The sequence below is a fragment of the Humulus lupulus genome, chromosome 7, assembly GCF_963169125.1.
Source record: "Humulus lupulus chromosome 7, drHumLupu1.1, whole genome shotgun sequence".
Lineage (NCBI taxonomy): Eukaryota > Viridiplantae > Streptophyta > Magnoliopsida > Rosales > Cannabaceae > Humulus > Humulus lupulus.
In genome coordinates, this window is record NC_084799.1 from 143398686 (window position 1) to 143470774 (window position 72089).

The following is a 72089-nucleotide window of genomic DNA, read 5'->3' on the forward strand; positions in this document are numbered from 1 at the left end:
TGTTGGACTTTTTTAACATGTAGATAGATTTTGCCCATTACAGTTCGTCCCTCACTCTTTGATATAGAATTCATTCTGAGCAAACAGTAGGAAAAATATAAAATAATAATTCTATCAAGATATTCCTTGAATCTGTTATCCATTTCAATAGTCGTTCACAAGGGTCTCGCTGAATGAGGCATATTGGATGGCTGTTCGAGCATCCAAGTGGCACGAATAGGCTCATGTTCGATGAATCTAACTAGCTAGGCATTAGGCGTGCGCAGGTCGAGTCCAACTGGGCAGGCATCAGGCTCGAGGGGCCGTATGTCCGACTCGCCAGGGGCATGTGTGCAGGGTCGTATGTCAGACTAGCCAGGCATCAGATGCGCGGGGGCCAGGCATCAGGTGTGCACACATATCCGGTTGGTCAGGGGCGCGCGTGCTGGACCGTCTTGTCCGAATAGTCCGATTGGTGGCTTGCAGGGGACTGTTTGGTCTGACATGCGTGCGTGAAGGTCACCAGGCTCCGCACGCTTTGCCTGGGCCCATATTCTTCTAAGTATGTCCAAACCCAAATATGCTCTTTTGGTAAATTTGTTTGTATATGTATTATTTTCAACCGTTGGATGGTTGCCACTTGTCATCCATCCAAGGTCCTTTTGTGTCTAAAAATGTGGATCTTGTTTTCAAGTTTCTCCCATTTGGTGGAGCTTGTTTTGGAGACTTGGGAAAAGCTCTCTGAAAGTTAGTTTTCTTTTTCCTTTCTTCCTTTGAATGTTCTTATGTCATTCTTCATGTTCTTATTTGATTTTGAAGTTGTTTTGTATAGATTGTTATTGTAGCTTTTATTCGATTCACTATTATTTTCGTTCGTATTTGATCTTTAATGATAGTAAAAACATGTATTTTCACTATTTTCCATGTATCGTGATAGTTTGGCATCGGTAGTGTCTGATTGTCTAAGTAGGCTGATCGACTAATTCGTCTGGTTCTTTTTCCCTTCTCTTAGGATATTTAGCCTAGATGACACGTCTAACTGTCTGGTTGGCTAGATGAACACTAGTTGTCTGTCAATCAGTAACTTATTGATTTTTATTATTTTGCTGCTTGGTAGTGCCATTGTTCTAGGTGGTGTTTGGAGCATGTCTACCAGTAATCGAGGTAGTTGTGCAGGGTCTTCTGGTAGGATGACATGTTCATCTAGTGATGATGGTAGCTGCACTAATCCTAACATTCATACGGGTGTAGTCGAAATTGGTGTGGATAGTGATGAGCCTATAGTTGGCAGTCTGTCTGGTTGCATTCTCCTTGGTTGTAACCCAAAGTCAAAAATTACTTTAGAGGACTTGCCTCGGCTCCGTCAGACTTATGATATACCTAGTTATGTCAGTCTACATGCTCCAATTGGTGGGGAGCAGGCTGATTGGAATTTACCTGGCTGGGTCTGCATGTATGAGCTTCCTTTCAAGGAAGGGTTCAGATCTCCCCTTCCTAGGTTAGTGAAGGAAGTATGTGAATATCACCATGTATAACCTAGCTAGCTGATGCCGAATGTCTAGCGTGCTTTGATGGCTATGGAAGTATTTAGTGAGAAACATGGCATTGAGTTTACTATTGTAGAGGCATTACATGCTTATTCTTTGAAGAAGCATCATAAGGACAAGGGTAGATACCGATTCTTGTCTAAGAGTTCTCTTATTTTTGGTTTGAAAGATTATGACAAATATTGGAAGGATAAATACTTTTTCGTTCCTTATAATGTGTTGGGATTGCCGCTTGTTGTAAAATTCCTCATGCATGGTCTTCAGCCAGTGAGTGCTTACTTGTGATGAAATTGTTAACTAATTTTTTGTAGTCTCAGTGACATTCTTTCTAACTAGTTATATTCTTTATTTGGTAGGCAAAGTGAATTTACCATTTGCCTGGGTGTGTCGGGGGGCTCAAGGAAGAGTTGAACAATTTGCTGATTTTCATGAAGAAGACCATAAGTGGCAAGTGGTCATGTTTGATTCGAACCTTCGGGATAACTCTATGTGGAGTCAGGTTCCTCATCATCTCGAAGGTAATGCTCTTCCTACGAGTCACATTCAATCTTGAATTATACTTATCATAAAGAGTCTTGAGATTTTGGGGTATGAATCTTCTTTACTAACTGAACTAATGCCAGACGAATGAAATTTTGTAGACCTTCTCATGGTTGACGAATGTTTCATCTGGATCTAGCTGGCTCTGGGGCTATGGAATGCTTACAAGCATGTAAGAAGCAAGCAGGCACGACTTCAAGTGTTGAAAGGGAAGTTGTTAATGAAGAGCCACCTCCCCCTCCTACTGCTGGAAGGATTGAAAAGAACAAAAAGAATCGGACATCTCTGATTGACAAGACCAACTGGTTTGGTGAGAAGATAGTGCTTTCTTTCTCGTCGTCTGCTTTAGCAAATTCCGAGTTTGGCCCACACCTTGGAGAGGTTAACAGGTTATTATGGCCCGAGGACAAGGATAGGTTTAATAAGCTTGGATTAGAATCGTCGCTTTCTAATTCCATTTCCCATGCTTTTCAGGCATGTCTGACTTATCAGAATAATTTTTTTATTATATATATATTTTTACTTATATATATATTTTTGTCAGGGTATGCAGGGCCTTATGTGGGCAAATGAGAAGTTTCGAGCTTTGGAAAAACAAGTGAAAGAGCTGAAGATTCAGAGGGTTGACCTTCGGATTGAGGTTAAGGATTGAAGACTTACACGACGGATCTTGAGAAACTTAACATGGAACTTAAGACCCAATTAAATTTTAAGGAGCAGGATGCCGGTCGTCTGTAGTTTACTTTGATTACCCTAGCCAATGTTCAAGCCAAGGTTGATATGCTGGAGGGTCGTCTAACTGATATCAGCTTGGAGGTTGAGGTCTAGTGCCGCAGTTAGATGGAAATTGATTTTCGCAATGGGAAGACTGATTCTTGGGATGTAACTCAGTTTATCGCTGATTATGAAGAGCTGCAACAAATGAAGGCTGAGGAGGTTGTTCAAGCTGACAATCTGGCTGCTTCCTTTAGAGATATGACTATGGGCTTGATCAGGAGGATTGATCCCTGACCTTTGTTTGATTTACTATGACTTTATTGTAGGAACCTTTTGTTGGATGACTGTATAAACTTTTTATTTGTTGTAGCTTACATCTTTGATTATGTAGGTAGTAGTTAGGTAAGTCTGAATGGTTGGTGTGGACAGTCGCCAGTTTTGTATTTGAACTCAAGACAATATTATATCAATGTATGTTTTCTTTAGTTGAATAATTGTGTTATCATACTTGTAATGCCCCAAATTTCCTAATAAGGTTTAGGACCTTGATTAGGAGGCCGGGAGGGCCATAATTTCTATATTATGTTATTAAATGATAATATGCATGTTTAGGTGTATTAAATATGCATGTGAACCCATTTCTGAGTAATTGGGTGATTTTCATATTTTGGCCATTTCGGGCATATTTGGCATATATGTGACATGTGTGTGGTGCTTTATTATTATTTGGTTATGCCAGGGTTACCCAGCACAAGATGATCTTAGGAGGTAAGCTAGTGGGAAAGTCACAACGAGATTTATTATTGACTTGGAGTAAGTAAAGAGGTATTTAGAGCATTACCAGGTTATTCAGTAATGAGAATTAATATTTGGTGATAAATTGGGAGTTAGTAAGATCAGGGGGAAATTCTGGAGGTTTTGACTATTTTGTCCCCCGGGGGTGTTTTTGGGACCCCGAGTGTTAGGATATGGTTAAGGCTACTTAAGCTTGAAGTAACCTTTTAAAAGAATAAAAGAACGTTTTGTACGTTCTCTCTCCCTCTAAGTTTCCTTTTCGTCTCCCGATCGTGTTTTCAAAGGTAACTTGAGTTCTAGGACTCAGATTCAAGCGAGGATCGAGGCATAGCGATCCTAGGGAAGATTAGAAGCTTATTAGCCGGAGGATTTAGTTGGAAACAACTCAATTGGAGGTAATTCAAGATTTAAGTTTTAAGTTTTTAAAAGTTTTTAAGCTTGAATTGGATTTTGTGTTTTGATGTGCTTTTGGGTGATTTGAGACTTGGGTTTTATGGGTTTTGGATCATGGGGATGTTTGGGAACTTTGATTTTGGGATTCGGAGATGTTTGGATAGGTTTTCGGAAGGTTTTAAGAGTGGAAAAACGAGGAAAAGTGGCTGGTGCGAGGTTAGGCCGCGGCCCTAGCTTGAAGAAGGTGGAGGAGGCTCTGCCAGGGGGGCGGGCCGCGGCATGGTGATGGGAGCTTAACTCTAAGGGCCTGGGATCGATCCTACTACCTAGTTGAGTGGGATTCGATGTCCCAGAGGCTTGGGTTGGGTTTGGAAGTATTTATTTACTCATTTTGATAAGGTTTTATATTATGGTTGTGACTAGGTTATCACTAGAAACTTGGAATCAGGGTCGTGCTTATGGCTCGTTTATTGGTAACTTGTGCTTGGACCAAAGCTAAGAAAACTGCACCCTGTGTATATGTGACATGCATGGTTGTTATTGATGCATGTTGGGTTATTAAATGTGGCATGCATGATTATTGTTGAGGCATGTCAAGTGGTTAAATATGATGCATATGATGCACGAGAAACATGTGAATAGGACATGCTTTGTATACTGAGTATGATATTGTTCAGAGCTTGAGCCTCTGTGTTTATGCATGATCCTAGTTGTGCTAGTAATTATTGAGTAAGCATGCTGAATGCCCTGTATTCGGTATTTGACATATGATATATGTTTGGTGGCATGGCTTACTTGTGTATGGCACTGACTTATTAGTCATAATCGGCAATGGTGTCAGATCCATCTGTGAAGCTGTGATTTACTAGTCAAGTTCACAACGGGTTGAACACTGGTCGTGTTTTACTGACCTAAGAGTCAGAAATGGCATAGCGTCATGAACGCGGGGCTAAATGAAGATTAGATCTAATCGATATCAGCGTTGAATGACTCATATGGGGTATTAATGCTAGGCCGACCTGAAGGTCGATGAAAATTATAAGCGCTTGACTAGTCTAAGACTAGTTACTAGAGCCAGGGCCAAAGGCCTAGGTGACAGTTTGTCACATGGCTAGGAGTTTATGGGACCTTCGAGATGGACATATTAGTCATCTAATCGAGATGGACTTATTAGTCATCTAATCAAGATGGACTTATCAGTCATGTGACCGAGATGGACTTATCAGTCGTCTGACCGAGATGGACTTATTAGTCATCTATATAGAGAGTGACTTATTAGTCAACTTCACTTATCTGATTGAGATTGACTTGATAGTCATCCACTCAGGAGGGTAGGATTTCTTATTCTGGATACCCATACGTGGATTTGTTGCCTACTTGACTAGGGCTATATCTTCTAGGCGTGTGCCTTATGATCTGATGACATGTTATAACTGTTCATGAGCATATTGAGTTTTCTTGCTGGGCTTCGGCTCACGGGTGCTATGTGGTGCAGGTAAAGGCAAAAGAAAGCTGGACCATCCTTGAGTTGGAGAGCTTAGGTGACGATGTGTACATATGCAGCTGCTCGACCACCACCGCCGAGATTTGAAGAGGAACTAGGGTTAAACCCTGTTTTGCCACTTAGATCGGCCTGTTGTAAATATTTTCTTGTAATATACCTCAAAATTATATTTTTGGGATCCCAATGTATATAATAAATGTTCTAATGAAACGTTTTATCTTAACCAAAATTTTTAATCCCTAAACTGCTAATCATACTTAGTTACACGATTTTGGCCAAATGACTCGATTAGTGAGTTTAGCACTATTTACAAGGCACACCGTAACGGTCCCTAGAGTTAGAGCATTACAATACTTCTCTTTTTTTTTTGTCCGGATGGTTGTTTAGATGATTGTTTGGATAGTCGTCTAGATGGCTGATTAACTATATGATTTACTCTACCTTTGTCCCTCAGTCTAAGTGTAATATACTTGCTATTTTAGACTTAGAATTTGGTTTTTTCTTACGTTAGTTCGTGGTGTTGTCGTCCTTTGGTGAGTCATGGTTAGGCTAGTTTACCCTCTTGGCTGACTTGCGAGATGACCAGTCTAGTAAAAAAAATTGGATGTCATTGGGGCTGCACTCCGTAGTGCTGCCTACATACCTTTTTCAGGGATCAAGCCCAAATGTAGTTTTGACACTTCCTGCATGATAGTGTTAGTATGTAGCTTGAATGAATATCCTGTGAGATCATTGATGAAATTAAGTTAAAGAAGGCTAGGTAGGGTTTAAAAGTGATACTGTTTTAAGTGGACAACGTTCCAGCTATTGTTGATATCGCACCCCTCTTTAGTTTGTAGCTTGTATGCTCCATGTTCGACTACCTTAGTGATTAAGTAGGGGCCTTCCCATGTTGGGTCGAGCTTACCTGCTCCTGCTTCCTTAGTGTTCTAGAATACTCTTCATGATACCCAGTCTCCCACTTTGAATGTTTGAGTGCAGATGTTCTTGTTGTAGTGTTTGGCTGAGACTCTTAAGAGTGCTTTGTCCTTTTTTTCATCGACGGTATTGAGTTCATGGTGCATGTTTTCCCAATTTTCTTCATCTTTTGTCAGCTCATATCTGGCTGTTGGAACTTCACTCTCAGTAGGGATGGCTGCTTCCATCCTGTAGACTAGTGAGAATGGTGTTTCCCCTATTGAAGTCTACGTTGTTGTTTGATAGGACCATAAGACTCCCGACAACTTGTCGGCCCATCTTCCCTTAGCCTTCTCTAGGAGTTTCTTGATGGTGTTCATGATCGTCTTCTTGGATGCCTTGACTTGTCCATTTGCTTGTGGATACCTTGGTGTTGAAAAGTTAATTTTGATGTTCCAAAACTTGCAGAAGTCTTGAAAGTCGAAGCTGATGAATTGTGATCCGTTGTCTGTTACAATCTCCTTGGGTCTTCGTATCTACATATTACGTTCTTCCATATAAAGTTCTTGACTTCTCAATCTCTTACTTGGTGGAATACGTCATCTTTGATCCATTTGTTGAAGTAATCTGTCACGACCAACATTTAAACTTTCTGTCCTGATGTGGTAGGAAGCTTGCCTACTATGTCCATTCCTCATTTCATGAATGGCCATGGCAAAGTGATGGATATTAGGAATTCTGGAGGTTGATGGGATATCTAAGCAAACCTTTGACATTTATCACAACGTCTGGTGTAAGAAGAAAAATCCGCTCTCATGGTTGGGCAATAGTATCCTTGTGTCAAGGCTCAATGTGCCAGGCTTCGTCCTCTAGAGTGGTTTTCGCACTCCCCTTCGTGTAGTTCAACCAGCACGTACTTTGCCTTTGTAGGGTTAATGCATCTTAAGTATGGACTAGAATAAGATCGTTTGTAAAGCTTACCTTCTACGATAGTGAAATGGGCTGACTGAGCCTTAACTCGACGCACCTCGTTCTTGTCATCAGGCAGTATGTCTTGCTCCAAGTACTCCAATATAGGAGTCATCCATGCCCGGTCGGTGGAGATGTCGCCAACTTGCTCTTCTTCATTTTTCCAAACAGTTGGCCACTTGAGGCAGACGACGGGTATTGTCTTGGGGTTGGTTGTCTGGATGGATGATCCTAGGTTGGCTATGTAGAGTCCTAGAGTTTTGCTTAGTTAGCTAGCTAGTAGTAGTTGTAGTATTTTAGATTTCGTAGATTTTGGTTCAAGCCGGGACTTAGTTGGAAACTCCTAGCAATAGTTATGGATTTTATAAGTTTAACCTATAGTTTAAGAATATTAATTATAACATAAGGTTTGATTAATATTGCTGGTTATAAATATGATATTTATTATAACCTAAGGTTTAGATAGAGCCAATAAGAATATGACATTTGTCATAAGCATGATTATTAAGGAATTATTATTTTAATGATAAAATAAGGGAATATAAGACTTAGTCTTCACCAGAAACTGTTAGGGTCGTAGTTTGACCCAGTCAAAGTAGTTATCCAACCTTAATTATGCTGAAAAAGTGCAATTACGTGTTTAAAATAATCACGTATGCCGATATATCGCAGCATTAGAGCCGATATATCGCCTGACGCTGAATACGGAAAACACGTCAACGATGCACGATCGTACAAATGGAGGCTCGTGATTAGGGCCCAGCCGATATATCGCCACATAGGGGCGATATATCACCCTATTTAACTATTTTTTTTATTTTGTTTTTAATTTTTAAAAACCACCTTTGACTCCTTAGACCTACCTCTGTTAGTTTTGACCGAGTCTTCAGCCTCTGATTGACGAATATTCAATTATCTTCAATTAAATGCATTATTTATATTCAAATCAAAATGGGGTTAGTTTCACTCCTTACCTCTATAAATAGGACCTAGTACCCAACCCTTTCACTTACTCTTTAGATGTGATTAGACTCCAAGGTGCTAGTGCGACCATAAGAGTGATACACTTGGGTTGGGAAAGAAAAAGCTTTACCATTCTTAAGCTTTATCAAACACTTGGGAAGTGAGGATTAGAGTATTTCAATATTGGAGTTAGGCCATTCCATTAGGTCAACAAAGGTACCCTTCTTCTTAAGTTCAATTCTGGTTGATTCCTTAGTTTCTTTAGTTTTCATTTAGGTTCTAACTTTTGTTATGGTTTTGTGGTTAGGTTTTTAAGTTCTTTGAACTTAAGGTGTCTTTTCGGTAAGTTTTCTCTTGGTGGTTTACTTATATTCTTTTCATCTCTTTCCTTTAGAAATACTCACTATTCTATTGCTGGTTTTAGGAGTGTTCTACGTCCCACATTTGTTCTCATATCCTGCATATGTTATCATATGTTTGTATGCTATGTTATGCTTATGTTATGCTATCTTATGTTATCTTATGTTATGTTATCTTATGTTATGTTATCTTATGTTAACATTATGTATAGTATGTTTATATACCTTGGGCATATGACTTGTCTAGCTAGCAAGTCCCAATAATTTATGGGCATATGACTTGCTTGACTAGCAAGCCCCACCAATCTATTGGGCATATGACTTGTTTAGTTTACGAGCCCAAGTAGTATAATGGCCATTGTAGTAGTATATGACATATGTTTATGATATGCTTATAGTATATGTTTATGATATGCTTATAGTATATGTTTATGATATGTTTATAGCATATGTTAGTGATAACATTTTATGTATATGTTTTATGTTGTTAGTAGTTTTCCTTGTTGGGCATTAGGCTCACTCCTTTTTCTTTTAGTATGATGCAAGAAAATAGATGCAAAGGCGGAAGGATTCTTGGAAGCTTGGTGTATGTATGGAGGTGAATGGAGTGGATGGGTTGCGTGTCGATTCGAGGATAACGTTTTTGTTTTAGTCTCTTTAAATTACGTTTTTATGTATTTTCCGCATTTAGCTTTGTAAATTTTTTTATTTAAAGTTATGTTTTATTTTAAAATAATGAGCTCATTTATGTATTACAATTTTTTTTTCAATTTTCAATAAAGTTATGAATTATCTTATGTATGTTTTTTTTTTCAAAAGTATAGTTGTGTCTAGTAGGTTTAATGACCTAAGTCTCATAGATAGTTGGGTCGTTACAGGCTAGTGCATCTGCATGACTGTTTTCCCCTCTCGAGACTTGGTTGATTGTGAACTATTCGAAGCCTAATTGTAATTCCTTGGTCTTGTTGAGGTAAGCTGTCATCTTATTGTCCTGGACCTGGTAGCTGCCTTGCATTTGATTGACTACCAGTTGAGAATCACTGAAGACATTAAGTCGTTTGATTCCCATTTCCTTGGCCAATCCGAGTCCTGCTATCATTGGTTCATATTCTTCTTTGTTATTGGTGGCCTTGAATCCACATCTGGTTGCTTGCTCTACTATGTCACCTTGGGGTGAGGTTAGGACAAGTCCGAGTTCGCTTCTTTTTGTGTTGCTTGAGCCATCCACATATAATTTCCAAGCTCTAGCTGGCTGTCCCTCGGTCATGCAGCATAACTAATTTTCTGCATGCATTTGCATGTTAGGTGTAAAATCCAAAATAAAATCAGCCAATACTTGAGATTTTAGGGAGGTTCGTGGCTTGTTCGTCACGTCATACTCGCTGAGTTCCTCTGCCCACTTGGTTAGCCTGCCTAACAATACTCGCTTGTGTAAGATGGTCTTATGTGGGAAGGTGATCATGACCACTATTGGATGTCACTGGAAGTAAGGGCGTAGTTTCCTTGTTGCATGGATGAGTGCCAAAGCAAACTTTTCTAGTTGTCTGTATCTCATTTCTGCGTCCAATAGGGACTTACTTACATATTAGACAAGATGCTGTCTACCTTCATCCTCTCAGACTAGATTTGTACAACTGCTGTTTCGGATACAGCCAGGTAGACGAACAACATCTAATCATCTTTTTGCTTCGATAGCAAAGGCAGGATGGTCAAGTAGCGCTTAAGTTCAACCAAAGCTTCTTCACATTCTGTTGTCCACTCGAATGTCTTTGATTTCCATAAGGTGTTGATGAAAGGATGGCATCGTTCAGACGACTTTGAAATGAACCGATTGAGTGCAGCGACACGTCCGGTTAGCTTTTGTACCTCTTAAATGCATGTTGGAGAGGGGATTCATTGAATTGAATCTATTTATGCTAGGTTTACTTCAATTCCTCTATGAGTGACCAGGTAGCCAAGGAGCTTTCCTACAGTGACACCAAAAGAACATTTAGTCGGATTCAATTTCATGTTATATTTTCTAAGAATATCAAATGATTGTTTTAAATGACTGTTGTGATCTTCTGCAATGAGGGATTTGAGGAGCATGTCGTCGATGTAGACTTCCATAGTCTTCCCCAGTAAGTCAGCAAACATCCTATTCACTAAACGTTGGTAAGTCGCCCCTGCGTTCTTTAGTCCGAACAACATGACCTTGTAGTAGCATATGCCCAGGTTGGTCATGAAGGTTGTCTTCTCTTGGTCATCTGGGTGCATCAAGATCTGGTTGTATCCTGAGTAAGCGTCCATGAAGCTAAATAGTTCATGACTGACTGTAGCGTCTACCAACATGTCTATGTGTGGTAATGGGAACGAGTCTGTAACACCTTGGGTAACCAGGACCGTTACACTATGTGTTTAAAATAGTGCAAGACCTGCTAATCAGGTCACTTGAACTGAAATGTGTTTCTTAAGTCATCTGATAGATTAGGGTTAAAATACTTTGATTATAAAATGATTGATTTTCATTAAAATAAGAGTTTGATACATGGGATCCCAAATATAAGATTTACAAGGCGGAAACGACTCTCAAAAGTTATTACAGCAGTAACCAGTCTAAATGGAAAAATACAGTTTCGAGCTTTAGTTCCTGTAAATTCCCTTGCCCGTAGCGGTCGAGCAGCTATCGATGTACACTCCGCCCCCAGAGCTCTCCAACTCATGGTTGGTCTAGTTTTCCTTTGCCTTTACCTGGACCACGTAGCACCCGTGAGCCAAGGCCCAGCAAGAAAACTAAATTCCACAAAACATAGGTAGTAACAGAGCATACATACCAAACCTTAGATCAATAAGTCCAATAGCAACAACAAACAAGTATTAAACTAGACAAAGATATACATATAATTTCAAGCATATAACCCAATCTGTAATACAAATATTTAGGTGTCGGTGCCCTTAGGCTGAGCCCTCTGGTTATTTACTTGATCCCAGCTCGCTTAGGTGGAGCTGCGTTCAACACGCTTATCATGAGCCCCGACACCCTTAGGTCGTACATTTACTTTAAATAAGTTATAGAACACACATACGTTCAATTATAGGGAATCTTAGTCCCATTCACAACCACATGGGTGCAGTTTTCTTACCTCGAGTCTCGAGCAATGGATAAAGAGCAGTCCCGAGCATGATCCTTAGTTCTGAGCCTTAACGGTAATCATAGTCATAAGAAATAATGGATAACTATCAGATTCTAATCCAATTAAATGTTTTGGAAACAAATACAAGTCTTTGGGACCTCGAATTCTACTAAAATGGGTAGTAGAATTCATCCCGAGCGCTTAGGTTAAAGTCCCCAAGCCTCCCCGAGCCTAAAACCTAAGTTTCCCTTTTTCTTTCCATTTAGGCCAGTGGCATGCCCTTTATGGTCGTGACCTGCCTCTTAGACAGAGGGAAAGGCCCTCCCTACTAGAGGACACAGGCCGCGACATGCCCTCCAAGGCCACATCGCGCCTAGGAAAAGCAGAGGCTTCCCAGCCTCTTCGAGCACACGAGCTGCGGTGCCTGAAGAATCAGGCCATGGCCGAGCCCCCAAACCCAGAAAACCAGTCTTTTTCCTGCATTTTTCCTCGAGCCTGAACCCCAAATTCATACCCCAAAATCCAATTCAACTCAGAATTAAGCTTAGTTTTATTATCCTTATAGCCTAAACATCATAACCAACCTGCACACAATTCCTTACATTCATCAAACACCCAAAAAACAGTCTTGGAATCCATTTTCATGCAAGCTCTAAGTTCTAACAACAATTCAGCAGAATTCATTCAAACAACTGAACTTTAACCCTTACCTTGAAGATGCAGATGGTGTCCCTAAGCTGTACCTCAGAATCCTAGCCTTCATTTCCCAATCCTCAAGCTTTTCTCTTTCGAAATTCAAAGCTCTTCTATGCATAAGAGAGTGAGAGAGAGAGAACGTGTATGAGAGAGAGAGAGAGAGAGAGAGAGAGAGAGAGAGAGAGAGAGAGAGAGAGAGAGAGAGAGAGAGAGAGAGAGAGAGAGAGAGAGAGAGTTATTTAAGTATCAGATGGGTTCTGGTTGTTTCTTAAATCTCACTGAGCTTATCCTTTAGCTAAAAAGACCAAATTGCCCTTGTTATTAACTTAGCCTCCTATTTTCCCTTAGCGGCAAAATGGTCATTTTACCCCCGTTTCCCGCTAATTCCTCGAGTCATCCTACCAATTGCCAGTTAATCCCGTCATGCCCAACTAATTATCAAATACTTACTCGTTACTCAATAAATCCCAAATATACAATAAACTTCCCAAAATACCCCTATGTTGACACCGAGTCGGGTATTATTCCCTGTTGTGACTATTCCGCTAATCCGATCACTAGGATCGCCTCAAGCCATATAATGCGATTATATCCACATAATATTGTGGTCTCAATCATTTATCACATATAATCACATTTATGTCCTTAACGGGCCAAAATTACAGTGATGCCCTTATAAATAAGAACAGGCCCAGATGCATATTTAATACTCATAAACATGCTTATAAATATATTAATATCATCATATATATCATGCATGCCACATGGTCACGCATTTAATCAATTAAACACATATATATATCCAGTTATGCCCCCCCCCCCCCCCCCCCGCGACATGCTAATCAAGGCTTTAAACCCTATTGGAATTTTTGGGTCGTTATAGAGTCCTTAGGACATGCCTTGTTAAGGTCTGTGAAGTCGATGCACACTCGCCATTTTCCATTCTTCTTCTTTACAATAACTAGGTTGGCAAGCCATTCGAGGTAATGTAATTCCCTTATGAATCCGTTTTCAATGAGCTTTTCGACTTCTTCGTTGATTGCCTTGTTTCTTTCAGGGGCGAACTTCCTTCTCTTTTTCTTTCTTGGTGGGTAGTCTAGGTAAACCTGCAATTTATGAACAATGATCTCGGGGTCAATTCTAATCATGTCTGCATGGGACCAAGCAAAACAATCATAGTTATTAGAGAGAAATTCAATAATCTTTGTTCTAATGTTAAGGTCTAGTCTCAATCCGATTTGAACTTTATGGTCTGGGAAGTCTGGATGGATCTGGACTTCGTCTAGCTCCTCCATGTCAGGTTGGTTAGGTTATGATTCAGTCAGTCTGTCTTGCTGTAATTGCTATAATTGAGCAGGTTTGGCCTTCATGGTAGTCTGGTAGCATCCCCTTGAATCGTTTTACTGGCCTTGATTTCCTTCACCCACCATTTGGTTGGGAACCTAAGCGCTGAATGGTAGGTTGAAGGGACTGCTTCCATTTCATCTATACCTTTCTGAGAGTTATTGAATAATGGTTCTCTTAAGGGTTGGCTTTTGGAACTGAAAGGTTATTGAGCTCAAACTCATAAATGAGTTTATGAATTAACCTTCACTAGTAAAGTTAATGGTACTTAAGGAAACAAGATATAATTAAAGATGTTAAATATTGATTAATTCCTACTTTAATTATGAACAATTAATAGAGAATTGAATTGTATATAGTGATTAAATCGATGGACACTTTTTATATTTAAAATTACTTAATAAATAAATGTCTATAATTACAACAGTGCAATCTCATATTTTTAGTGGAATAATATTGATATTAATAAATTAATGCTATTATATTAAAGAGTTTTAATTAATAATATAAATTTATTGGGGCTTGAAATTATAGGTTCATAGGTTCCCGGGATGGCTCTATCAATATTATTCAAGGTAAGAGTTGAAATTGAGAAAAATCAAGAAAATGACTGTTATCCCCAAAATTTGAAAATGATGATGTGGCAATAGAAATGACAAGTGGCACGGAATGGTTGGGTGATCTGGCTTACATCAATGGAGAGTTTTGATTGCTTGAAAGGTGTCATGACCAACCGTGTAAGTTACATCCAACTAGGAGTGACTTTGCTACCTAGCATTGGCATGTCCGAGCCAAGTGCATCCGAGGAGCAGTCCAAGTGTCCAGTCGAACATTGGTCTGAGGAGCAGTCCAAGTGTCCGGTCGGACATTGGTCCGAGGAGCAATCCAAGTGTGGTCGGACATTAGCTCGAGGAGAAGGATCAAGAGGGTGCATGCCTTGTATCCGTGGTGAGGCATGGGTTGGTCCGAGCGGACCATGTTGTTGAGTGTGTCCGGTCGGACGCATGTCCGAGAAGATGTGGTCGGACTCATGTCCGAGAAGATGTGGTCGGACTCATGTCTGAGGAGAGACAAAGATGAGGTTGGACACATGATCGAGGAGAGACAATAGGGGTGGTCGAACACATGTCCGAGGAGAGACAAAGGCCTGGTCCTTATGCATATATTCAGCAAGTGCATGACTGTCCAAATAGAGAAATGGCATGCTAGACCAGAGCACTATGGCTGACCCAAAGGTGATATTCATCAACCAGATAAGAGCAGACTACGTCAAATTCCCAGAAATGGCTTCACGAAGAATCGGTCTGGGCATACGCGGGAATCTCTCATTCTTCACACAAATTGGGGATTCTGTTGCATTTTGAATATTTCTTGTAATTTAAATATAACACGAATAATAAAATATCCCGATCCTAAGGGATATTAATGTATGACCCTAAGCCTATAAATACATGGCTTATGGGATCAGAAAATGACTTTTTTTTGGGCAATTTAAAGTTTTGGTCTGAGTTTTCTAGAGAGAGAAAGTGCTTTTTCTTGAGAGAGAACTCTTTTGTATTATGAGAATTTACACTGAAGAAACTCAGTTGACACTGGTTCATCCGATCTTGAGTGTAGATAAAATAATCAAATCTCTAAGTGGATTAGGCTATTACCAACATATTGGGGCTGAACCACTATAAAAATTGTGTGTATTCTTTATTTTCTTTATTAAACCATCTGTGTCGTTTGAATTCTCTTGAAGGTTTGTCGTTTTTGACGTTCTTACGTCGTTGGCCAAAAACGCGGTCAACATTTTGGTGCTTTCATTGAGATCTTGAAGAGAAGAACAGACGGTCCCTGAAGCAATATGGCGCCTACGAACACCAATGCAGCCTCCAAGAAGACGGGCTCCTTTAAGGAGCATGCTAGATCAGAGGGTCCTAGCGTTCAAGATCGTGAAACTGAGCCTAGAGTCGTGCTCGAGGACGTAGCTCCAGAAGTTGAAGAGCTTCAAGAAGCCATGAGCGCCTTCCAGGAAGAGATGGCTCAGTTTAACGCCATGCATGAGGCGTTCGCTGAGGAAATGGCTAGGCAGAATGCCGCATTCGAGCAGCAAAAATGGGAGATGGGTGCCAGGAGTGAGGAGATCCGTCGACAGCAGGAGGAGGCCGACAGGCGACATCGTGAAGTTGCACTCGCTCTGGAGGCAGCTACGCAGCTGACCCGAGCCCATGCCCAGGCTGCACCTGGAGTGGCAGCCACCCCAGAGGCAAGGACCACAGAAGCTAGTCACAAGAAAACTGATAGACCAGGCAGGGGTGGTAGTAACCCACCTGGTCATGAGGAGGATGGAGTCCGATCGCGCACTGCCTCAACTCAGAGGGGGAACTCCAAGACCCCCTTAAGGAGCCACCGATCAAAGACTTCCAGGTTAGGGAGTCACAAGTCAGGCAGCAAGAAAACACCTCCTGAGCAGGAGCACAATAGAGCTCCTCGTGGCAATGAGACTTCCCACTTCAAAGATGGGCATGGGCGTGATGAAGTTGACAGTCATCACACTAACCATTTGAAGGAGAAGAATAATAATAACCATCGAGGAAGAGCAGATCGTCTAGCTCAGACAGGAAGGCCACCACGGCATCCCAACCAGCGCAGTGGCAAGGAGCATGTTCCACCCAGCAAACCTTCCGAGAAGACTCGGAGTACGGTGTTCGATAGGTTAGGAAAGCACACTGCTCAGAAGGACTTGAGGGACGCCATTGATGATAGAAGGAGGACCGTCCTGGTCGAAGGGCAAGAGCCGATCCGTCCTACCAGTCGAGTAGAAATACTCGATGATGGTTTGCCGGATAGGAACACCCGACCGGGCGGTCCCGAAAATGAGTCCCTATCAGTGGCCCCAGGCATTCAAGCCCAGCTTGATGCTTTGACAGTGACAGTTCATTGTTTTTCAAAACAACCAGCTGCGATTGATCCAGTAGACCACAGAAGTGGCAGCCCTTTTTGTGCTTGAATTAGAGAAGCTCAACCACCAATGAAATACAAAGAACCGGTACTGCCAGTTTATACAGAAAAGGCAGACCCGGTAACACACGTTGGGAAGTTTGAAGATCAGATGGAGCTGCTCGGGGTGAGTGATGACTATCGCTGCAGAGTCTTCCCCACCACATTGTCAGACACTGCCCAGGAGTGGTACTGGAAATTCAAACCAGACTCCATCACTTCTTGGGAAAGTTTTAGGAAGGAGTTTTGCAAGCAGTTTAGTACTGCTCGAACCCCTCCTGTTTATGCCAATCACTTGGTGGATATTAGGCAGGGAAAAGATGAGTCTCTCAAGAACTACATCCAAAGGTTCATGAGAGAAGCTAACCGAGATATTGCGGTTGGAGATGAGGGGAAGATGGTGGCGATCTCTTCCGGCATTATCTATCGAAGTCCTTTGTGGGAGAGCATCCATTGCCATCAAATTTCAACATTACAACAATTTTTAGACCGGGCACACAAGTATATGAAGTTGGATGATGCAATTGAGAAGGGAGAAAATGGATTGAACAATCCGAGCGGGTCAAATGATCCCCCCAAGAATGGTGGGAATGATCAACGTGGTGGTAAGAAACGTGGGAATAACAGGTTTGACCGCCACAATGAGAAGAAGGCTAAGTCGGGACCAAATGACAAGCCAACTAAGTATGAACCTCGATTCACCAACTACACCACTCTGTCGGCGAGCTGAGCGGAAATATATTTGGCCAGTCATCAAGAGGTCCCTTATCGGAAACCCCCACCAATCAAGAAGGAGATGAGTAAGAGAGATATGAACAAGTTCTGTCACTTCCATGGAGACTATGGTCACGACACGAATGAGTGTAATCATCTCAAAGATGAGATAGAGTTTCTCCTCCGGTCGGGGAAACTAAAAAAGTATCGAGCAGAGAAGACCCAAGGAGAGGGGAGCAACAAAAATCCTGGGTTCAAGCGGCAACGATCCCCACCTTTGCAACCTGAACCTGTGGACTTCACACTAGATACTATATGTGGAGGACCACATCTTGCTGGAGATAGCAACAAGGTGAGGGAGAGGTATGCTCGCACCCTTCGTCATGAATTGGGTGCGGCATCCACCTCCGAAATTATGACAGTGGAGGAGTGACCACCTAAGAACCCAAGATATGAAAGTGAGTCCCTCACTTTCACTGAAGAAGATGCTCCACACGTGAGGTATCCTCACAATGACCCTCTTGTTGTGACAATCCAAATAGCTAATATGAAAGTGAAGAGATGTCTGGTCGATACAGGGAGCTCTGTAAACATTATTTATAAGACATCCTACGAGAGGATGAAGCTATCTATCAATGACTTGAAGTCATGCTCTCAAGTCATTTATGGGTTTAGTGGAGAAGGATTGTCACCAGCTGGGACAATCAAGTTGCCAGTCACGATGGGGGAAGCTCCCAAACATGAAACCGTAATGACCGAGTTCTTGATTGTTGACTGCCCGTCCGCCTACAATGTGGTTATAGGTCGACCACTGCTCACAAACTTACATGCGGTAGTTTCAATTTGGCACCTTTCCATGAAGTTCCCGACCAGTGCTGGCATAGGCTGTGTCCAAGGAGACCAGAGGGAGGCTAGGGAGTGCTATAATGCCTCGGTAGCTAAGGAAAAGAAGGGGGCCAAGGAGAACAACATGATTGTATGTGTTGAGAGAGAGGAGGTGGACGAGATGGATGTCGACCGAAGTCTTGCAGTTGTAATCGATGAAGAGATGTTAGAGGAGTTTGGCCAAGAGAGCACTCTTGGTTTAAAAGAGCCAAAGACCCCATCCGGTGATGAAGTCACCAAATAGGGCGTTGCCCAAAGCGAGGGAAGGGACTTTGATCCTCGCTTTGGGGGTTATGAAAGTGATGTGGGACCGTCCGAGGAGTTAGAGGAGGTCCTTATAGATGAGAATGACCCGACGAGAGGGGTCAAAATTGGAAAAAAGTTGAAAGCAGAGGTGAGAGCACAGCTGATAGAATTCTTCGAAGGAATCAAGATGTCTTCGCGTGGTCTCACAAGGATATGGTGGGTATCTCACCAACTGTGATCAGCCACATGCTCAACGTGGATGAAAGCTATCCAGCAGTGCAGCAGAAGAGGAGATTTCTTGACAAGGATCGAGCAAAAGCTCTTAAGGAGGAGGTAGAGCGGTTAAAGGAGAATGGGTTTATCAGGGAAGCATACTACCCTGCCTGGGTTTCAAACCCAGTGTTGGTGCCCAAACCCAATGGAAAGTGGAGGACTTGTGTAGATTTTACTGATCTCAACAAAGCATGCCCAAAGGATTGCTTTCCTTTACCAAGAATAGACCAGTTGGTAGATGCAACCTCTGGTCATGAGACATTGTCCTTCATGGATGCATATTCGAGGTACAACCAGATCAGCATGCATCCTCCTGATGAAGAGCATACCAGCTTTCGAACAGATATAGGGTTATACTGCTATAGGGTCATGCCCTTCGGACTGAAGAATGCAGGAGCTACCTATCAGCATTTGGTGAATGGTATGTTTTGCGACTTAATCGGCAAGAGCATGGAGGTGTACGTAGACGATATGTTGGTGAAGTCAAAGGAAGCTGAAGGGCACGTGCGAGACTTAGAGGAGTGCTTCATAATACTGAGAAAGTACAATATGAAGTTAAACCCCCTCAAGTGCTCATTTGGAGTGGGTTCTGGAAAATTTCTTGGGTTTATTGTGAACTCCCAAGGAATAGAGGCAAACCCAGAAAAGATAAAGGCTCTCATAGAAATGAAGTCTCCAGCTAGGATAAAGGATGTAAAAAGCTTGACTGGGCGGATTGCAGCTCTAAGCAGGTTCGTTTCGAAATCAACGGACAAGTGCGTCCCGTTTTTTAACCTGCTTAGAGGAGGCAAGAAGTTTTAGTGGACAACAGAATGTGAACAAACTTTCCAGGCCATAAAGGAGCATTTGGCCCAACCTCCTGTTCTTTCTAAGCCAGTTGATGGAGAAGACCTCGTTTTGCACCTAACAGTCACAGAGCATGCTGTTAGTGCTGCCTTAGTATGAGAGGAGGATACAGTGCAGCACTCGGTGTACTATGTTAGCAAGCGATTGATAGGAGAAGAGTCCCGATACCCCATGATCGAGAAGTTGGCTTACTGCTTGGTACTCGCATCACGAAAATTGCGGCCATACTTCCAAGCACCCCCCATTAAGGTCCTTACTGACCAGCCTTTGCGCCAAGTCTTACAGAAGCCAGAGTCATCTGGTCGGCTACTTAAATGGGTAGCTGAGTTAGGCCAATTCGAAATCAAGTACCAGCCAAGGACTGCTATTAAGGGTCAAGCTTTGGCAGATTTCATCGCTGAATGTACCGGGATCGCTGATGCTCCCGACCAGCAAGAGAGTGTCACTGGGAAAAAAGAAGAGCTACCTACTTGGCAAATTTTTGTTGATGGGTCATCGAATGAGCATCATTCATGAGCTGTAATTATATTAGTCACACCAGAGAAGCACCGAATTCATTGTGCACTGAGATTCGGATTCAATGCTTCTAACAATGAGGCGGAGTATGAAGCCCTCCTAGCAGGCTTGCGACTGGCCAGAGATGTACGTGCCTGGTCGGTGGAAATAAATAGTGATTCCCAATTGGTGGTCTACCAAGTCTTGGGGGAATACCAGGCAAGAGGCCTACGCATGGTGGCATACTTAAATAAGACTAAAGATCTGCTAGCACAGTTCGAGGAGTATACCATCAAACTAGTACCATGGGAGCAGAACTCTAATGCAGATGCTCTAGCAAAGCTAAATAGTGCAAAAGATGCCGAAACTCTGAATATAGTACTGGTAGAATACTTGGCGGAGCCAAGCATTGATGAACAAGAGGCCATGCCGATCATGATAGCTGACACCTGGACGACTCCCATCATTGCTTATCTTGAGCAAGGGACCCTCCCAGATGATCGAAATGAGGCAAGGAAGATTATGAGGCAAGCTGCTAGGTACACCATGATGGATGGGGTGTTGTATAGAAGAGGGTATTCCTTACCTCTACTCAGGTGCATAACACCCGACCAGTCAAAGAATCTATTAGCTAAAGTGCATGACGGGTTCTGTGGAGATCATGCTGGGGGGCAGAGTCTATCTAAAAAGATCTTGCGGCAAGGATTTTTCTGGCCTACCATGAACGAGGACTCTATGGAATATGTGAAAAGGTGTGACAAATGCCAAAGATTTTCTAAAGTGCCTAGAGCGCCCCCAAATGTCTTGAAGCAAATGCAAAGTCCATGGCCTTTTGAAGTGTGGGGTATTGATCTGATTGGGAAATTGCCCAAAGGGAAAGGAGGAGTGCAATTTGCAGTGGTTGTAGTAGATAATTTCACTAAGTGGACTGAGGCTGAACCATTAGCCACGATCACATCGAAGAAAGTGTCGAACTTTGTGGTTAAGAACATAATATGTCGCTATGGTCTGCCTAAGAAGATAGTGTCTTATAACGACATCCAATTTGACAGCGACATATTTACTAATTTTTGCACTTGTCATGGCATCACAAAATTTTTCTCCTCGGTAGCCCATCCACAAGCCAATGGGCAGGTTGAAGCGATAAACAAGACACTGAAGGACACTCTGAAAAAGCGCCTGGAGCGAGCTAAGGGTGCTTGGGCGGAAGAATTACCAGAAGTCCTTTGGTCATAGAGGACTACTGCTCGGACAACAACTAGACATACCCCATTTTCTTTGGCATATGGGTATTAAGCCATGTTGCCTGTGGAGATAGACCCACCATCTCATAGAAGGACCATGTACAACCATGAGGAGAATAATCAATTGCTAGCAGAATCCTTGGACTTCCTCGAGGAGAGAAGAGAGGAGGCGAACCTGAGAGTTGCTGCTCACCAGCAAAAAGTGGCACGCTACTTCAATTCCAAAGTCCGAGATCAAAAGTTCCAGGTCGGAGATTTGGTCCTCAGAAAGCTGTTTGTCAGAGACCCAGCAGCTGGTGTGCTAGGACCAAACTGGGAAGGACCATATCAAATTGAGCAAGTCTTGCCACTCGGCACCTACAAGCTTGCTCAGTTAAATGGAGAGTTGATCATGAATTACTGGAACGACGAGCACTTGAGGAAATATTATCAATAAATACTGCTTACAGAGTAGTAGCTTTGTATCAAGTGTTTAACTTGTTATTTAAGTTTTTTGTTTGTGAACTAGCTATTTGCTAACCAGTCTTGTTATTTTGAACAATGTTATTTTGTTTGAAACTCGTTGTTAGACACGTTTTGTCATTTATTATTACGAGTAATAAAAGAGATCACGCATAGTGTGGTCGAATCTTGCTACAAATTTTGCATATGTGTTGATTATTCTTACTTGGCAGTGTTCAACTGTCATTATGATTTAAACAAAACAGGTCTTCTAAAAAACTAAAAATACATATATACCGGACAGTGTTCAACTGGTCGGTATCATGAGATGAAAGACCAACGTTTAAATAGTTGCATGTTTTTGTAGTAGTTAACTACTGAAATATGTTTGTGTATTCTATGTGTTTCACGAGTAGTCACTGCTCGGACAAATTCGGTCAAGTAGCAAGTGATCAAGGATTTTTTAACCCTCAATCACTTAGGGGGCACATAGAGTATATTGGCGTGCACTTCAACACAGGAAATAAGAGCACGAGCAAAGATATCTGTTTTTGGGCTGACTTGTAAATTTGGAGGTCTAAAAAGGCCATTAAGCTAACTTGTTTGACAAAGCTTAAGTAACTTGAAATTTTTAAAATTTTAAGTTAGAAACAGATATTCGTGTGATAATAAAAGTTATGCTCATAAAATGTTAGAGCAATAAGAGCATGAGGAAGTATATCTAGTATGGACTTATGAAATGTTTAGAATTTCTAAGTTAGAAAACTAAATACTCATGTGAAAGTTTAAGGCATATAGAAACTTTACTATTCACAATAAACTTGTAATGTCTTAAATGTAAAAAGACTTAAAAGTTTCAAGCTAGCCAAAAAAGAAAAGTAAAGTGCAAGTGCCAAACGGCTCAATCATACGAGCAAAAGTATAAAAAATAAAACAAACTATGATAAAAACTGGTAGGACTACAACTGGTCGTGCAGGAGCTCTCTGGTAGGATGAGGAGTCACTGGCGTGCTGCTCTGGTAGGCTGATAAACCCCCTCCTCGGCCTCAGCTGCTCCTCTCGCTCGGAATGATAGTGTAGAGGAGGCGGGTGTAGGGCCAGTAGGATTAGCAGCTTCCTCAGCAGCCCTGGCCTCACATCTGGCGAGCTCCTCTGCCTGGATCTCATCGGTCAGAAAGTCAAGCTTGGGGGGTTTATTTAGCTTCCACACCTGGTAGAAGCATTTGAATCAGGTCTCCTCGTAGCGAGTTAGATCGGCCTCCTTCTCTTGCTTCAACTCTTCATTCTCGCTAATTAGTCCTTCGTTCTCGTGAGCTAATCCCTCGTTCTCACGAGTCAGTTTGTCTAGCCGATCAGTCAAGGATTTGTTGGCTTGGGTTAGCTAATCATTCCCATCAGCCAACCCCTTGAGAGACTCCTTTTGCTCAGTTACAGTCGTCTCCGCCTGTTCCAGCTTGGACTGAAGAGCGTCTGTTTTCGCTCGAGCCTCCACAAATTGATCATTTAGGACCTTGATCAACTCCTTGTAATCGACTGATCGCTGCTGGGCATGACAGAAGGTCATAAGCGTCTGCATGAAAAACAAAAAGTTACTACAAAGCATTAACGTAAGTAACAATCTATCTTGTGGTAGAGCACTTACATTGGTCAGCTGAGCAATCCCTCTATCTAGGACAACATCAACACTGAGTCGAGGAAAAGATTCAAAGCCTTGAATCGTTGATGCATCATGGAGGGTCTGATCAGCTGCCCCCTTGAGTTTGGTGTCAGCAGCTCGGAGTGCCTCGCTTGGGTTGGACGGGCCTGGGGGAGTTAGGCTCGCTGATGGAGGAAGTGATGAAGGAGTCAACTGCGGGATCGTGACTGACCCCTCAGGTTGTCTCCCTTGGCTCGGTGGCATTGCCCTCGGGACCTTCCTCGGGGGAGTGAGACCAGTTCCTTTGCCAGATTTCCTCTTTGGGACAGGAGGAACGATGCAGTGCCTGAACATCTTTGGGTCTGCAAAAGAGGAAAACATGAGATTCGTTAGAAAAAATATATATATAATAAAATGTAAATAAGTATATCACTACTACAATTTTATTAGTCTCGAATCACCAAGTTATTAAACATATTCCTATGACTACTAAACCTGAGTTGAGAATCTGATCAATGAAGTCATCCTCGTCGTCCGAAGATGAGCTAAGTTTTCTCTCAATCTGGATGGCTTTTCCTTTCCCGGACAGAGCGGGAATAGCAGATCTGTACTGAGGCTCAGGCTGAGGCTCCCTAATGATGAGGTCGCCAGGTCTATGAGAAAGCGGAGATGGCCCTGGAGAAAACTGGTCAGTCACTACCTCCGTGCCCGCATTGGACTGATCAGTTGTGTTGTTCTTCCCAGTGGTACTTTCCACCGTCATATTTTGGTCACATGGTATCAGGCCCACCATCTGAAGGCAATCTACAGTGACCAATCTTTTCACGTCTTTATCCTCGGTACTCATGCTAGCCAACGCCTCCACTAGATTGAACATCCCTTGAGTAGGCAAGGGTCGCTGGAACGGACCCGAATGTGTGAAAGCCAAGTTTTTGGCCTTGATGTCTGATGTGAGGAAATATTCTCTGTAATATTTCCCGGGGTTCGACTTATGTGCGATACCGCTAAGGTATGTAATCCCCTTTTGCCTGTGATAGAGGTGAAAGAAGCTCGTGTTCTTGTGGCTGGTGTTAGTCCTGAAGTCGAACAAATAGTGTATCTCATGAGGAGTGGGCTTGTCCCAACCTCACAGAAAGTAGAGAATATACAGTGCCTGGACCCCATTCGGTGCGATCTGGAATGGGGAGACGTTGAAGTAATCCGCTATAGACCGGAAATAAGGGTGTAGTGGGAGTGTCGCTCCTGCGTGAATGTGGTGCCTGGACCAGGCGCAGTATGCTCCATCGGGCCTATTGGCTCTCTGATGAGGGCCCTGGCATATCACGTTCACCCCACTCAAACCCAAAGCTTGGATGTGTTTGTGGAACATCTTGGGATTGAGTTTTGAAGGCTGGGTAGTGAACCAAGAAGGTGCTTCTTCTCTCCCCTTCCATGGCTTTTGAATGGCCAAGTTCTGGACCTCGGTGACAAACTTCTGAGAAGGTGATCCTGAAGGAGTTGCAGTGTGGGCCTCACTGCGTTCCACCACCTTTTGCACCGCTCTACGGGCAACTTGTGGATCTTGGTCCTGGGGAAGTCTATTAGATTTCTTCACCCTCATCATCGACTGTGAAGCTTGTTGAAGAAACTGTTCCTCATGGAGGAAATATAGGGCTGAACGAAGAAGGATCCACTTGAAGTGACGAAGGCGATCCTCGGGAGTACGACTGGTGGAAGATTTTGATGAGGAATCGCTGTTTTGAGGAGTCTCGATTGATTGCGGGATAGATGTATCGAAGTCCGTATGGTTGTCACCTCCCCTATAATCAAAGCGATTCATCTACAAAAATAAATAAAAAATGGGGAGGTGAGTAACCATACAAATAAAATTCAACAAGAACAAAATTTATTTTTATACTTAGAAAAATTTATCTAAGTGGGAAAAAGTATAGCATGCATGGAAAAAAGATTTTTAGTGCTTAAAGGTGCCTAAGAAATGTTTAAAAAATATAGCATGAAGGATGCCATGATTGGTCTTAAAATTGTGCCTAGTGCAAGTAAGGCTTGTGCATCCGACGAGGGGCGTATGAGGGCTAGGCGTGTGTGTCCGGTCGGACACCATAGGCCCGAGGAGAAGCGTGCCCCAGCTGCATGCATCCAGGCATGTACTTGGGCTAAGGGCGTGTCCGAGGAGATGCTTGGCCAGCGTGTGTGAAGAGTCATGAGGTATCCGATCGGATACCATGTGACCGAGGAGGAGACGTGCGAGTTTGGTCCGAGCGGACCAAGCTTGGCGTGCTGCTATCCGTCTGCATCCGAGCCGAGTGCACCCGAGGAGCCCAGCACCAACAGCCCAGGAGTTCCGATCGGACATGGAGTGTCTGAGGAGAGGGAATCCACATGGTTCGAGGAGTGCATATGTGGTCCGATCGGATCACATATTTACCCAGAAAAAATGGTAGACGATCGGCCATATCTCTAAACTTACCTTATTTTTCATACCCAAACTCTAACCATAAAACCCAATCCGAAAAGGCAAGGTCTTAAACCCCCTAACATAAACATGTTTTCTCATCCAAACACACAAACACAAGATCAAAATATAGAAGTTGAAAAGTTCATCAATGTTCTTGAAACCCTCTATGCCATCAAAAACTCCAAAACCCATAATCATGGTTTATACCAAATTGACCTATTTTTCTTGAAATTCCTATGAAATTGAGGGTAATGTTGGGTTACCCATAGCACAAACATCATCAAAATAGTTACCCAACACATTATATCTATGTAATTCATGAGCAAATTCAAGAAAAAACTCTCAATGGGGTTTCAGCCACAACATGTTTTTTCATGAAATTTTTTGAAAAAATAACAACAAGATGAAGGCATGGAGAAGAAGACTTACCCAACTTTGGAGAACCCTCGGTTTTCTTGGAGATTGCTTGAGGAAATGGAGAGCTTCCTCTTGAAGTCCCTTGGAGCTTCGGCCAAGAGAAGGAGAAGCCTTGGAGTTTCGGCCAAGAGAGAAAGAAGAAGAAGAAGGGTTTTGAAATTTTGATTTTCTTGTGTAAGAGAGAATGTGTAAGTGCAGGGGTTATTTAAAGGAAAAAAGTGGGAGTTATCACTTATTTTTGGACCCTTGGCATTCCGGGGCTATTTTTTCTCTCCACGATCATGGACAGTTATTTGCAGTGATCGTGGTTTGTAAGTTGTGGTCTGCTGCATGGCGGGAAGATGAACAGTTATTTTTTAATGTCGTCAACTGTGGAGAAAAAAGTTTATTATGTGAAGTATCAGATAATAAATTTGGGGGGCAAATGTTATCCCCAAAATTTGAAAATGATGATGTGGCAATAGAAATGACAAGTGGCACGGAATGGTTGGGTGATCTGGCTTACATCAATGGAGAGTTTTGATTGCTTGAAAGGTGTCATGACCAACCAGGTAAGTTACATCCAACCAGGAGTGACTTTGCTGCCTAGCACTGGCATGTCCGAGCCAAGTGCATCTGAGGAGCAGTCCCAGTGTCCGGTCGAACATTGGTCCGAGGAGCAGTCCAAGTGTCCGGTCGGACATTGGTCCGAGGAGCAATCCAAGTGTGGTCGGACATTAGCTCGAGGAGAAGGATCAAGAGGGTGCATGCCTTGTATCCGTGGTGAGGCATGGGTTGGTCCGAGCGGACCATGTTGTTGAGTGTGTCCGGTCGGACGCATGTCCGAGAAGATGTGGTCGGACTCATGTCCGAGAAGATGTGGTCGGACTCATGTCCGAGGAGAGACAAAGATGAGGTCGGACACATGATCGAGGAGAGACAATAGGGGTGGTCGGACACATGTCCGAGGAGAGACAAAGGCCTAGTCCTTATGCATATATCCAGCAAGTGCATGACTGTCCAAATAGAGAAATGGCATGCTAGACCAGAGCACTATGGCCGACCCGAAGGTGATATTCATCAACCAGATAAGAGCAACTACGTCAAATTCCCAGAAATGGCTTCACGAAGAATCGGTCTGGGCATACGCGGGAATCTCTCATTCTTCACACAAATTGGGGATTCTGTTGCATTTTGAATATTTCTTGTAATTTAAATATAATACGAATAATAAAATATCCCGATCCTAAGGGATATTAATGTATGACCCTAAGCCTATAAATACATGGCTTATGGGATCAGAAAAGGACTTTTTTCTTGGGCAATTTAAAGTTTTGGTCTGAGTTTTCTAGAGAGAGAAAGTGCTTTTTCTTGAGAGAGAACTCTTTTGTATTATGAGAATTTACACTGAAGAAACTCAGTTGACACTGGTTCATCTGATCTTGAGTGTAGATAAAATAATCAAATCTCTAAGTGGATTAGGCTATTACCAACATATTGGGGCTGAACCACTATAAAAATTGTGTGTGTTCTTTATTTTCTTTATTAAACCGTCTGTGTCGTTTGAATTCTCTTGAAGGTTTGTCGTTTTTGACGTTCTTACGTCGTTGGCCAAAAACGCGGTCAACAATGACATATTTGGAAGAAATTTGTTCTTCAGGATCAAATATGTATTTGAAACAAATTAATTAATTAATATATTAATTTTTGAAATTAATATATTTTTCAAAAATTATTTTTTAAATAAAATGGTATTTTCGAAAATAACATTTAAATAATTAAGATAATTAATTTTGAATTAATTAGTTTTATTTATTTAAATAATGTGAATAGATATTTCTCATAATTCATATTAGATTTAAATTTAAATAGATATTTATTCATTATTAGGTTTAGATATTTTTGAATAAATATTTATTAAATAATAATTAAAAGAAAATGATTGGAACACATCCCTGAAATCAAGGATGTGTTACACGCCAAGGTCCAAGAAAGGGTCTTGGATATTTCTTTTATTTATTTAATAATTGATTTATAATTTGAATTTTAAATTTTAAAATTTAATTAATTATTTTAGAATTCTATCAAATGGAAATAGTTTCAGAATACGCTTAACAAAGAGAAAAATATATTGTATTATTTTTCTCTATCCCTGAAAACTGTCTCTAACCTAATATTCCAAGATCTCATATGTTGAGAATATCTTGTGAATTAGAAATATTTTCCTACCATTACTCTATGTGCTCACACACGTCTTGAGATGTAGAGATACATCTTGGAAGATCTTGGTCTGAGTATTTTGAAAACTTCTTTGGATTGGATGTTCGTTGGAGATACAAAAGATAGCGAAGATTCTTTATAGTTCTTCAACTGGTAAATCCCCATCTTTTTATTTCTTTATGATTAATATTTTTCATGTTAATGGTTCTGATTATTTAAAGTTTTTTTAAATATTTTTTTTTGAAATCTCTGGCCCAACATTATGTGCTTTCCGCTGCACATATGGTAAACCAGTTACCAACAAACTAGAGCAGTCATTAATCTCTGCATGCATTACTTACTGTGTAGGTATAATATGCATTCTTATACTATTACAATATGTATTGAATGGACAAATGTTTATTTTGATGAATGTTTATTCTTAAGAATTGTTAATTGTATGGTATTTTGGGTTTAGGAATTGTTCTAATTTTTCGAGATCTACAAAATTGTAAGCCATATGGGGCATAAGATTTTTTGTAATTTAATTTTCTGCAATAGTATGATTAATTGAAAAAGAGTAAAATCTTGAGCCCCAAGGGTGCCAAGACCTTCTCGACACCATGAGCCCCTGCGCCTGCGACTATGGCACGCTCAGCCGCCCCAGCACCCTGTCACATGCCCGCTACTGCTTGCGCACCAGGCGCCCAGCCCCACGACTGCCCAACGCCTTTGGTGCTCCTCTTACGTTCGTTGACGGGCATGCGCGTGCGTCACAGCGCCTCTGTGGCACCCAGCCGAGCCTCCTAGTGCACCTTGCATGCCCTGCTGCCTAGAGTGCCCAGTTGTGCCCGGCTGCCTTGCATGCTCGAGTCTTTGCGACTTGGTGCTTTGGTTGCTCTTTGAGCCGCACCACCAACCCGAGCCCTAAATTTCAAACCCTAACTCACTTTGCTCCTTACTCGAGACCTAAAGTGATTATTTGTTTCCTTGAATTTGTGGGCTTGGCCAAAAAAAAATTGTTAATTTGAATTTTAAAATTCTAATTAAATTTTGAATTAAGTGGCCTAAGTTCATAATAGACCTAAATGACTAATTAGGCTTTTATTTGCCAAGTTCAATATTTTAAAAGATTGTTTAAAATTATTGAAGTCATTTATAATTCAAAATGGGTTAGATGACATAAAAATAATAGAATGCCCAAAAGATGGAGATGGAGAATCTACATGATGCATTGGTTTTATTTCTATTTATTTTGTAAATTATTGCAAGTGTTGTAATTTTTCTAAAATACCCAAAACACCCGACTCACATTTATTGGCTTATTTATTGTATTTATTTATTTAAATGTTTGAATGTATTAAAAGTGTTTAAGAACATTGTCATGCATTATAACATGCCATTCATATTACCCACACAATATATCTAATTCAAGCATACATCTCATATCAAGTAGAAACATGCTTTAATTAAGAACATCCTCTTTGATTATATGCATTAAATAAATCATATAATTAATCTTGATTAATCTAGAACAAAGCGATAAATTGATTTTAAGTGTTAATTGTAAGACCTATTTGATGATTAATTTTATTAGATAGGGAAATGATATTCTTAATAATTAGAGCATTTATTGACTAGATATTTAAGGATCTATTTAGTGATATGATTAAATCTTTTTTAATGATTAGATGCTTAATGAGATTAGTAATTATTAGAATATCATTTTGTAAATTAATTGGATTAATTTAATTAATTAAAAAGCACAGGATATTTTCAGAAAACACATATCCTAAAATAGTGAGTGGGAGTAGGAGTCATAACAAAAACTCCTATGGTCACCATTATTAGTTAACACCAATGCTTTATGGAATGGGCCTCGAGGCGCCTTTGTTTGCGTCCCCCTAAGGAAGGTTTCTAACTGTTTTATTATTCAATTTTACCTTCTATAAAGAATAGGATTCATGATGTATTTCAAGTTTGACAGGCACACTCTTAAGTTAAGTCATTAATCTAAAATAATGAGTTAAATTCTCAAAACTTAACTAGGCTTTCGAGCAGACTAGTTATGTAATTAACCAAATTTCCTAATATGGTTTAGGATCTTGATTAGGAGGTCGGGAGGCCCATAATTGATTTATTATGCCATTGAATGATTATATGCATGATTATGTGAATTATATTATTATATGATGATAAATGTATGCATATGGGTCCATTTTTCATTACAAGGGCATTTTGGTAATTTGGCCCGTTGAAGGCACATGTGTATATTTTCATGCATGTTGGTGAATTTTGAATAAGGCCACATCATAATGTGGATTTTTTTCAGCCATTCGGCATGAGACGATCTTAGAATGCAAGTTATCAGTTTGGTCATAATGGGGTTAATTTCGGGGCTCGGGGTGAGTCTCGGGGCAATATGAGGACTAGTACATTTCCAGGAATTAAAGGATAATGGGATATGATTTATTATCATTTAAGGATATTTAGAATAACGGGAATTGGAGGGTGTTAATTATGATTAACAAGATAGATGGGAAATGACGGTTTTACCCTTGGTAACCTTAAGAGGACTTTAAATGACCTAGGGGCATTTTGGTCTTTTGACCTTAAGGATTATATCAACCATTAGAAGTTGTAGAAGGCTGTAGAAAATAGAGCTTCTTTCTTCTCCTCCCGTTCATCTTCTTCTCTCCTTCTTTCTTTGAAATTTGAAGCTCCATTTGAGGAACCAAGCTAGGGAGTGAGCCTTAAGGGTCTAGGGTTGTGTTCCACCATTGAAGAGGGTTCCAAACTGAGCTTGTCGTAAGTTTTCAACCATGAAATGTCTGGTTTCTTGCTTTGTTTTTAGTTGTTTTTAAGTTGGAACTTTGAGTTGGATAGTGAGAATTGATGAGAGTTTTTGGCAAAGGTTGCTTGGTTATGATGCGTAAGACTTGTATGTTGGGTATTTGGGAGTTTGAATGAGGTTTTGAAGCATGTTTTGAACATTGGAAATGGAAAACTCGAAGGAGGAAGAACCAGGGCTGTTTCAGCCTGGTCCTAGTGCTATAGCGCCTAAGGGAGGGCGCTTCAGTGCTAGCCAGGGCAAATCAACTCTGGTTGTAGCGCTACCCTGCTTTTCTTTATTCACATTTTGGGCACTTTTGAGGGTTTTTGGCTCGGGGTTTCAATTCCTAATGTTTGGGATTGAATTTACTAATCGTTTGAGTACGATTCGAGGTCCTGGGAGTGAGGTTTAGGTAAAGAACCTTTTATTGTTGATTTCATTAATTGGATTCCATATTTGGTTATGACTAGGTGACTGCTAAGAGATCAAAGGATTGATCATTCTCAAGAGTCATTCATTTTTTATTTCTTGCTCGAACTAGAGGTAAAAAAAATGCACCCAGTATGTGATGCATGATAAATATGTGATTAGGGCATGCCATGAATATTGAATATGAGATTTTATTAGAGCTTGAGTCTCTATAATTGTACATGACTATAATTATGCTAGTGATTTTTAAGTAAGCATGCTGAATGCCCTACATTTGGATATTTGACATATGATATATGCCTGATTGCATTGCTTACTTGTGAATGGCACTGACTCTTTAGTCAAAATCGGCAATGATATCGGTATTAACTGTGAAGCTGTGACTCATTAGTCAAGTTCGACAGTAGTACTGAGCACTGGTCGTATGGTATTGGCTTAAGAGTCAAGAACAGTTTTAGCGTGTTTAACGCAAACCGAAAAGATTAGATCTAATTGACATAAGCATTGAATGACTCATCATGAGCATTAATGCCCGACCGACCTCAAGTTCGATGAAAACTAAAAGCGCTTGTCTAGCCTAATGGCTAGTTACTTAGAGCCAGGGCAAAAGGCCCAGGTGACTGCATCATCACATGGCTATGGGCTACAAGCCCCAGTATGATTATCAGAATCTCAAGTGTTAATCACTCATCTAGTTTAAGTTAGTGATTTACTCATCAATCACTCATCTAATTTAAGTTAGTGACTCACTCATTAGTCACTCATCTGATTAGGGCTACACGTCCCAGCATGGTTATCAGAACCTCAAAGTGTTAAGCACTCATCTGATTTGGACTATAAGCCCCAGCATGGTCATCAGAACCTCAAAGTGTTAATCACTCATTTGATTAGGATTGACTTGATAGTTATCCATATAGGAGGGCAGGTTCCACCATAATTATCTGAACTTATTTGCACGCATGAATAAAGCTATTATTGCTAGGCATGCACATTATGATTTAGAAACATGTTATTACTGTTCATGAGCATATTGAGTTTTCTTGCTGAGCTTCGGCTCACGGGTGCGATGTAGTAGTAGTAGTAGTAGTAGTAGTAGTAGTAGCAGTAGTAGCAGTAGTAGCAGTAGTAGCAGTAGCAGCAGTAGCAGTAGTAGCAGTAGTAGCAGCAGTAGCAGCAGTAGCAGTAGCAGCAGTAGCGGATTTCATGGTCCCTTGACTTGCCAAACGGTTTCCAGTATGCCTATACAGTAAGTCTTTACACACATGATAGTGGCAGCCAGGTTATCGACGATTCTACAAAAGGCGGCCGCTGGAAAACCCGACTTAGCGAATCACTTCCAGGCGGGCATGAAATCTATCTTGTGCCAGTGGCTCTTGTGCGCCTCATTTATGTAGTAGTAGTAGCAGTAGTAGTAGTAGTAGTAGTAGCAGCAGCAGTAGTAGCAGGAGCAGCAGCGGCGGCGGCGGCGGTAGCAACGGCAGCGGCAGCAGCGGCGGCGGCAGCGGCAGAGGCAGCAGCGGCGGCGGCGGCGGCAGAGGCAGCAGCGGCGGCGGCGGCGGCTGCGGCAGTGGCTGCAGCGGCGGCAGCGGCAGCGTCGACAGCGGCGGCGGCGGCGGCAACGGCGACAGCGGCAGCAGTGGCGGCGGCAACAGCGGCGGCGGCGGCAGAGGCAACGGCAGCAGCAGAGGCGGCAGAGGCAGCGGTAATGGCAGAAGCAGCGGCGGCGGCACCGGCAGCGTCGGCACCGGCGGCTGTGGCGGCGGCGGCAGCGGCAGCAGCGGAGGCAGCGGCGGCGGCACCGGCAGCGGCGGCAGCAGCAGCGGCAGCGGCGGCAGCGGCAGCGGCGGCAGCGGCAGCGGCGGCAGCGGCAGCGGCAGCGGCGGCAGCGGCAGCAGCAGTAGTAGGTGCAGTAGTAGTAGTTTGTAGTGATAGCAGCAGCAGCGGCAACAGCAGTTGTAGGAGCGGCGGCGGCGGCAGCAGCGGCGGCAGCGGCAGCGGCAACAGCAGCAACGGTAGTGGTAGCAGTAGTAGTAGTTTGTAGTGATAGTTTACGTGGATTTTGGTTCAAAACAGGACTTAGTTGGAAACTCATAGCAACAATTATGGATTTTATAAGTTTAACCTATAGTTTAAGAATATTAATTATAACATAAGGTTTGATTAATATTGCTGGTTCTAGAAATATTATTAATTATAACCTAAGGTTTAGATAGAATTAATAAGAGCATGACACTTGTCATAATTATATTGATTAAGGATTTAAGTATTTTTTATTAATAATTTAATTAAAAGAAAGATCTAGAAGCTCTAGAACCTTCCAGCAGCTGTTAGGATCGTATTTTTACTCAGTCAAAGCTGTTTACTCAATTCAAAATATGCTGAAAAAGTGCAAATACGTGTTTGATATATCAATGTATGCCGATATATCGTCGCTATAGGGGTCGATATATCGCCTACGGAAGATATAGAAAACACGTCAACTTTGCACGAATGATTGAACGAGGCTCGGGAATATGGGGGAGGCGATATATCACCTTTAGGGGGTGATATATCGGCTCCAACTCTCATTTTTGAAAGTTTGTGATTTTAATTTTAAGAATACCCTCAACCACTTAGACCTGTATTTGAACGATTTTGACAGAGTTCTGGGCATCTGTTGAACAAAAATTCAAATCTTTTTCATTTTATATTCATTTATTTATTCAAATTAAAAAGTGTTAGTCTCACTCATTGAACTCTATAAATAGGACCTAGTACTCAGCCATTTTCTTCATTCTTCAAGCATTTGTTCAGAGCCTCCAAGTTGCTAAGGTTACTATAGAGAGAAACACTTGATTTTTGGGTTAAATGCTTTATCATTCTAAGCTTTTCTAAACACTTGGGAAGTGAGATATAGTGAGATTTCGGTATCAAGGTTTAGATCAATTCATAAGATCATTTAAGGTATTCTTATCCTAAGATCAATTCTTTATGGTTATTTAGTTTTCTTTTATTTTCTTTTCAAATCCTAACTCTTGTTTATGATTCTTGGTTAGGTATTTAAGTTTCTTGAAACTTAAGGTTCTTTTCGGTAAGTTTCTACTTGGATGGTTTAGTTCTCTTTTCATCTTCATTCTTTAGAAATACTCATGGTTTTGCTTTTGGTTTTTAGGAGTGTTCCAATCCCATTCTTGTTCTCAAATATCTTGGTTTTTGGTAAGAAAAATAGGATAGATTATATATGCTTATATGTTAATGTTATGATATGTATATGTATAATTATGTTTTGTAGTCCTTGGGCATTTGACTTGCTTAGATAGCAAGTCCCAAGAATATGTTTTGTAGTCACTTGGGCATACGACTTGCTTAGATAGCAAGCCCCAAGAATTTTTATCATTTTCATGGTTTAGAGTTATGATTTACCCTACCTCGATTAGTAGACAAAGGACCTAGATGAGTTATCATATACTACCATGTGATCTAACCTACCTCGATTAGTAGATAGAGGATGTAGATGGTTTTATCACATGCCATGTTAATGAGTCAATGACCATTAATATTGTAGTCCTATATGATGTACGTTTTTTTAGTTATATGTTTTATAGTATATGTATATGTTATAGTCTTATGTTTATGATTTATGTTGTTAGTAGATTTTCCTTGTTGGGCATTAGGCTCATTCCTTTATTTTAGTTTGATGCAGGAAAATGATTATGGAAGGCAGAAAGATTCATGGCAGCTTGGCTTGTGTGTTGAGGATGAATGAATTGAATGGACTGCGTGACGATCGAGGATGACATTTTTTTAGTCTTTTAAATTATGTCTTTATGTATTTCTGCATTTAATATTTAAACAATTAAAGTTTATGTTTTATAAACAATGGGATCCCATACCATATCACATTTTATTTTATAGTTTTACCTTATCTTGTATTGGTACAATGTTTTGGGTTTTGAAAAAATGTTATGTTATTTATAATGTATGTTTCCAAAATTAGTAGCTATGTCTAGTAGTTTTAATGATCCAAGGTCTTAGAAATAGTTGGGTCATTACAGTTGGTATCAGAGCAGCGGTTCATATGCATGACGTTCTCCTTGATACACACGCCCAAGCTCCGAATCTAACCGCCAATGTAAGTGTTTATGTTTATTATGCTTATGTTTATGTTTATAGCAAACGTTTTAGTCCTTATGTTTTCAGTTAAGAATGGATGGAGCCTTGACCTATGAGGATATCCGAGCTGTTTACCCAAAAATGGCACCTGATGACGTGTCAAGAATTTCTTACACGTGGCTGGCATGTGGCGGTTTCGAGTGAAGAGATCATGTTTGACTGTCGACCAGATAATTATTGATTCGTCAAAGTCTTTTGATGAGGTGCGACCAGTCTGGTCGCATATCGCATACTCTCATCTACTTCCTTTGGGATACGCATTATTGTAATAATTACATTTATTATATTTCCTTTTATTACATTGATACGCTGATCTTAATTGTAATTAAGGCCCATCAGCCCATGTAACCCTCTTGAACCTATAAATAAGAAGAGGGGGGCTCAAGGAAGGGACTTTTTTACTTTGGAACTTTTGGATCTTTAATTTTAATATTCAGAGAGAAAAGCATAGTGTAATTATCCTCCGAAAATTGTAATACCCCCACGACTTGTGAAACTCAAGAATCCTTATTCTTTGATCACAATATTGGGATTCAATATCAATAAGAACATTACGTGGATGTAGGACGCTACCATCTCATTGGGGCCAAACCACTATAAATCACTTGTGTCATTTTCTTTCCATTTGATTCTCTTCTTGATTTCTCTTGTTCTTTGTCGTTTATTTGACTCCGTGTCGTTGGCCAAACCAAGGGTCAACACGAGCCATTAAGGCTTTGAAAAGGATTAGAGAGCCAAGGGATACAGTAGGAGTGTTAGAAAGAATCACTCAGAGATTAATCTTATTCCCCAAAGAGATAGTTCATCTTTAGACTACTAAGAAAATTATAATGAGAGATATGGAGCAATATGTCTTAGTAATTAGGCTTTTTAAAGATTTTCCTTCTGTAATTTCAACTTTAGAAGAAATATGGGAGACTATAGATGATGAAGATGATTTACCGGTAGCCATGAGATATTATTTTCTCATTCTTAGGTTCACCTCCAAGTTGGAATTTCAATTCACAAATGAGCAAAAACATAGAATCTTTATGAATCTTCCCCGAGGAAATTTTGAGGCTCAAGATAATGATGATTATGAGGAGATAGATGATGATATGTTAGATGAAGGGTCAGATGTAGAAGATCCTGATTTTTAGATTCACCCTAGTTATGTTAGTTTATTTATTTATTTTGCATTTATAATTGTACTTAGTGAAAACCTTTTTCCAAATGAATATTATTGTTATTTTTGAATGACATGTATGAGTTTGTTTTTTTTTTTTACAATCATAATAAATAATGACCAAGTTCGGTGTGGGTGGATACAAATCAATGGACTGAGTTCTATATTAAGAGTTAGGGGGCCATAGTAGTGGGAACGATTTTACTGATCCTAGCCCTCCCTCAATATGGTTAACTTGGGAACAACGACGAGTTTCAAGCCTGAGAATTAAGTCATATAGGATGATTAGAAACAGACTTAGAAAATAATAAAGATGGCTTATTTTTCTAAGTATAGAAACACACCCTAATTATAAAGAAGGCTTACATAATTCTCCACAAGAAATCATAAGTAGTAGGTCCGAGTTTTGTTTGCTTAGATTAAGTTTTGCCTTAGAGCCTATTAGGGTAAGTTCTAACATGTTTTTCTCGACTATTAGAACTTTGTTGAAGATGTCGCTTAGAAGGTCTGCATGCACAAGCGCCAATGCCTCCAGCACCGCTCATGAGACTAGTGGAGCCCCTCCAGTTCGCAGAAAGGGAACGCGTGCTACCAATACCGCTGCTAACAGAAGTGCATTGCCGCCTCCGGTGGACAACACCGCTGAAAATGTCAGGCTACGACAACAAGTGGAAAAACTACTGCAGTAAGTTTCTACTTGGATGGTTTAGTTCTCTTTTCATCTTCATTCTATGGAAATACTCATGGTTTTGCTGTTGGTTTTTAGGAGTGTTCCAATCCCGTTCTTGTTCTCAAATATCCCGGTTTTTGGTAAGGAAAATAAGATATATTATATGTGCTTATATTTTTATGTTATGATATGTTTTATGCTATGGTATGTATATGTATAATTATGTTTTGTAGTCCGTGGGCATATGACTTGCTTAGATAGCAAGCCCCAAGAATATGTTTTGTAGTCGCTTGGGCATATGACTTGCTTAGATAACAATCCCCAAGAATTTTTATCTTTTTCATGGTTTAGAGTTATGATTTACCCTACCTCGATTAGTAGACAAAGGACCTAGATGGGTTATCATATACTACCATGTGATCTAACCTACCTCGATTAGTAGATAGAGGACCTAGATGGTTTTATCACATGCCAAGTTAATGAGTTAATGGCCATTAATATTGTAGTCCTATATGATATACGTTTTTTTAGTCATATGTTTTATAGTATATGTATATGTTATAGTCTTATGTTTATGATTTATGTTGTTAGTAAATTTTCCTTGCTAGGCATTAGGCTCATTCCTTTATTTTTAGCTTGATGTAGGAAAATGATTATGGAAGGCGAAAATATTCATGGAAGCTTGGCTTGTGTGTTGAGGATGAATGAATTGAATGGACTGCGTGACGATTGAGGATGATGTTTTTTAGTGTTTTAAATTATGTCTTTATGTATTTCTGCATTTATTATTTAAACAATTAAAGTTTATGTTTTATGTTTTATAAACAATAGTATCCCATACCATATCACATTTTATTTTATAGATTTACCATATCTTTTATTGGTACAATATTTTGGGTTTTAAATTTTTTTATGTTATTTATAATGTATGTTTCCCAAATTAGTAGCTATGTCTAGTAGTTTTAATGGTCCAAGGTCTTAGAAATAGTACAAAAGAGGATCTAGGGTTAAACCCTATTTTGCCGCTTAGGTCGGCTGGTTGTAAATATTTTATTGTAATGAACCTTTAAATTATATTTTGGGATCCCAATGTATACAGTAAACGTTTTAGTGAAACGTTATATCTTAACCAAAAATTTTAACCCTAAATCGCTAATCATACTTAGTCACACGATTATGGACAAATGACTCGATTAGTGAGTTTAACAATTTTTAAAATGTACACCGTAACGGTCCCTCGAGTTTAGGGCATTACAACTTGGTATCGGAGCGAGCCAAGGGAAGGGTTCCTGAAAACAAGCTAGGCATGTTCACTCATCATCAAAGATAGCTTCACTCAGGGTATGGTAACTATTTCTGTAGTTATGTGCTTAACTGCTTAAATAGAATGTAAATGCTTTACCTGCACATTATAGTAGGGAGCATGAGATTCTGATAGAGCCTGGCTCTTGACTATTAAATGATTATATGATTACATGCTCCGTGAACATATATGAATGTTATTATATGATTACATGCTCCATGATTATATAAATGTGATAATTGCATGATGCAGTTGGAAGCATGGTGTGAATGTTTGAAGAGTAGGGGTTGTGAATTGATGAATAAATGCTATGGGCATGTGTTTACCACTGCAGTGGGTTTGTGGATGTAGTGTTGTAATATTGTTCTCGTGAGGAAAGCTCTTGATATGCTCATCATGTTTAATGGGTCAAGTTATTGACTGCAGATTCCACCAGCAGGTATGTATCCAAGGAAGATAATGAGATCTGGTGGGGGTTATACAGAGGCTGGGAATTACAGCCAGGGTTTGAGTTCTTCATCTGCCCCTCAGAATTTCCAGCAAATGTTTTATAGATTTGCAATTGAGATTACAGAGGCAAGAGGAGGAGGAGGAGGAGATTAGGTGTTTGAAACAGTAGCAGAATTTGTCAAGGAACACCTCTTCTTTGCTATGCCAGGAGTGGCACCAGTATTGGTTCAGCCTAGGGTTGAGAAAAGATGGGAATTTCTTTGTGGAAGATTTCAGAGTATTACCCTGCAGTCTTTGAGGGTGGCCTAGATCCATTCAGAGCTGAGCAATGGATGGGCATGATCAGTTCCATTCTCGATAGTATGGGGCTGGTAGGTCACGATAGGGTGATCTGTGCTGCATATGTATTACGGGATGATGCCCAGACATGGTGGAAAGTAGTATCCTAGACACAAGATACATATGTGATGGAATGGAAAGAATTTAGGTAGTTGTTCAATGAAAGGTATTACTGTAATGCAGCCAAGACTGCTAAGATGAATGAGTTTCTGAACCTCGATCAGGGAAATGCAATAGTAACCGAGTATATTAACAGATTTAATGGGTTGTCCAAGTTTGATTTTGACATGGTACCCACAGATGTAGCTCAGAAGGAAAGGTTTATCCAGGGATTGAATCCCAGAATAGCCCAGGGCATTAGAATTGCCCCAATGCATGAAATCTCTACCTACACTCATGTGGTAGGGAAGGCTCTTGCTATTGAGAGAACATGAAATCAGATTGAGAAGAAGAGTGCCGGAGAGCACGAAGCTCAAGTAGTGGCACCTCCATTTATTGGATCGAGCAAGAATAAGAACTGGAGAACTTATCTAATATGCGCTCAGTCTTAGAGGCATCATCTGAGGAAATGCCAAGCAAATGCATGTTTCTTATGCGGAATGGTGGGGCATTTCAAGAGGGATTGCCCAAGTTAAGAGACAGATGAGGAAAAGGGGATGGACAGCTCGACTCCAGCTCGAGTGTTCGTTCCAAAGCAATCAGAGTCGGAGATTGAGACTGAGACTGAGGTTGGTTCCTTAGGGGTAGTAGGTCAGCTTTCTTGTTTTAATTTTTGTATTATGGTGAATGGTTTTGGTACCATGCTACTTCTTTGTTTGTTGCATCTAGAGAAGCATAGACTTGTTGTGCAGATTGCGTGGTTATGTTGTGATGAATTAGATTATGATGGAAATGACTCATCAGTTGGTTTGATAAGGTTGGTTATGACTGACCTCAGTATGATCCTGGATTTGGATTGGTTAACAAAGTGTGAGGCAATGCTAAATTTCTAGGAAAGGATAGTAACTATTGGGTTTGAGAATGGGAAACCCTTGTGGTAGTTGGCATTGTGCATGGATTTTGTATGTTGATGACATCTGTATTTAGAGCTAGAGATCTATTGCAGGGGGGATGCATAGAACTCCTAGCTAGTGTGGTGGATACCACTTAGGTTGTTCTAGTGGGATCAGGATAGACTGTATTAGTGTATGAGTTTTGGATGTATCTCTAGAGGTTTTGCCAGGGTTATCTTTACATAAAGAGATAGAATGGTGATTGGATTGGTGTCAGGGATGGAATCAGGTCTAGGGCACTGTATTGAACAACTTTAGCAAAGATGTAAGAACTAAAGGCTCAGTTATTGAGTAAGATATTATTCTCTAAGGTTGATGTTTGATCTGGTTAGTACTAGCTAAAGATCAGGGAGAAGAATATGCAGAAGACTGCTTTTGTATCAGATAAGGGTACTTGGGGTGCTGAGTTGTTTTGATGAATTAGATGAACAGAGTATTCAAGAATTATCTGAATTGGATTTGTGATCGTCTTTATCGATGATATTGTGGTATATTCTCGGTTGGAGAGTTGCCAAGGTCAAGGAACGCCTTAGAGGGTAGGAGTTTCCTTGGACGGGCAGGATATTATATGTATTTTGTGGAAGAGTTCTGAGTCTTCTTAGAGATCATAACTAGTTATAGGTTGTTATGACACCTTATTGACAGGGAACAGTGATTGCCTAAGCATCATGTTAGTTGAAGAGTATGGCCAAAACTAGAGCAGAGTTACTAGTGGGGCCAGATGGCCACCATTATGTTGATTTACTCTGGTAGAGAGGATTAAAAGAAAACAGTTATAAGAACCACAAATGGGAGAATTGAGGGGAATGTCTAAGCTGGATTAGCTAAAGATTATGCAGTGCCAGGTATGAGTTTATTGTGGTATAGGGATCAGACTTGGGATCTGATGGACACTGGGATTAAATGGGGGAGTCTAGATGAATCTCATACTACCGTCTTATTCTCTTCATCCAGACATCATGGAAGATGTAACATAATCTGAAAGGTTTATAGTGGTGGTCTGGGATGGAGAGGGACATAATGGAATACATGACAAATTTCTTAACATGTTAGCAGGTCAAGATAGTATCAGAAACAAGTAACATAGCTGATCATTATTCAGATTTTGTGTGACAGAGGTAGTACGCCTTCATAGAATTCGAGGTCTATCTTATCAGATGAAGACTCTATTATTACTTCCATGTTTTGGGAAAGGTTGCAGAAGGCGAAGGGTATACAGTTGGAGTTTAGTACAGTTCATTATCCTCAGACTGATGGTAAATCAGAGAGAGTTATCCAATTATTGGAAAGGCACCTTATGAGTTGTTGTATCGAGGAGCATGTATATCGCCCATTCATTTGGATGAGATGTTATAAATGGATCCTGAGGTAGTTCAGGGGACCATTGAGGTTATTGAAAATGTTAGAGCTTGGATGCCCACTTCTCAGAGTAAATGGAAAAGTTATGTTGATTTGAAATGCAGGAACATGGAGTTCCAAGTGGAAGACTATATCTTTCTTAGAATATCACCATGGAAAAGGGTGAGGAAATAAAGGCAAGTTGAGCTCTAGATTAGAAAGAACCGTTTGAATCCTGGACATGATCAATCAGGTTGCCTATGGATTGGCCTTATCTTTGGCAGCGTCAGCTGTATATAGTGTATTTTATATTTCCATGTTGAGGATATGGGTTACAAGAAACTCATGTGTTGAGTTGTGAGAATCTAGAAATAAAGGCTAAGTTATCCTGTGAGGAGTAGCAAGTTCAAATTTTAACAAAAAAAACAGGGTTCAGAGGAACAAAGCTATACCTTGGGTTAAGGAATGATGCAGAAACAGTGAGGTCGAGGGAACGACCTGGGAAACTGGAATCAGTTGTGCATAATTTATATTCCGGGCGGTTCGGATAAATTTTGAGGATGAAATTTCTGTAAGGAGGGGATAGTTGTAATGACCCAAATTTCCTAATAAGATTTAGGACCTTGATTAGGAGACCGGGAGGGCCATAATTTATTTATTATGCGATTAAATGATTATATGTATGATTATGTGAATTATATTATTATATGATGATAAATGCATGCATATGGGTCCATTTTTCATTATAAGGGCATTTTGGTAATTTGGCCCGTTGAGGGTACATTTGAATATTTTGATGCATGTTGGTGAATTTTGAATAAGGCCACATCATAATGTGGATTTGTTCGAGCCATTCGGCATGAGACGATCTTTGAATGCAAGTTATCGGTTTGGTCATAACGGGGTTAATTTCGGGGCTCGGGGTGATTCTCGGGGCAATTTGAAGATTAGTACATTGCCGGGAATTAAAGGGTAATGGGATATGATTTATTAGTATTTGAGGATATTGAGAATAACGAGAATTGGAGGGTGTTAATTATGATTAACGAGATAGACAGGAAATGACAGTTTTACCCTTGGTGGCCTTAAGAGGACTTTAAATGACCTAGGGGCATTTTGGTCCTTTGACCTTAAGGATTATATCAGCCATTAGAATCTGTAGAAGGCTATAGAAAACAAAGCCTCTTTCTTCTCCTCCCATTCATCTTCTTCTCTCCTTCTTTCTTTGAATTTTGAAGCTCCATTTGAGGAACCAAGCTAGGGAGTGAGCCTTAAGGGTTTAGGGTTGTGTTCCACCATTGAAAAGGGTTCCAAACTGAGCTTGAGGTAAGTTTTCAACCATGAAATATCTGGTTTCCTACTCTGTTTTTAGTTGTTTTTTAGTTGGAACTTTGAGTTGGATAGTGAGAATTGATTGGAGTTTTTGGCAAAGGTTGCTTGGGTTATGATGCGTAGGACTTGTATGTTGGGTATTTGGGAGTTTGAATGAGATTTGGAAGCATGCTTTGAAGATTGGAAATGGAAAAATCGAAGGAGGAAGAACCAGGGTTGTTTCAGCCTGGTCCTAGCACTATAGCGCCCAAGGGAGGGCGCTACAACGCTAGCCAGGGCAAATTAACTCTAGTTGTAGTGCTGCAGCGCTACCCTGCTTTTCGTGATTCACATTTTGGGCACTTTTGAGGGTTTTTGGCTCTGGGTTTCAATTCCTAATGTTTGGGATTGAATCTACTAATCGTTTGAGTACGATTCGAGGTCCTGGGAGTGAGGTTTAGGTCAAGAACCTTTTATTGTTGATTTCATTAATTGGATTCAATATTTGGTTATGACTAGGTGACCGCTAAGGGATCAAAGGATTGATCATTGTCAAGGGTCGTTGATTTGTTATTTCTCGCTCGAACCAGAGGTAAATTAACTGCATCCAGTATGTGATGCATGTGAAACATGTGATTAGGGCATGCCATGAATATTGAATATGATATTGATCAGAGCTTGAGTCTCTGTAATTGTGCATGACCATAATTATGCTAGTGATTGTTAAGGAAGCATGCTGAATGCCCTAAATTTGGATATTTAACATATGATATATGCCTGGTTGCATTGCTTACTTGTGAATGGCACTGACTCATTAGTCAAAATCGACAATGGTATCGATATTAACTAGTGAAGCTGTAACTCATTAGTCAAGTTTGGCAGTACTACTGAGCACTGGTCGTATGGTATTGGCTTAAGAGTTAAGAACAGTTTTAGCGTGTTTAACCCAAGTCGAAAAGATTAGATCTAATTGACATAAGCATTGAATGACTCATCTTGTGCATTAATGCCCGACTGACCTCAAGTTCGATGAAAACTAAAAGCGCTTGTCTAGCCTAATGGCTAGTTACTTAGAACCAGGGCCAGAAGGCCCAGGTGACTGCATCGTCACATGGCTATGGACTACAAGCCCCAGTATGATTATCAGAATGTCAAGTGTTAATCACTCATCTGATTATGGCTACACGCCCCAATATGATTATCAGAATCTCAAATGTTAATAACTCATCTGGTTTAAGTTAGTGACTTACTCATCAGTCAGTCATCTGATTTAAGTTAGTGACTCACTCATCAGTCACTCATCTGATTAGGGCTACACGCCCCAGCATGGTTATCAGAACCTCAAAGTGTTAAGCACTCATCTGATTTGGGCTATAAGCCCCAGCATGGTCATCAGAACCTTAAAGTGTTAATCACTCATTTGATTAGGATTTACTTGATAGTCATCCATACAAGAGGGCAGGTTCCACCATCATTATCTGAACTTATTTGCACACATGAATATGGCTATTATTGCTAGGCAACCACATTATGATTTAGAAACATTTTATTACTATTCATGAGCATATTGAGTTTTCTTGCTGAGCTTCGGCTCACGGGTGCTATGTTGTGCAGGTAAAGGCAAAAGAAAGCTGGACCATCCTTGAGTTGGAGAGCTTAGGTGACGATGTGTACATATGCGGTTGCTCGACCGCCACGTCCGAGGGTTGAAAGAGGAACTAAGGTTAAACCCTATTTTGCTGCTTAGGTCGATTGGTTGTAAATATTTTATTGTAATGAACCTTTAAAATATATTTTGGGATCCCAATGTATACAGTAAACGATTTAGTGAAACGTTATATCTTAACCAAAAATTTTAACCCTAATCCCCTAATCATACTTATTCACACGATTATGGCCAAATGACTCGATTAGCGAGTTTAGCACTGTTTAAAATGCACACCGTAAAGGTCCCTGGAGTTTAGGGCGTTACAAGTTAATCTTGACCAAATTAGCGGTTCTTCGTAAGTCAAGAGAGAAAATAATTGATTTTAAGTTTTCACTTATGGATTTGAGAATTGTCTCAAAATTAATTTGAGATTAGTCAGACCTACCTTAAGGCTGGTCCATTAATTTTTAAATTAATTTATAGAGGAATTAGTAATAATTATTTGTATGTGTTATTTAAATTTGTTGCATTCATGCATCATATTTGCTATTCCAAAAACGTACTGATATTCATAATATATACTGAATTCATTTCCTGTATTATTTATTTATTTTAGAAATGATGAATAACTCAAACCCTGTCACTACTTTACTTGCAAAAGAAAAACTCACTAGTGATAATTTTATGAAATGGAAATCAAACATGAACATTGTGTTGATTTGTGAGAACCACAAGTTTGTCTTTACAGAGGAATTTCCTGAGGTCCCTGCTGCCACTGCTCCCAAAAATGCAAGGGAGAAGTATGGTGCTTCGATTTTATCCAACAACAAGGATAAATGCTACATGCTCGCTAGTATGAGTGATGTACTCAGAAAGAATCATGAAGCCATGAAGACTATATATGATATATGAGAGTCTTTTCAAACCATATTTGGACAATAGTCCGATCAATGTAGACATGAGGCTACTAGAGCCTATATGAACATGAGAATGAAGAAAGGAGTTTCTTTCAAAGAAGATGTTCTAAACATGATCAATACAATGCATGATGCGAAAGTTCATGGAGCAACCATTGATGAGAGGGCTTAAGTTACTCTGATAATTAAATCACTCACACCAGCTTTTTCCACATTTACTACCAACTATGTTATGAACAAGTTGGAGTATAATAAGACTCAGTTGTTGAATGAGTTGTAGACTTTCGAATCACTCAATAAGATTAATTCAAAAGTAGAAGAAGCAAATATTGTTGATTCTAAACCTTCCTCTTCAAAAGAGAAAAATAAGAAGAGAAAAAAATCCAATGAAAAGAACAATGGTAAACACGAAAAATTAGCCTAAAAAGTCATCCAAAGGCAAGGAGAACAAAGAGAATAAGGATAACAAAACTTCCAAGAAAAAGAAACCCAAAGGGACATGTTTTCATCTTGGAGTTGATGGTCATTGGAAGAGAAATTGTCTCAAGTATCTCTCAGAACTAAAAGAGAAGATGAAATGTAAATATGATTTACTTGTTTAAGAAGCCTGCTTAGTGGAAGATGATACATCATCTTGGATTGTTGATTATGGTGCCACTAACCATGTTTTCTTTTCTTTACAAATTCTTTGTTCTTCGAGGGTGCTTACTTATGAGGAGGTGACTATGAGGGTTGGCAGTGGTCAAGTCGTCTCTACCAAAGTAGTTGGAATAGCCTGTTTGGAATTTGATAAAAATAAATTTATTGTTTTGGACAATGTTTATTTTATTCTTGGATTTTCTAGAAACTTCATTTCAATTTCAATGTTGCATGAACAAGGTTTTGATATTTCTTTCAATAATAATTCCATTGTTATCTCAAAATCTAGTATTGAAATATGTCATGAAAAATCCAATGATGGTATAAACTTAAGGCAAAAGAGCGATCTGTATACAACTCTGAAATGTTTAAAGTTGCAAACCCAAGGTCTATTAAATGTCAAAAGATTGATTCTGAAAGTGAAACATATCTATGGCATTAGATTGGGGCATATTGGTTTGGATAGAATTAATAGACTAGCAAAGGAGGCACCTTTAAAAGAATTAACTATTGGTTCTCTACCAGTCCGTTAATACTGTCTAGAAGGCAAGATAACCAAAAGACCTTTCTCTGCAAAAGGTTTGAGAGCCATAGAACCACTCTAACTTGCACACACTGATGTGTGTTGACCACTTAACTTACAAGTGAGAGGAGGATTTAAATATTTTGTCACCTTCATTGGCGATTATTCTAGATATGGTTACCTTTATTTGATGCAAAAGAAATCTGAAACTTTTGGAAAGTTTAAAGAATTCCAAAGTGAAGCTGAAAAGCAATTAGGTAAATCACTGAATGTTCTTTGATCTCATCGAGGAGGAGAGTACCTATATTATGAATTCAATCCCTACTCAGTGCACTAGGAATGCAGAAACAGAATTGTGTTTTTGAACAAAGGAATAGAACGTTATTAGACATGGTTAGATCAATGATGAGTTACTCATTCTAGGGCTATGCCATTCAATGTGCACTGTACATATTGAATGTTGTTCCATCCAAGTCTATCAATAAGACACCTTTGGAATTATGGAATGGTACTAAACCTAGTTTACACCATTTTCATATTTGGGGGTGTCAAACACACGTGCTGAAAGGAAAAGACTGGAAAGTTGGAATCTTGCACTGAACTGTGCATGTTTGTGGGATATGCCAAAGAGACCAGAGGTGGTATATCTATAGCCCTAAAGAAAATAAAACATTTGTATCGAAAAATGTTACTTTTCTTGAATATAACTATATTAACAACCACAAACCTGGCAGTAAGGTTGTACTGGAGGAGATGGTCTCAGATCAAGTAATAAGATCACCAAATGTTTCCAATGAACAACGACAAAAGGAAACCACAAGTTCTAGTCAAAACAATAGAGAGCTTAGTTGTAGTGGGAGGGTTGTTAGGTAGCCAACTCTCTTGAACATGAAGATCAGATGCTTGTGTCTGTCACAAACAAAGATGATCCATTAACATACATGGACGCAGTGGAAAATTCTAACAAAGAAAAAGGGCAAGATGCCAGGAATCTGGAAATGGAATCAATGCATTCCAATTATGTCTGGACTCTTGAAGATCTTCCTGAAAATATTAGACTAATTGGTTGTAAGTGGATATTCAGGAGAAAAAGAGGAGCAAATAGGAAAGTGAAAACTTTCAAAGGTAGGATTGTAGCCAAGGGTTACACTCAGAAAGAAGGGGTGGATTATGAAGAAACTTTTTCTCTTGTAGCCATGCTTAAATCCACCCACATACTCTTGTCCATAACTGCTTGCATGGATTATGAGATATGACAAATGGATGTTAAGACAACTTTTCTGAATGGCTATAATGACGAGGCCATTTAAATGTCTCAACCAAAAGGGTTCATAGTAAAAGGTTAATAGCAAAAGGTTTGCAAGATTCTTAGGTCCATTTATGGACTCAAACAAGCTTCAAGATCTTGGAATCTAAGACTTAATGACACAATCAAAACGTATGGTTTTGAACAAAACGATGATGAATTTGTGTCTACAAACAAATAAAAGATGACATCATGGTATTCCTAGTTCTTTACGTTGATGATATCCTACTGATTGGAAATGATGTAGGAACATTTACAAAAGTAAAGATTGGCAAGTTGAGCAATTCAAATGAAAGAGTTGGGAGATGCAAACTATGTTCTAGGCATTCAGATCCTTCGGGATTGACAGAACAAAGTTTTAGCTCTGTCTCAAGCTACTTATATAGATAAGGTATTGGAGAGATTCAGTATGCAGAATTCCAAGAAGGGTGATATGCCAACTCGTCATGGAATTATCCTTTCTAAAGAGCAGTGTCCTAAAACACCTCAAGAAGAAGAGGATATGAGACAGTATCCATATGCCTCAATGATAGGCAATCTGATGTAAGCCATGTTGTGTACAAGACCTGACATTTTTTATGCAGTAGGGATAGTTAGTCGTTATCAATCCAATCCTAGATTGAATCATTGGATTGCAGTAAAGAATATTCTCAAGTATCTTCAGAAAACTAGAGAATATATGCTTGTATATTCAGGTGGTGACCTAAACCCCACTGGATAGATTGATTCTGATGTTCAATCAGATAGAGATAGTCAGAAATTGACTTCTGGATCAGTCTTCACACTTGGTGGAGGAGTTGTAGTCTGGCGTATTATTAAACAAACCAGTATCACAGATTTTACCATGGAAGTCGAATACATAGTGGCTTGTGAAGCAGCTAAAGAGGCTGTGTGGCTCAAAAAGTTCTATTATGATCTGAAAGTGGTTTCAGAGATGGATAAGCCACTAGTCCTAAACTGTGACAACAGTGGGGCAATAGCTAACTCGAAGGAACCAAGGAGTCATAAGAGGGGAAAGAATATCGAGTGGAAATACCACTTGATCAGGGATATTGTTCACAGAGGAGATGTAACACTTATGAAGAAAGCTTCAGAACATAACCTTGCCGATCCTTTAACTAAGACTTTGTCTACGAAGTCTTTTATAGATTGTGTTAGCAATACGGGTTTGAGGGAGATGACTCATTTGCTTTAGGGCAAGTGGGAGATTGTTGGGATTACTGTCCTTTAAAGCATATGTTTTGAAAAATGTTTTATGAAGTAAATAATTAAAATTAATTTTTGCATATATTTATTATTTATTATTATTATTAGAATAATATTATATGAATATCATAAAATTTCCAAATTCGTTATTGTGACTACAATCTTGTGTTGGTACGGCAAGATTAAGATTATATGGAACATATTTAAACAGTTCGCGGCAAAACAAAGTTATATGGAATTTTTGAATTAAATATTATAAGTACAGTTCACTAGTATTATGAATACATGTAATCTAGATCTGGATTATTAATGTAGTAGGACATTTTAGTGGAGGTACTTTGTATAAAGTGGTTATACATGAACGAGACCCGATATGTTATTAATACTTAATAATACCCTTTAATTTATAAGTATTAATTTAACATATCAATAAGATGATCATATACAAATTTATCTTACTCCTGAGGTTATTATGAACTCTTGTTTATGACATATGAGTTCTTTGATTCACTTGTTATGGTTTGTCAGAATGATTAGGCTAAAAACTTTTGTTTTGCAAACTCATTGATGTAGATGACTGGGGACATAATATAAAGATACAGAATATATACCTTTCCAACAGGAATTGAAAAATGGTTCTCATAAGGGTTGACTTTTGGAACTAAAAGGTTTTTGAGCTCAAATTCATAAATAAGTTTATGAATTAACCTTCACTAGTAAAGTTAATGGTACTCAAGGAAACAAGATATAATTAAAGAGGTTAAACCATAATTAATTCCTAATTTAATTATGAATCATTAATAGAGGGTTGAATTGTATGTAGTGATTAAATCGATTGACACTTTTTATATTTAAAAGTACTCATTAAATAAATGTCTATAATTACAAGAGTGTAGTCTCATATTTTTAGTTGAATAATATTGAGAATAATAAATTAAGGTTATTACATTAAAGAGTTTTAATTAATAATCTAAATTTATTGGAGCTTGAAATTATAGGATCATAGGTTCCTAAGATTGCTCTATCAACACTATTCAAGGTAAGAGTTGAAACTAAGAAAAATCAATAAAATGACATATTTGGAAGAAATTTGTTCTTAATGGTCAAATATGCAATTGAGACAAATTAATTAATTAATATATTAATTTTTGAAATTAATATATTTTTAAAAAAATATTTTTTAAATAAAATGGTATTTTTTAAAATAGCATCTAAATATTTAAGATAATTAATTTTGAATTAATTAGTTTTATTTATTTAAATAATTTGAAAAGATATTTCTCATAATTCAAATTGGATTTTAATTTAAAATGATAGTTATTATTTATTTAATATGATAAGATAAGTTATCAGGTTTATATATTTTTAATAAATAATTAAAAGAAAATTGTTGGAACACATCCCTCAAATCAAGGTCCAAGAATGGGTCTTGGATATTTATTTTATTTATTTAATTATTTAATAATGGATTTATAATTTGAATTTTGAATTTTAAAATTTAAACTTTGACTAATTCTTTTATAAATCTATCAAATGGAAATAGTTTCAGAATACGCTTAACAGAGAGAAAAATATATCATATTATTTTTCTATATCCGTTAAACCTGTCTCTGACCTAATATTCCAAGATCATGTGTTGAGAATATCTTGTGAATCAAAAATATTTTCCTACCACTACTATACGTGCCCACACACGCCTTGAGGTGTAGAGATATATTTTGGAAGATCTTGGTCTAAGTATTTTGAAGACTTCTTTGGATTTGATGTTCATTGGAGATACGAAAAGAAAGCGATGATTCTTGATAGTTTTTCACCTAGTAAATCCTCATCTTTTTATTTCTTTATGATTAACGTTTTGCATGTTAATGGATCCAATTATTTAAAGTTTTTTTAAATATTTTTTTTTGAAATCTCTGGGCCCAACACCCCGTGCTTTCCGTTGCACATATGGTAAAGAAGTTACCAATAGGCACAAGTGTCACACCACCACCCTTGCACCTTTCCTTGGATGACATTCAACTCACTCAAAGTTGCAACCAACTCCTCTTCGGTTGTGTTGACTTTGGATCCATGGTTATGGGGTTTTCGATACTTGCATTCTCTAGCCATGAGACCACTCTTGCCATAAACAAAGCAAGGGTCCCTCACACTCTTGAATTGCACTTCATTACTCCTTGGAGCTAGATGAGTATATTTCTTTTATTGGGGTTTCTTGTGAGTCTTCCCTTTGGGTTGAGTGGGTTTCTCTATGGCATTAGCCTTGGATATCTGAACATTGGACTCTTCCATACTCTTGTCTCTAGACTGAGACTCTTCTTCAATCCTTAGGTATTTTAAGATTTCTTCTAAAGATATCTCTTCATTCTTATGGAGAATCTTCTTCCTATAGCCTTTCCAAGATGGATGTAGTTTGGCTATAATCCCTCCCATAATGAAGGGTTCCAGCAATGTTATCTTAGGAGTACACAACTTATTCACAATAACTTGAAGCTCATGTACTTGGGGAAGTAAGGGTTTAGTATCAAGGAATTTAAATTCCATGTATTGAGTGATAAGGAATTTCTTGGTACCTTTTTCTTCGGTTTTGTATTTCTTCTCAAGAGTTTTCCATATCTCATTTGCCAATGCACGGTGGATGTGAAGAAGTAGACCATTATCTCGATAATAATGAGACAGACTAGTATTTGTAGTGAATCGTCCTGTTAAGTAATCATGCATTACGATAGGAACTCCCAATTCTCTGGCAAATACAGCCCTTTTCATCATTTCTTCACATGTACCTGCAGTAGCATTCAAGTAATGTCCTTTGATTTCCCCTGTTTCAGCCTGTGATTTATAAATTGCTTCTGCACAAAATAAGAAACGGTCTCTCCAACGCATAAATGGTTGGAAATTCACGTTGTAGTGTTTGTGTAGAGATCATAGAGGAGATTTGACAAAGCATTGAGTATGTGGCCTCTACAAATGAGTTCTTCTTGTTCTTCCATTTTGTTCCTTTCTTTGATCACTTATGTAAAATCACCATCCTTTGGAGGCTCCAAAGTCCTTAAGTATGTCAATAATGTAGTGAAATTTCAATGTTGTGAGGAGAAACTTGATCTTGTCTTGCCATCGTACAAAGTTTGACCCATCAAACCTATCTACTTTAACTAGATCTTGAGACATGAACTTGAGGGCTGAGATTGATGATCTTTCTTGCATGACTTTAACTAGCACAAAAACCTTTGGAAATAAACAAACTTTGGCGCAAAACAAAGGTTTAGAGATAGAGATTTTTTATTGTTGGGAATTAGGCTATAGATAACCTTTGTTCTGTTATACAACTCAAGACAAAAGGTACAAGTAAAACAATCTTTGAGAATAGTTAAACAAAAATTACATAAACACAATAAGGTAAGAGTTAAGAGTGGACCTTCCTTGAATAACATACCCTAGGAACATAAAATCACAAGCTATGATTTTATGTGAAACACAAAAGTTGCAAGGCGTGACACAAATGAAGATTTGCTGTCCAAAAATCTGTATTCCTTGCTTTCTCTATGGAAATGCTTGAAGCTACAATAATGGAATGAGATTGGGATAAACAAGCCTTGATCATTCGTATAAGCCAAGTTTTCTTGATGAAGATCTTGGAGAAAACTAGTAATCTTGGAGCTAGAGAGAGAGAGAGAGAGAGAGAGGTGAGTGATCAACTCACCAATTAACTCATATAAACCCCTTAAATAGTATAGGACCCTCATTAGGCTCAACCAATGAGACTAGAGCATTTAAATTTAAGTTTTGGAGGTTATTTACGTAAATGTACGAAATTTTCGTAACAACCTAGTCGACGCATAACCTGGCACTAGGCGATTCATCACCTGACATTAGGTGATGTATCACCTATGACCATGCGATGCATCACCTAGTCCATCTCAGCCAAGGGTTTCATGCTTTTGGTGATGTGTCGCCTCCTAGGGGGCGACGCATCACCGACGCCTCTGTTTTGGTAGTCCAAGACTTGTCTCAAAACACCTCCAAATGCACCCAAACTTCTTGGGTATTGTCATATACTCCAAATAAACATTTTGGACCCAAAAAGTTGATTTATAAATTCCTATACTAAAAGTCAACTTTCACATGATGACTTTTGTGAAATCGTTATTGTTTTAGCACCTCTTTGTCCTTAAACAATTTCACCATGTATTTAACCAATCTCAACACGGTGGAGGTCCTAGCGGTGGTACGGTAACTCCATAGTACTCTAGGTAGCTCCTCGGGCCAAGCATCTTTTGTCTGTTTCAGCCTTTTCATCAAAGTGGGATTAAGGGTCTTGTTGATCATTTCCATTTGTCCATTTGCCTGAGGATGGGCTACACAAGAAAAATTCTTCATGACTCCATGCCTTTCGTAACAGTCACTAAACAACTCACTGTCAAATTGAAGGTCATTGTTGGAGACTATCTTCCCTTGGAGCCCGTAGCGACAAACAATGTTCTTGATGACAAAGTCTAGCGCCTTCTTGGAGGTGATCGTAGTGAAAGGTTTAGCTTCATCCCAATTCGTGAAGTAGTTGACTGCCACAATCACATATTTTACTCCTCCCTTCCCCATGGGCAAGGAACATATCAGGTCAATGCCCTGAACTACAAAAGGTTAGGGAATTGTCATCTGAGCGATCTCATATGGAGGAGCTTGGGAGATGTTAGCGTATTGCTGGCATTTGTCTCATTTCTTGATATAATCCATCGAATCGCTGTTCATATAGGGCCAGAAGTACCCTTGTTGCATAATTTTTTGGGCTAGGCTTTTCCCCCCAGCATGGTCACTGCAGAAGCCTTCATGCACTTCTCGAAGGATGAACTTGACTTAATGCTCGGACACACACCTGAGTAGCAATAGTGCATATCCTTGCCTATAGAAATTACTATCCATGATCACGTATCGAGGAGCCTGATAAAGTAGCTTCTGAACCACTCTTGTCCTACGGTAGTTCTGCGAAGACGAAGTACTTTTTTATTAGCTTCATCCAACTGTCCAGGGGCTGGACTATTTCCAATTCCTCAGATGCTACGATGCTTGGAGAATCCAAGTATTCAATTGCGACCACATTGACCATTTCCACGTCTTTTGTGGTAGCTAGCTTGGCTACAACATCAACATTGGAGTTTTGTTCCCATGGAACTTGTCGGATGGTAAATCTCTTGAAATTGTGTAACATCTCTTGGGTTTTGGTCAAGTTATAAGCAGCCATCTTGGTTCCTCAAGCTTGGTACTCTTCGAGGACTTGGCTCACAACCAGCTAAGAATTGATGTATATCTCAAGTCCCTCAGTTTTAAGCTCTAGGGCCACTCACAACCCAGATATCAGGGCCTTGTACTCAACTTCGTTGTTCGAGGCATCAAAACCAAATCTTAAGGCACTATTAACTCCATGTCAATTGAGGGATACCAAGATGAATCCTGCTCTAGCCCTGTTCTCATTAGAGGATCTATCCACATACAGCTTCTACACAGGCCCAACTGGTTAGGCCTCCTTGGGCCTTTCATGCATTCCAGTCCACTTTTGTGATAGTCTACCAGTGTTTGTCCCTTTATAACAGTCCTTGGGTGGTAAGTGATATTGAATTGACTAAGTTTAACTGCCCATTTAAGGATTCTCCTGAAGGACTCCGGCTTTTGGAGGACTTTCCTAAGAGGCTGATTGGAGAGTACTTTGATGGGATGTGCCTGAAAATAAGGCTAGAATTTCCGAGAAGCTACCATTAAGCAAAAAGTCAGCTTTTCCATGTGTAGGTGTCTAGACTCTTATCTAAGGAGTCTCTTACTAACATAATAGACGGGGTGTTGGGTGCTACCCTCCTTGCATACTAGGGCTGCACTAATGGTGTTCACCGTGACAGCCATGTAGATGAGTACGGGTTCTCTGTCTACGGGCTTTGAGAAAATCGGAGGATTCGCCATGTGTGCCTTCAACTGCTGGAAAGTCTACTCACATTCCTCCATCCATTCAAGTCTCTAACCTCCTCAAAAGGTGTTGAAGAAAGGGATGCACTTGTCGGTGGCCTTGGATACAGAGCGGCTTAGCAATGCTATCCGACCATTCAGGCCTTCCACATCCTTGTGCTTTCTAGGGAATGTCATCTCCACTATTATAAAAAAAAAAGCATGGGTGGTCAGTTAAAAACTGACTTATGCACGTTTATAAGTCGGTTTGGAACCGACCTCCCATGCAGTGACTTACGATGTAAGAACATAGTAACTCGGTTGACTCCAAAGCAACATCTGGTGTAAAGCATGGAAGTCAATTGTTAACCGATCTCTGGTGTATACATGGTAAGTCGGTTGTCAACCGACCTCTATTATAAAACATGGTAAGTCAGTTGTCAACCGACCTCTGGTGTAAAACATGGCAAATCGGTTTTCAACCGACCTCTTGTGCTAGCATTAGATTGTGTTTTAGTAAAACCAAATTATGGTGTTTTTTCCATTAAAATTTATATTTTGCCCAAAAAAAATCCAGTTTTTACACAGACAAATAGAACAGAGCAAAACAGAGATTGCAGTTTTATAAAATACTAAAATTGGATCTAAGTATCCAAAATAATGAGTCGTAACTTAGGAAAAATTGACTCATATATGGATTGCAACTATAGTTAGACAACAAATTAAATTGTGTATAAGAATTGTGACTATAGTTAGACAATAAAACTATGTATATATATATCGTAGAATGTATAATTTAACAATGTAAGTATACATCTCCTTAAAAATCTAAGTTAACAAAAGTGAGTAGATCAACATATTACTTATCAAATTCATGACGTATTGTGCCCATTCTTCACGTACTTCATTGATCTCATCCTTTATTGTGCCCATTCTTCACGTACTTCATTGAACTATACCAAACTGCAAAGTAATAGAAAAAGTTCTCAATTTGAATAATGTGGTTCATGTTGCTAGCACTATTTTGAGTATATGAAAGAGATGATAAAATGATTCATGTAAATTATTTTCTTGACTCTTTCGTTGAGATAATGCCACAACATAAAATATTGGTCAGAAGCCACTACATACATGAATACACCAAAATTAACATTACTTTGTATTTGAAATACTTTTATGGCACTGTTTACAGGAATCAAACCATACTCAACTAAAACATGGTTAATATATGTACAATGTAGAGTTTAAAATTGAACTACAAATTCTTAAAACTATTCAGTGATAAATTTGAGATCTCACCTTCTACTCTTATTTTCCCCGCAAATTCAAATTTCATTATATATTAATAATAAAATAATTATAACATAATATTTTATTCCATATCAGTTTCTTGGACTTACTTATGCATTAAACTTATAAATTGTACGCAAGCTGATACTTTTAGAGAATGTCAAAGTTCAAAAACTTTCCCATAGAAACCACATCAACTAGATCATATCAAAATATGGAAAAATTTACTAGAGTAGAGCAAATCATAGAAAAAAATTCAGAACAATATAACCTAAAAGAGAAACCAATAAAAGTTTACAAAGTCTCACATTTGAAGAAGCCTTGTCACCCTGAACAGTCTCAGCAGCGAGGCTATTGTCATTCTTGGCTGCTTTGTATGCCTTATTAGCTTCTTGTAAAAAGTCTACATTGAGACGAAGAAAAAAAACATGGAAAAGTTTGTCATAGTTAACAAAGGTATGCTCTACAAGTTTAAAGTAACAAAAAGGCACAAATATGACATTCCAATAAGTTTAAAGTAAAAAAAGTTGTAGAAACTCACACCACAAATCTAAAGTGACAATGCAAAAAACAGAAGATTATTGACTAGGAATACTCACTTTCAAAACATATATGCATATAGACAAGTTATAAAATTAAAAAACAAATAGCATCATATTTTTTAAAAAATAGAGACGTGGATTGATGAGAATGAACTAAGTGTTAAGAAATACACATACCTGTCCCAATGAAAATTAAAAAATATAATTGAAATTCCAATGCAAAAGTGCTCTCACTAGTTGGTTAAAGAATATATATATGATCATTAAAGATCATTAGCCTTATTCAAGTCCCACCTACAAGTTTATAATTGCTACACAAACAAAGCAAAATATTCATATCAACCAAACTTATTTATTGAATAATACTTGATACATGATCCATGCATCTCAAACAATAAATTACACTAATGACATGTGGAGCAACAAGGAGGTCGGAGAAATGTATTGCACAAACAAATCATTAAAAGTTGATTATGTTGACTAGTCTAATAGAACACCTCATAGATGTCTCATCATGAAATTTGATAAGTTTGACAAACCTCAAATCCAATACAATATATACTAATGTGTCCACTTATAGCAAAATATTATTAGAATTAATTAGCAAAATTTCCATCGAACTTAAGAAAAAAAAAATTTAACAAAAGAAGTAAACATAAATTTTAAGCTCCAGCAACAAGGACGAATATAAATCACCATAATTATTTCTTGATAATAAGAATATAACTTATTGTTGATGATAAGAACTCTTCAACAAATTAAGGTTAGAAAATTCCAAGACTTAACAAGAAACTTATGAACTTGGAAAAACATGTAGAAGTTTAGAGAAAATTGCAAAAGAGTAATGGAAGAAAATGTGTATATTGCTCTTAGAATAATCTGGTGTTACAAGAATTTTCCAACCCCCTTCAATGATGAAGTGATGTCTTATTTATAAGCGAGCCTAATGGCCCTTAGTACATTGTGGTCCCGAAGAGACAAAGAACAACATATCCAGGTTACAGGTGGTAGTGGTGTTGGAGTAGTGGTGGTCAGCTTCAGTACGTGTCAAGGGTCTGCAAAAGTACTCCTGCCCTGGTAACATGTCGTACCCCCACTACTTTTCGGGTATGAACCTCATAGGCATGCTAGGGGAGTCCTTACTATGTACCATTCTTGTGCTGCCACTACATGTCTGGCGTGTAAATTGTGTCTGTTATATCCTAATTTTAGCACGAGTTCATTCACTCAACTTAGGTACAGCTGGCAGGTAAATACGTGAAAAAATAATCAAGTAGAATATCTACTTATTATCCATGTGGATAGCTCGAGATTCATAATGGTCAGACCTAGTGTTTGGCGTCCTGACTTTACCATGAACTAAGAATAAGATGGTTGTCAAAGCGCTAGCTTGGAGTCAGATAGCTGTCAAAGCACAAGCTCAGGGTCAGATATGCAGCTTATGGTGATTTAGATATAACACATACTATAGGATCCCCAGAGACTCGGGATTTGTTTACATGCTTATTCATGACCAGGCTATCATATTTATTATCCGAGATAGCGAAAACATTTTTATTTTGTTATCAAATCATATCCCAACATAAATGGGATATGATTTGTATTAAATATAGACATTATGTAATTACATGATTGCCTCACATAACCAAAACCTGTCCATGAAATTCCTCTATAAATACTGGGAATGTTTGATAGAAAAGGGGCCGATTATTCTGTAACACTAAAACTCTGCCAAAATAGAGAGAAAAACAATAATAATATTGACTCGTGGACTAGGTGGAGATTTAACCACTGAACCACGTAAAAGATCTGTGTTTTTGAGTGGGTTTTTGTTATTTCTTCATTACAGTTTATCATTAAGCACTATTCAGCCCTTATTATTTCATTATCTACTGTTGGCGAAAAATCGCGTCAACAGTTTGGTGCTTTCATTGAGAGAAAATTAGTGCTTCACAAAAATACTAGTCAATTTCCATCATGGTGCTCACTCGCTCAATGCACGATAATGAGACAGAGCCTAGTGGGTAGGAGGCCCATCATACCGCTGTTCCGAACGAACGTGGCCCTGAGATTGAGCAACGTCTGGGAAAATAACTGGCAGGTCAAGGCGACACTGGGAGTTCAACATCATTACCATCGAACCCAAACCCAGGCTATCTAACTGCCTTCGAGACGGAGAACATGCAACTGAGGAACCATCTCGCTAGGGCAAACAGGCAGATTGAGGAGGTTTTGGCTTGATTACCCCCTCTTATAACTGACGTTAATTTCTGAAAGAGGAAAAGTGGGTCTCATAAGTTCCACATAAATAATCGATCCAAACCGATTCGATCAGTCAAAATCGCATCTCCAAGTTCTGTAACTACGAGATGAGATCACCAGAATGCTCGACCCAGTGACCATCACAGGGGTCATCAGCATGTCAGTCGGTCGGTCAGGACTGCAACCCCAACTTCGGTGCCTTCTTCACAGGTCCCCAGGAACGCCCACAACAATCCACGAGGAGGGGCTGGGACAGGCTCACAAAGAAAAAATGCTCCAACAAATCCTCCTATGCCGCAACTGGATCACCAACCACAGAGACCTAGAGACATTGGAGTAGAATAGAGGCGGGCTAGTTTAGTCTGTCCTAATGGAATGAGGATAGCCTCACAAATAAGGCATCCCTCATCACCTATAAGACATCCAACACCACCTCGTTCTCAACAGGATATTCCAACTCATGGGGACAGTAGGAGAAATCCTCCCCCATCTGCCAATACTTACGTCCCATGAACACATGTTGTGAATCTAGGTCCTCGACCCCAACTGCGAGCTGTAACCTTCATAAACAGGAGTTACTGGACCGAAAGCCATCACTGCGGCAGGTCCAAGAGCAACCTAAGGAATCATTTGAGTTGAGCGTAGAGCTCTCGGTATGACCTGCAACCCAGTTTGCGCGATCGCCTGAACTCGCAGAGAATGTTTCTTGCTTGGGATGAAGACATTAGCTATACTCGACAAGAGGAAGGTTCGTCCATAGTATGCGATAACGGGAATGCCCCAAAAAACCAAGCTTGGGCTTGGAGGGACAATGACCCATCACACACATACAATAGTACGGGAGCTGTCGAACAGCCCTCAACCAACCTAGGGACTAGGGACCAAACCCTCGAAAGACTAGCTTTGATGGAAGAGTAAATGAAGAGGCTTTTGTTCAGAAAAGAAAAGGATGATTGCGACTCAGATGAGGAGCTCGAGACTTTCACTCCAAATATTGCGGCGGCCACATATTTGGTACACTTTAGAATGCAACACCTGTCAAAATTTGATGGAGATGGAGATCTGTTAGATCACCTTGGAATGTTTAACACCATGATGATGGCCCACAATGGCAGGCTCAATCTAAGGTGTATTTTGTTCCTTGCAACTCTGGTCGGGCTAGCCAGGCAATGGTTTAAACAATACAAGAGGCATTCCATCAGCTCATGGAAGAAGTTTTCTTCTGATTTCAAAAAAGCATTCCGAGCTTCACAGGCAGCTCAGGTTGAGGCTGATTCATTGGCCAATGTAAAGCAGCAACCTGGCAAGACGTTGAAGGTATATTTGAGTAGATTTGCCAATGTTGTTGCACGAGCTAGGGATGCTGATGACAGCTCCAAACTCATGGAAATAAGGACAAGAATCCTCGTCGGGGGCGACCTGTGGCAGGAACTCCAAAGAAAAGGAGTTAAAAGCATAGATGAATTTTTAGCTCGGGCTCAAGAGTGGATAAATCTTGAGGAGGTGCGAGCTTCTATAGTAGGAACCACCCATACCCCTTTCCAACCCGTTGGAGCGGATACGGATGTGGTAGCTACGGCCCAAACCGTTGCCCAAAATAACCAAGGGGAAATAACAAAAGGAAAGGGAATGGTGAAGCTGACCAGAGCGGGACAAAGAAAAAAAAGCCCACAGAGAAGTTCAAACCTATCTACGCCACATATATCGACCTAATGGACACACATGAGCACATTTTTCTGGCCAATTCTAGTTGCCTTCTGTGGAAGAAGCCAAAACCATTGAAGATCCAGAGGGCGAGGATAGATCCCTCAAAATTCTGCTGGTTCCACAATGACATCGGTCATAACACTGATGATTGTCGGTAGCTGAATGATGAGATTGAAACTCTCATCAGGGTGGGACCTTTGGCCTAGTACGCCCGAAATCGGGTGAATTTGAGTCAGCCCGCTGGGCAAAACCCGCTACAAGTTTCAGAAGCTCCGACAAGCCAACCCGAAGCTCAAGCAAATCAGGTCGACTCTCCTCCGATAGTAGGGGGAGATATAACCACTATTCCAGGAGGACCTCATTTGGCAGGCATGAGCAGTGGGGCCCAAAAGAGGTATATTAACAAACTGAAGTCTCATAACAGGGTGGAGTTCGTCCCAGAGCAAAAATTATCAAAACTACAGCGATTGGAAAAGAAACCAATCATTTTCATGGAAGAGGATGCTACCCACGTCCAATTCCTGCATAACGATCCGCTGGTGGTAACCATTCAGCTCGCCAACCGAAGGGTATGAAGGACACTAGTGGATAACGAAAGCTTTGTAAATCTACTTTTCAGGTCCACTCTGGAAAAAATGGGGTTATCCGTAACTGATTTGAAGGCGAACTCGATGACTCTATATGGATTTTTGAGAGAAGGGTCAGCAGCCATGGGGATTATCAGAGTGGTGGTGACATTGGGAGAAGAGTCGCGAACTGTTTCCAAGTTACTTGAGTTTGTGGTAATCGATTGTCTGGCTGCATACAATGCAATTTTGGGCTAACCTGCGCTGATGGCATTTGAAGCCATAACCTCTATCAACCACTTAGCATTGAAATTCCCCTCAGCTACGAGAATATGCACCATTAGAGGCGATCAGCTCACTGCCAGGGAATGCTATAACATTTCTATGAAGGGAAAGTCACAACCCGAGTAGCAAGCGATGGTCATAAATGATGGTGGTGAGGAGTCCCCGGAAGTAGAAGTGACTTATGGGATGGAAGAACCTCTGCGGGAAAAGGATAGTGAGGTCGCCAAACATGACGACATTGACCTGCGAGTAGGCAAGGACAAGTTAAAGCTCAAAGCCATAGAAGAGCTCGAGGAAGTGAATATCGACCCTAAAGAAGCTTCAAAAGTTGTAAAAATTGGAAAGAATCTTGACAATGAAAGAAAGATGGAGCTGGTTGGATTTTACAGAAGAACCTGGATATCTTCGCTTGGTCGCATGAGGATATGGTGGGAATCAGTCCAAGTATAATAATGCATACTTTAAATTTGGACCAGAGTGTGGTTGCAAAATCTCAGAAACAGAGATGTTCGAGAACTACCTGATCCGAAGCACTTGATGAAGAAGTAGCTCGATTACTAAAATGTGGGTTCATTCGAGAGGAAAACTACCCGATCTAGGTTGATAATCCCGTGCTAGTCCCAAAACCAAATGGGATATGGAGAACCTATATCGACTTCTCCGATTTGAACAAATCTTGTCCCAAGGACTGTTTCCCACTACCAAGAATTGATCAGTTGGTAGATGCCACTGCAGGTCACGAGTTCATGTCTTTCATGGACGTGTATTCTGGATATAATCAGATCGCAATGAACCCTGCGGACCAGGAGCATACTAGTTTCATGACCGAACATAACATATATTGCTACAAAGTTATGCCATTCAGGCTGAAAAATGCTAGGGCTATGTACCAACACTTGGTAAACAAAATGTTCGCTAACCAGATCGGGGGAAATATGGAGGCGCATGTCGATGACATGCTTGTCAAGTCAAAGACTTCCAATAACCATGTATCTGATATGGAAGAGTATTTTGGAATATTAAGGAAATATGAGAAGAAGCTGAATTCTCAAAAATGCACCTTCGGGGTGGCATCTAGAAAGTTCATAGGCTTCATAGTCAACACGAGGGGAATAGAGGCGAAGCTTGAATAAATCAGATCATTTTTAGAAATGCCTTCGCCCAGATCCCGTAAAGAAGTTCAAAGCCTAACTGGAAAGGTGGTAGCTTTGAATCGATTCATTTCGAAATCCACGGAACAGTGTCTCCCATTCTACTACTTGCTCAGAGGAAACAAGAAATTTGAGTGGACCAAGGAGTGTGAACAGGCATTCCATGATCTAAAAACACATCGGCTCGAGCCCCTGGTATTATCTAAACCAATATCTAGAGAGCCTCTGTTCCTTTATCTGGCCGTAACAAAGAATGCAGTCAGTGCCGTGTTGATTCGAGAAGATGATCGAGCTTAGAAACCAGTATATTATGTGAGCAAGAGGTTTCTCAGAGATGAGTCACGGTATCCATTGATATAGAAACTGACATTCTACCTAATATTGGCCTCCAGAAAGCTCCAACCATATTTTCAGTCCCATTCAATCAATGTCTTAACCGACAAACCATTAAGGTAGGTTCCACAAAAACCTGAGACTTTGAGACGTCTTTTAAAATGGGCCATCAAACTTAGCCTGTTCGAGATTTTTTACTTACCCCATACCTCAATTAAGAGTCAAGCCCATGCTGATTTTATGGCTGAATGCACCGGTTTTCAGGATGAGCTCATAAGGGAGCCAGTGCAGGAAGTATGGAAAATCTTCATTGATGGATCGTTGAATGGGAACTAATCAGGAGCTGGAATAATCTTAATCTCACCAAAAGGGCATCAATTTCATACAGCTTTAAGATTCAGATTTGAGGCATCTAACAATGAAGCAGAATATGATGCCTTATTAGCAAGGCTGAGGGTGGCGAGAGAGCTCAAGGCAAAAGCCATCCAATGCTACAGGGATTCCCAACTCATGGTCAATCGGGTATTGGGAGAGTATCAAGCTCAAGGCATCAAGATGGTGGCCTACCTTGCTAAGGTAAGAGGGGAACTGTCTAAATTTGAATACAGCTCTATCGAATAGATACCCTGTGAGAAAAAATGGAAGCTTCTTGTCTCGGGCCGAATGTGCGGGCTCGGGGCTCCAACTAGCCTTTTGGCTTTCTCCTTTATGGGTCTGGAATGCCAACGCTCTGGCTCGAATTTCTACCACCAAAGAGGTTGAAACATTAAATGTAGTGCTAGTGGAGTTCTTGGAGAGCCCAAGTGTAACAGGAGAAACGATGGAGGTCAAAATGATTGACATAAGACTAACCTGGATGACTCCTATAGTGGAATATCTCGCGACTGGAAAATAACCTGATGATAGAAAAGACGTGAGGAAGATACTCTATCAATCTCCACAGTATGTGATGATAGATGAACCCTTTATCGGCAAGGTCATTCGTTGCCCCTCCTAAGATGTGTTCTGCCCAAGGAAGCCAAAACTATTTTACAAGAAATACATGAAGGATTTTGTGGAGATCACACTAGGGGAAAAACTTTGCACTGAAGATACTGAGGCAGGGCCTACTTTTGGCCCACTTTAACAAAATATTGGATGTCATGCGTTGAAAAATGCGACAAATTGTTTTGTTGAGTTTCAATATATTATTTTTTCATAAAAAAAAAGCGACAAATGCCAACGTTTCACCATAGTTTCCTGACCTATTCCAGTCGAGCTAACGATGATTTCATCCCCGTGGCCATTTGCAGCATGGGGAATCAACCTAATAGGTTCCTTACCTATGGGAAAGGGAGGTGTTCGATATGCGGTGGTGGCAATCTATTACTTCACGAAGTGGGTAGAAGCCGAGTCTTTGGCAACCATCACCTCAAAAAGAGTCCTGGACTTCATGGTGAAGAGTATTACATGTCGATTTGGACTTCCTAAGAAGATCGTGTCAAACAACGGAACGCAATTCGACAGTGATCTCTTCACTAACTTCTGTGAAAAATATGGCATCACGAAGAGTTTCTCGTCGGTAGCATACCCATAAGCCAATGGGTAGGTCAAGGATGTAAACAAAACCCTTAAGGCGAGCCTAAAGAAGAGGTTGGACGAAGCCAAAGGACTATGGCTCGAACAGCTCCCGCAAGTACTTTGGGCTTACCAAACATCTCACAGGACCTCCATGGGAAATACTCCTTTTTCCTTAACTTATGGAAGTGAGGCCATGCTTCCAATCGAAGCCATGGTAACTACTCACAGGCAAAGGACATTTGATCAAGAATAGAATGATGGGCTACTTAACGCATCTCTTGATCTGATCGAAGAAAAAAGAGAGGAATCACAGTTACAGCTCGCCCATTATCAACTAAAGATCACTCGCTATTTCAATTCTAAAGTTAAGGGGCGTAGACTTGGATTAGGCGACCTAGTTCTTTAAAGGGTCTTTTTGGCAAATAAAGACCCAAAGGATGGTGTATTGGGCCCGAACTGGGAAGGACCATATCAGATCGTAGAAGTCTTGCGTGAGGGAACTTTTAAGATAGCTCGACTGAATGGGGAAGTAATCCCACGGACCTGGAATGCCCTTCACTTGAAAAAGTATTGTTAATAGTACTACTGTCAATGTAAGGCTTATTTATAAAAGTCATTTAAATTAAACAATAGATGGATTATTAAAAAACCATTTCCTAGTTTTATCATTGCGGGTTCGTGTTCTCATATGTGTAAAAGCAACCAGGAAAGTTTATACATTCTGGTTACTTGGGGGGCACATAACCGAGGTCGGCAAGAATTTTAGTGAAAAATTCTTTAAAACTAAGAAACTAAGCCTACTCGGATAAGGTCTGAAATTTAGAAGCTTGGAAAAATTGATCATTCAATGGCATTTTAAAGCTTGAGTTTTCAATAAACCTAGCACGAACTACGTTTAAATCATCTAAAACCCTTTATATAACCAAGTCTGAAACTTAGAAATTTGGAAAAGTTGATTATTCAATGGATTTTTAAAGCTCGAACTTTCAATAAACCTAGTATGAACTAAGTTTAAATCATTAAAAACCCTGGATATAACCAGGTTCGAGGTCAGATTCTTAACAAGTATGACGCAAATAAGTGAACAAAAACTTGGACATAACCAAGTTTTGTAAAATCTATCTCGATCTAAAAGTCAATTCCTAAAATTTTGAATGTACAAGAGTCTAAGGATTCATATAACATGAGAAAATAGTAAAGGGAAGACAAATAGATCACAAGTTAGATATATATTGAAATAAAACAAACAAATATATTGTCACATCGAGGAGAAATAACCTCGAGCTAAGCCCGAAGGAAATTTTTTAATACCAAAAGATTGTTAAGACAATTACAAAGAAACTCATAAATGAGATCATTGGGCTCTGTCAGCTCGCCCCACCGAAGTAACTTCCTCACCATCTCCCTCTGCCGCTCAGGAAGCCTCACCAGTCTCTGAGGGTTCTTGCAAAAACCAAGCCTTTAATTTAGCAAGGTATGGATCCCACAACCTCAGCTCTATGAAGGAGAAGTTCCCGTCCTGGTTGAAAGCCCAGCAATGGTAAAGAATTTCCTCCATGGTTGATGATGACACAGCCGCTTCCTCATTGGCTTTAACTTCAGCCTTGAGTAGTTTCACTTTGAGCTCACCATTCTCGGCCTGAAGCTGTTTAGCACAGTGGTTCGCCTCTGCGTCTTGAGCTTGGGAGGTGGATAATGTGGTCTTTGCGACCAGCTCGCTTTCTTGTGAAGAGATAAGAGCGGCCTTAGCAGCATGCTCATTTTCTTGAGAGCATTCAGGGCGGCCTTGGTAGTGGTTAGCTTGGCTCGGATCTCTTTGTTTCTGGCCTTAACACGAGCTATGCTTCGGCATTGGGCCAAGACGGACTGCAGAATAACAAAACAAGTTCAAATAAAAAAAAAAAAGAGGAAGAACATAGTAAACAAAAAAGAATTAGGTGTGGGAGAAGGACTCACGGTGAGGTTCATCCCCATGGCAGATTGGAGAACATCCTCTGGACTGCGCTCCTCCATGTCTCTCAGATCCCTCACACTGGCTTTATATGTGTGGCCCACCATATGAGTCGTTGTCTCATACACTATACCCTGAAAGGCCTTCGAGATCGTTTCCCGGTCCTATGGCTCAACCGGTATTCGGATGACGGGGGCCTCAGCTTGAATTACTTGGGGAGGTGGAGGCATGTGTCGAGGGGGAGGAGGAGGAACTTGCCCATCGATGACAGTAGTCACCAGAGCTGACTCCCGAGCGGAGCTCGTGTCTTTACCCTTAGAGGGGGATTTTGTAATATCCCCCGTTTTATGGGTTGCCTTCTTCGTCACCCTGGGCCTCTTCACGACGAGGCCCATTTCAGACTTTTTTGCCTGAAAGGCAGTCCTTAGGTTGGGGGCTCCTATCAATTCCATCTCTTCACATGAAAAGAACAAAGGGAGTTAATTAACAAAAGTAATGTTTCAAAGATATATAAAAAGGGCGGGGGGAGATAAAGATCCTACCCTCCGGGCTGGGGGAGGAATCTATTATCACCAGCTTGGGTGTATGAATCGGGCTAAGCATGACCTCCGACTCTGGAATTAACAGAGGGGAGGGGGAATCTAAGGATACAATCTCTAAGATCCTATGAGGTTCAAGTCCTTCCTCGGGGCCAGATTCATCTACATACTGCCTAAACCCAGGAGCAAATGCTCCCTGGAGCAGAAAAGGCCAAGTCCTAAGGTTGGTTCCGTACTCTTCAAATATAGAAGAACTAAAGTTCAGCGTGTTATCAACTACAATGGTGCCTTTGGGATAGTTGTGGTCGTAGCGTACCACCAAGAAATCCACATGTTGGAGGAGAGTTACATTTAGGTCTGGTTCGATGGGGTGGCGACTAACTAGCTGATTGGATTTAACACGTATTAACCTAAAGCTAGTAGCAGCCCAATCTAACTCCCTAAAAAGGTATGGGTTACCTTGGCCGGAGCGGTCGGTTACTACTCCAGAAGCATCTTAGTCAAGATCAGGTCATTGATCAGCTTCGGGATCCCATATTTTCCGCACAAAGGGAACCTCAGCCTCTTCCTTGTCGGTGTCCTCGGCGGTTGGCAAAGCCTCTGAAGAGGAGGGAAACTCGAGGATCACCTGAAGAAGAGCTCGGGTCCTCAAAGCCAGTGTTTGACCCTCGCCGATCACTTTACAGGCCAACATCGTGACATCATTCATGACCTGGCGATAATCCTCTTTCCTAGGGGGAAAGCGGGATAATTTCTCATACTGACCCCTGAGAGTCACAGATTTTTTCGTCCTAGCAAATATGGTTGCACGAGAAACAAAATCAATCAAGACATGTGCGAAATATATATATATTTTAAGTAAAAGGAATAACAATTCACGAGATGAATTTACAAATGTAGAAGACTTACGAGGTCGGTTGAAGTATCGGTGTTCGCAATTTGTGAAGCCATTCGAAATAAAGAATAAATCTTTATAGTCGTTTTGATGGCTGGGAAGCTCAGCGACGGAGGCAGATTTTGGAAATCGTGTGAGGTAATAAAACCCATCACCTCGTCTTCTCTAGTTGGGGCTTGCTTTGAGACATAAAAAGTACAAAATATCCGCTGGAGAGGGGACCTCCCACTCATGCCTCAGGAACAAATATTTCAGCCTCGCCAAAAGTATGTATGAGTTTTAGGGGAGCTGGAAGGGAGCTAGTTTCACGTAGTTTAAGAAGTCCACGAAATACTGGTCCAGGGGAAGGAAGGCACCAGCCTTCAGATGCTCATCACTCCAGGCTGCAAAGTCATTTTGGAAAGGGGCACAACTCTTTTCCCCTTCAAGCGCAGGTCTGGCGAGGAGACCACCAGCTCCCATCTCAATGTTGTGACTCAACATGATTTTATTCACTTTCCCTTGAGTCGTGATTTTTGAGATTATGTGCTCAGCCTCAAAGAATACGTTGGGCTCAACAGGAACTTCTTTCTCCACTACCGGATTGAAATACAGATAACAGAGTTAGGGGCGACCTGCTTCCCTTTATCTTTGCATTGAGTGGATGAGCTCGCATATTTCTTCTTAGGGGGTGCCATCAGATCGCCTAATGACAAAGCGGCCTAGTTAGTAGGTGACCTAGGATGGTCTATAACTATGTCGTAATGATACGAGGGATGAAATGGATTATTTTTGTTATACGAGCTAAAGTTAGCCTTAGCCTCATTGCGTGATGCCACGCGATATCTTCGGGATCCGCGTGTCAGAAATGTCAGACCCACTACTTTCCTTTCGAAAGCAGTATAGTGTGAAACCACTCAAGGAAGCATAACCCCTAAGCTACCTGGTTTTAAACCTAAAAACCCTTCAGTTTCTTTACCCCGAATGGATATTCTTCAAACTAATTTTCCATTAAGGCTACATCAGATTAACCTAGAAATTTGCCTAGTTTTATGAATGTCTTATTTCTAAAACATGTTTGGGTTCACCCATTAAACCTAAATCAAAACCTATTTCCCATGAACATTTAGAAATAGCCTAATGGTAACAAACAATGAATGTTGCGGATGAACATTGTTGAGAATAGAAATCTCATTGGATAACGAAGAACAAAAAAGAAAGGGGGAAAGTTTTTAAACCAAGGGATGAGATACTTACAGGAAATATGTTCGGTGATTAGAGGATGTAGATTCAATGAAGGGAAGCTCTTAGAAATCTTTCAAATGTCTCGGCACGATGAAATTTTTTGGGGATTCTGAGGAAGAAGAAGGGAAGCTTGAGAGTTTAGAAATGGGAAATTTTCAAATGCAAAGGTGGTAAGGCTTGAAGTCTGATCACCCTATTTATACATAAACTACAAAAATTAATCTGGGCCATCCAATTGGGTTAGCTCGAGTTCCAAGGGCCAAGATTAAATAGACCAAGTGGCGGCAAAAAGTCGACAAGACCATTATTTCAATCCTCGAAACCCGAACAAACGCCAATTGCAGTAGACCACGTGTCCAATACCTGAGTAGTAGGCATGCATAGTTTTATGTGAGAGAAGTCTAAAAGCCCCTACTGTGTATGTCAGAAAATGACGACATCAAACACGAGCAGGAGCTTGGGGGCAAATGTTGTATTCTAATTTTAGCATGAGTTCATTCACTCAACTCGGGTACATCTGGCAGGTAAATACGTGGAAAAATAACCAAGTAGAATATCTGCTTATTATCCATGTGGACAGCTCGAGATTCATATTGGTAAGACCTAGTGTTAGGCGTCCTAAATTTTCCACGAACTAAGAATAAGATGATAGTCAAAGCGCTAGGTCGGGTCATATAGCTGTCAAAGCACGAGCTCGGGGTCAGATATGCAGCTCGTGGTGATTACGATATAACGCATACTAAAGGATCCCCAGAGACTTGAGATTTTTTTACACACTTATTCATGACCAGGCTGTCATATTTATTATCCGAGATAGCAGGAAAATATTTATTTTGTTATCAAATCATATCCCAACATAAATGGGTTATGGTTTGTATGAAATATAGACATTATGTAATTACATGATTGACTCACGCAACCAAAACCTATCCATGGAATTCCCTTTTAAATACTGGGAATGTTGGACAGAAAAGGGGTCAATTATTCTGTAATGCCAAAACTCTGCCAAAATAGAGAAAGAAACATTAATAATATTGACTCATGGACTAGGTGGAGATTTAACCACTGAACCACGTAAAATATTTGTGTTATTGAGTGGGTTTTTGTTATATCTTCATTACGGTTTATCATTAAGCACTTTCTCCCCCTTATTATTTCTTAATACACTGTTTGCGAAAAACTGCATCAACAGTGTCCGTACCCTAACTCTTATTTGTTTGTAGGTGCATTTTTTACCTGTACGAGCTCCTCGAGTCATACGTAGGTTCTCACCCTCCCAAGATACCTTGTTCCTACGAGCTTCAAGTATTGAAATCCTTATATGTTATCATGGATGACACGCTTTGTCGTTCCCACCATTTCTGACTTCATATTGAATCGTTGTGGGGTCTTCTCTAACCTTACTCAAACGTATGTTTAAGAGGTCCTTGACTCTACATCTTGTGAGGCCCACAGGGGAGGATGTGTTCCATTGGTGGTGTTTATCTTAGGGAGGGAGATAAGGCATCTTCAACAAGGCTTGTGACATATGTGATGTGATATGGTGCCTTGTGTGCACACCAGGAGCTAGACGTGTGGGCATGAAATGAAGGGCCCGTGGGGCTTTGACATGGTTCCCATGCGCGAGACGAGGGTCTCGTGAGGCATGAAAGGAAGAGTCCAACGGGGCTATCTCTTCGCGAGGTGCGAGGTGGCTTGGTGCCCATGCACTTGACGAGGGTCTCGCGAGGGAAGGATCTCACTGAGTGCACGGTGCGACATGGTTCCCATGCGTGAGATGGGGGTCTCATTGAGTTCGTGGTGTTGCACGGTGCCCATGCGTGAGACGAGGGTATCATGAGGTACGAAAGGAAGGGACCGCAGGGGCTATGGCTTCATGAGGCGCGAAGCAGCATGGTGCCCATGTGCGAGATGAGGGTCTCGAGAGACACAAAAGGAAGGGCCCAC

General features: G+C 40.1%; 1 protein-coding gene across 1 annotated transcript; it reads left to right on the forward strand.

The window, feature by feature from the left end:
* Positions 1-33155: 33155 nt before the first annotated feature.
* Positions 33156-33934, forward strand: LOC133792251 (uncharacterized). The gene is made up of 2 exons (XM_062230159.1): positions 33156-33237; positions 33345-33934. Exons 1-2 carry the CDS (start codon positions 33156-33158, stop codon positions 33932-33934), a joined length of 672 nt encoding a protein of 223 aa, XP_062086143.1.
* Positions 33935-72089: the final 38155 nt, after the last annotated feature.

Coding starts and splice junctions, on each gene's coding strand:
- LOC133792251 (XM_062230159.1), top strand. CDS start 33,156: ATGATAGTGGCAGCCAGGTTATCGACGATTCTACAAAAGGCGGCCGCT. Junction 33,238..33,344: donor AGCGAATCACTTCCAGGCGG/GCATGAAATCTA, acceptor TAGCAGGAGCAG/CAGCGGCGGCGGCGGCGGTA.